Here is a 63,066-nt window from a genome sequence, read left to right as displayed (position 1 = left end):
AATAAACTTATGGGGTGGATATCAAGGTCGGAATTCGATGGTTAATGATGAAGAGGGAGAGGGTTTACCCACGTTCAGGCTCTCGACGTGGCGAGATAATACCTTACTCCTACTTGGCGATTGTATTCCACAGATGAATCTCTCTTTCCCTCGAGGGTGCATCCCGTACCCCTTATATAGTAGTGGAAAGGGTTACAGATATGATTGAGTCCTAATCTAGTAAGACTAAGATCTATCCTAATTCGGTTATGGCTCGGGTCCGAAGTACACGGCATACAATCCGATACGTATCATACTCCTAGTCAACATCGTACAGATATATCCTCCTTCCTATTTGGTACCCCATTGACCGTACGTATTTGTATAGTCCCCAGATACCCCCGGTATAGGTATCCCACAGCAGCCCCCGGAGTCGTCCATAGCAGCGTAAGTCATCCGTGCAGATGATTGATCATCAGGCGTATCCCATCGCTATATGCTTGACATTACACAAGTGCTCTTCAGGCGCTCCTCGAGTGCTTCCCAAGTGATCCCATGTACTCTGTAGAGGCTGTGGATGGCTCCGAACAGAAGAAGACATTAGGTGTAGCCCCCAACTCTATGCTTAAATGCGTAATAATTAAACATAGAGTCATCTATGGACTGTTACCTAGCAGATTTTCCCCGACTCGAGTTGCACTGTTCCAAATGCTTCCGGACCCGAGTGGTTTGGAAAAGATTTTGTGCCGTGTTTCCCCAGACATACAACCTTTAGCTATGTTCCGCCAATGGGATAGGTCGAGCCGATTGGCTTAACCATTATAGCCGAGTAATTAGTACCGAGTATATTCGAGTTTACTCAAAGTTAAGGCACATGTTAAAGAGCGCAATTAAGTGCCATGGGAGATATCGACTGACGTTTGCCTGAGTACGGCCATGAGCCCATAACATAGGGGTACCGTTGATTCCTGATTTGAAGGAAATCACGAATTTCGTATTATCGTTACAAGACTCGTGATGTTCCTTAAAATGCAGCATGGTAACCATTATGCTAGCACCAAAAATTTCGGCCCGCTCTGTCCGCAGGAGAACATAACAATACTTAGCCTAGTAACGGAATTTTCTAGCCGTTGGGCCAAGTTGCAGCCCATTTAAGCCTCCCGTTACCCTGTCCGTTCATCTTCTTCTCCGCTATGCTAACCACTGTAGCCCCAATTTGCTCATGCGATCTCGTGCTCACCGAACCCTATCCTTCGCGCCCAGAGCGACAGCTTCTCCTCTATCCATCACACCTGTGCTTCCTCTCCGGCTCACCGAAGGAACACCCCGATGGCTTCCCCGGTGGATTCAGGAAAGACGCTACCACTGCACGCCTGGCAGTCTTCCATCATGTTCGACCAAAACCTCTCCATTCTCTTCGGAGCCGGCCTGATCCAGAACACGAAAGTAGCTGGATACCGCAGTGCTTATGGCGAGGAGTTCCCTAATCCAGAATCACGAGAGGTAGTAGTATTCGAGCCTTTCTTTGAGCGGGGTTTTGTGCTGCCGGTGTCCTCCTTCATTCGGGGTTTGTTGGATTTCTATGGGATCGAACTCCATCATTTGAATCCCAATTCCATTCTTCAGATCACAGTGTTTGTATATACTTGCGAAACCTTCCTTGGAATCCCTCCTCACTTTAACCTCTTCAGCCACTTGTTTGCCGTTAAGCCCAACCAAACCGAGTCCATCCATCGGTGGTGGGCGGCACCGGCATTCAGCTCCGTGAGGGGAGCAAGAAAGCTTGGCTTTCTCTGCCCATGAAAACTTCTCTCAAGGGTTGGCACACGGCATGGTTTTATTGTTCCAAACTTGCCGACTCCCTTCCTGCCTTCGTTGGCCATGCCCCAGTAGCCCGGGAGACCTGGTCGTCCCTACCGACTGCTGAGGAAATGCCATAGGTAAACTCGCTCCTCAACTTGATCGAGAACTTGAAGACTGCCGGCCTAATCGGTGTTTGGGTGACTCGGCACTTCATCCATCGCCGGATCCAGCTCCATAAGGACCGGGTTCGATTTGCCTTCGACTACATCGGGAGCGATGACCCAACTTGGGAGACCGAGAGACACTTCGGCCGGCGGATATCTGGTCATGAGCCCGCAGACTGTTTGCTCCGAACACCATCATCCCGGCCGATGCCTCCAGTCTTCCATCTCCGTTCAATGCTGGGAATGCCCCACCGCCAGTGAGTCCTCCACCCTTCTGAAGATTCGCCTTCCACTTCTCGGGTATTTGCTGCAGCCTGCCGTGACCCTACTCTCGTCATGCCTGCAGGACCGGCACCAGTTCCTGTCTTACCCCCGAAGTCAGGTGCTTCCCGTGCTAAAGAGGGGGGGGTCAGAAGCCTCAGTTGATGAGCCGGTCGCCAAGAGGATGGCGTTTGACCGGGACACCGAACCCGCCGGGACGTTCGAGGATGATAACGCCCCCACCCCGGCTCACTCTCGAAGCCTGCCTCCTTTAAGATGCTTGAGGAGGCCCGCCTTTAGGAAGGGATCAAGGTAACAGGACTCAACATTTTTTCCGTGATCCGAGTTGGACTCTTTCGCCAGTCCTATCACCTAGTTTCATTGCTAGGAAATCAAGCGACATTGATCCGGCCGTACCGACCGGGCCCGGGGACGCTCAGCTCGTGGGTCCAATGGCAGCCATGCTTCCCGCCGCCTTGAGCACGACCCCGGTCGCAACGACTATCCCTGCGATGGGGCCGACCGTGGAGACGGCTCTAGCGATTGTCTCGGCCGCTGCCGTAGCGCCGACTATGGAGTCGGACATGCCCGCGGTGCCCCCACCCACAGGCACTATGGAGCCAAGGGCTGGGGCGTGTGTTCCGCTGATCGTAGCTATGACCACGGTGATGCTTCCCCCAAGGTCCCGAGAGCGCCGCACCGACTGGGCCAGGATCAAGCCTTCGGACGACTCCAAGGACATTGCCAAAATCGAGCGATACATCGAGAAATTGGTGAAGCTGATGAAGGTACGCTCTTTAACTGCTTCCTTGTGTGCGCGACCCTGTTAACATTTGTCGTGTCATTTAGGGAATTGAAGCACGCTCGAAGGCGAAGTCGGAGTCCCTTCGATCGTTGGATCCTCAGTTGGCGAACTTGGATGCCCTACGGCAGGATCACGATGAAATCTTGGGGCGGGCGAAGGCCATGGAGAGCCGCCTACAAGGTGAGGTAGCTGACCTTCGCGTGGAGCTGGTGTCGAGCTCCGCTCGGATCAAAGGTGCGATGATTTGTCTTTGGTCGTTATTTCTTCTTTGTAGCTGAAGGTTATCTTCTTTTGCTAGATCAAGATGCAGCCTTGGGGGAGTTGAAGAAGGCGAACGCCAGGCTGCAAGCCGAGTGCGCCAAGCTGCTGGCGGTGAAATCCAAGCTTGAGGCCGAGCGCTCCCAGTTACTGGCCTCGAAGGCCGTGCTAGAAACCGAATGCACTCAGCTCAAGAAGGCTAAGGAGACCGCCGTCGCCGAGTTCGTGGGTAAGTTTTTCTTTACCTCTCCTTTATTCCTCCCTTCCAGGCATTTTCTGACTCGTATGCTACTACCAGATGCACAGTCCCGGGCAAAGTCTATGGTGGAGGCCACCGAGGCCAGGACTCAGGAAGCTGAGCTGGCTCGGGATCGGCTCGTCACAGTTGCTCTTAACGTGCTTGGGGTGACGCCGCTGCTGGCGCAGGGATCCTCATCGGTCAGCATAGATGGGGTGGTCCAGCAGCTGGAGAAGATGCCCCCGGCCCACGGCGCCGAGTTGCTAGAGACGGCGAAGCTGGCATCTAGCCATGCTCTTGCCATTGTAAAGTCGTTGTATCCCCGGATGGAGGTTGATGCCGTCTGCGACGGGTTTGTGGCCGACTGCGACGAGATGACGGCGATGAAGTACATCAACAAGGCGTAGAAAGCTGCGGAGTCGGTCGCAGACGAAATTGGCCTGTAAAGAAGTAGGAGAACTTGTAGTAGTTAATCATGTTCTGGGCAAATTATTGGGATGTGATTTCATTTGATCTATTTGCTTTAGAGTCTTTTGTTGTGGAGTGTTTCGTCGTCATCTGAAGAGTTATCCTCTCGGCGTGTGCCTATCCCAGCAGCCACCGAGCGGACTTAGCCAGCGCAGAGCTTAGCATAGCGTTACTCGGTTTGGTGGGGAGCGAGGTGTGACCGAATGGATGTGCCACCGCATCCAGACTTCGATTAACCGACAGTTAGAAAGCTCGTTGGCAGTAGATTTTATTAAAAAGAACACGAAGGTAGAGTACATTGTAGCCCCCGACTGGTCTTCTGAGTGGGGACCACTCGGCAAGGGCAGTCGATGGTTTAAAAAGAAAAAATACAACAAATCGACTATTTGTGGAAGGGACGTAGCTGTTCGATGTTCCATGAATTCTCCAGCAGCCTTCCGTCTTCCATCCTTAGTCGGTATGAGACGGGCCGAGTGACCTCGGCTATGACATTCCTTAGTCGGTACGTAGCTCGTGTCGATCCTTGGTGGTCTGTACTTTGCGTAAGACCTGGTCGCCGACTAGGAATGCCCGCCCACAAACATTCCTATTGTGGTAGCGGCGGAGTCCATGCAGGTAGTGTGCGGACTGGATAGTCACAATATCCCTGGCTTCTTCCAGTCTGTTGAGGTCATCTTCCCTGGCCGTGTCTGTCGTAGACTCGTTGTAGTTGCGTATGCGGAAGAATTCGTGGTCAATTTTGGTGGGTAGGACTGCTTCTGCTCCGTATATGAGGAAGAAAGGCGATTGTCCCGTAGCCCGACTAACGAAGGTGCAGAGCGCCTAGAGTACTGGTGGCAGCTCTTGCACCCATCGTCCGGTGTAGGGATGTAGTCGGTCGAAGACTCTGGTCTTGATTCCTTGAAGGATCATGCCGTTAGCTCTCTTGACCTGCCCGTTGCTCTTCGGGTGTGCTACGGAGGCGTAGCAGATCTTGATCCCACGTTCCTCCCAAAAATCCTGAAAGACTCCAGAGATGAACCATCTACCATTATTCGTAATGATACAGTTCGGAGTGCCGAAGCGGTAGATAATGTTATGTATGAAGTCCCTCGTGTGCGCCGAGTCGATTGTGGCGACCGGTTTCGGTTCTATCCACTTGGTGAATTTGTCGATGGCAACGAACAGGTGGGTAAACCCTCCTGGTGTCCACTTCAAGGGCCCGACAATGTTGAGTCCCCAGACAGCGAACGGTCAGGAGATCGGCATAGTTTGTAGTTCCTGTGCTGGCACGTGTGTCTGTCTTGCGAAGAATTGACATCCCTCGCATTTTCTAACCAACTTTTGCGTGTTTGTGACGGCAGTTGGCCAGAAGAACCCTTGCCTATAAGCCTTTCCGACTAGCGATTTGGCCGAGGCATGGTTGCCGCAGAGCCCCGAGTGAATTGACTGTAGTATTTGTTTGCCCTCGTCTGGGAGCACGCAACGCATGAGGATGCCCAACACGCTCCACCGAAGGAGTTCTCCGTCCGACATGATATAGCAGTAGCTTCGTCGGGTGACGCATTCGGTTTTGGCTTTATCAGTCGAGAGGATTTCTTCCGTGAGGAATTTTATGAATGGGGTTCAACAATCATTAGTGATGACGGCGAACGTGCGGTCGTCGGGGTTCGGCGACTGGCCGTTATCTCCTGTATTTTCTGTTTCACCCGGGGTTGGTTTGGGTTTGCTCTTCTTCTCGACCGTAGGGTTTGGGGTTAGTTTGGGCAGCGGGCTGGCGCGACGACGGCGAGCGAGCGGCGGGCGCGGGCACGCACGAGCGCGGGTGGCGGCGGCTTGACGACGGCGTCGCGAAGGCGACGACGACAGCAGCGGGCGGCGGTAAGGACGAGCTTCGCACCCGTCCGGCGACGGCGCGCGGCTCGGCGGCGGTCGGCCGGGAAGGGGGAGAGAGAGGGGAGGAGGATGGGGACGCTCACCGGCGGCGGCGAGAGCGCGGGCGGGTCGGCGAGATCGAGGCGAAGGTGGCGACGCGCGTAGGAGCGGGAGATCGGCGGTGGCGACGGAGATCGGCGAACGACGGCGAGGCGACGAGGCGCTGCGGCGACCGGGCGGAGAGGGAGCGCGCGGCGCTGGGGATGTCCACCGGCGATGACAGGGGCGGCAATCCGACGGTGACGGCGGCGCGGAAGCGGTGACGCAGCTGGACGGCGACGACCAGCGGCTGGCAGCGAGATTGCACGGCGGCGGCGAACGACGACAGCGCGGCGGTGACTCGGGCGGAGGTGGAAAGTGGGCGACGGCGCACGGCGGCTCGGGATTTATAGGGTGGCGGCGCCGGCTAGGGCGGGGCGGAGGTTGGAGACCGAGTCGGACGCGGCGAGGTCTCGGCGGCGGCGGTTGCGGCAGCGGCGGTTGTGGCAGCGGCGCGGACTCGGACTCGGCGCAGCGCGCCGCGGCGCAGGCGCGCGAGCTGGCGGGGCTCGGTCGCTGACAGGTGGGCCCCACCTGTCAGTGGCACGAGGGCGAAGGGAGGTGGCGCAGACTCGCGGCACTGGCGCGGCGCGGCAAGCTGGGCCGAGCGGCGGCCCAGGCGTGGCGCGCGCGGAGAGGGGAGGCCGGAGCCGGTCGACTGGGCCGGCCGAGAGGAAGTGGGCCGGCTCGGCTGGGCCGGCCCGGGAAGGAGAAAAAGAAAAAAAAGAAAAAGGAAAAAGAAAAAGGAGGGAGGAAAATTGGACTTCAGCCCAATTTGAGAAGGAAGGGAAAAAGAAAGGAAAAAGGAGGGAAAAGGAAAACCCCACTTTTGCCGAGTTTTAAACTAATTTGTTTGGCCAAATTTTATACTTCTGCAATTTGAATTTAAATCCAGTTAGTCGATTTGCGAGCCACGGTTTAATTGAATTAATTCCTTTTAGAGGGATTTTTCCTGAGTTAATTAAGCCAATTGTTATTTACGGATTTTTTTTTTACGATTTTAGGCTTAGGACGAAACTCCGGGTGTGACAAACCTACCCCCCTTAAACGGAATCTCGACTCCGAGATTCGGAGGCACTGGCGAAGAGGTGCGGATGGGCGGCCTTGAGCTCATCTTCTCTTTCCCATGTCGCTTCTTCTTCTGAGTGGTGACTCCACTGAACTCTGCAGAATCTGATCACACGGTTCCGAGTCTTCCTTTCACTGGTTTCTAGAATCCGTGCTGGCTTCTCCACATAAGTCAGATCTTCCTATAGATCGATATGTTCGGAGTTGGTCTGTTCTTCAGGCACACGGAGACACTTTTTGAGCTGCGACACATGGAACACGTCATGGATTCCGGCCATGTTAGCGGGGAGTTCTAACTGATACGCAACTTCTCCCCTGCATTCCACTATCCGGTATGGTCCCACAAAACGTGGCGCTAACTTTCCTTTGGTCTGAAGCCGGTGTACTCCTCGCAAAGGTGTGACGTGGAGGTACACATAGTCTCCTACTTCGAAGGCTGTTTTCAACCTTTCACGGATTATCTGCATAACTCTTCCGCCTGGCTTAGAACTTCAGTCCCAAAAACCTGACGTTCTCCTGTTTGATCCCAGAAGAGGGGTGTACAACACTTCCGCCCATACAATGCTTCAAAGGTGCCATCTGCAAACTAGCTTGATAACTGTTGTTGTATGAGAACTCTGCATACGGCAAATTCTTATCCCAAGTTCCACCAAAGTCGAGAGCGCAAGCTCTGAGCATATCTTCAAGAATCTGATTTACCCTCTCTGTCTGACCATCTGTCTGTGGATGATAAGCCATACTGAAATTCAGTCGGGTTCCCAATTCTTCCTGCAGGTTCTGCCAAAACTTTGAGGTAAACTCACTTCCTCGGTCAGAAACGATCTTTTTAGGTACTCCATGTAGACACATGATCCTAGCCAAGTAAATCTCAGTTAATCTTTTCCCCGAGTAGGTAGTGTGAACTGGTATGAAATGAGCGATCTTCGTCAATCGATCAACAATTACCCAAATCGAGTCATGTAGACACATGATCTGGACGCATCACAGTAAACCTGGAAGTCTTTCATCTGATCTGGCAAAACCAACACGGGTGCCGAAACCAATTTTTGCTTGAGCTCTTCAAAACTCTTATCGCACTCTTTTGACCATTTGAACTTCTCTTCCTTTTTCAACAACTGTGTCATTGGCTTGGCTATCTTTGAAAAATTCTCAATGAACCGGCGGTAATAGCCCGCAAGTCCTAAGAAACTCCTGATTTGGTAAACCGTCTTAGGCGGGGTCCACTTGATCACTGACTCTACATTACTGGGGTCCACTGCTACACCTTGCGCATTGATCACATGGCCAAGGAACTTCACTTCGTGCAGCAAAAAATCACACTTGCTGAACTTGGCATACAACTGGTGTTCTCTTAGCTTCTCTAGCACAATCCGCAAATGTTGCTTGTGCTCTTCTTCTGACTTGGAGTAGATAAGAATGTCGTCGATGAAGACAACTACAAACTTATCCAGGTATTCCATGAACACCTTATTCATGAGATTCATGAAAAATGCCGGGGCATTAGTAAGTCCAAACGACATTACCGTAGACTCATACAAGCTGTAGCGAGTAGTGAATGCCGTCTTGGGAATATCTTCTTCCCGAATTCTCAACTGGTGATACCCTGATCTCAAATCGATCTTGGAGAAAACTTTGGCTCCCTTCAACTGATCAAACAGATCATCAATCCTTGGCAGAGGGTACTTATTCTTGATGGTAACATCGTTCAAAGCACGATAGTCCACACACATTCTCTTAGTTTTGTCCTTCTTCTCAACAAAAATAACCGGGGCACCCCAAGGCGAGGTACTCGGTCGGATGTAACCTTTCTGAAGCTGTTCATCCACTTGCTTCTTCACTTCTGCCATCTCATTAGCTGCCATCCTATAGGGTCTCTTATAGATTGGTACAGTTCCTGGTACCAAGTCGATACGGAACTCGATCTCTCTTTCTGGCGGCATCGTTGTGAGATCATGTGGAAACACCTCCGGATACTCACAAACCACTGGTATGTCTTCCAACTTCTTTAGATCTTTGACTGTTTCCGAGGGTTGCTCTTCGGCTTCCATCTGATTCAAACAAGTCTTGATTGACACTGACTCCGGCGACTGATACGTTACCACTTTACCACCTTCACTGGTCAAGGTGACTGTACGCTTGGCACAATCAATCACTCCTTGATGCTTGGTAAGCCAGTCCATTCCCAAAATGACATCTAGGTCTTTGGATTCGAGAAGGGTGAGATTGGCTAGAAAGGGTGTCCTTTGGATTTCTATGGGCAGATCGGGGCTATAAAGGTCCGAAAACATACTATGCCCTGGAGTATTAACCCGCATCAGGTTTCTTAACTTTTCCCTTCTTAACCCAAGCGGTCCCACAAACTTTCTTGAAATAAAAGAGTGTGTAGCACCAGAATCAAAAAGTACTGTAGCAGGTACGGAGTTGACAGGAAACGTACCCAGTATTACTTCTGGCGCGGCCTGTGCTTCTTCGGCGGTGACATGATTCACACGAGCTTGTACAAACCTCTGCCCGCTGCGCTTCGGCTTCGGGCACTTGTCGGCAAAGTGACCCGGGTCGCCACAGTTGTAGCACACCCCAGGCTTTGCACCTGCATCCTTCCTGGCTGGAGGAGGTTGAGCTGTTAGTGGAGGAGCGTTCTGTTGCCGGGGAGCTGGTGCAGGGAGAGCACGCTGAGGTGGAGCACGTTGGGACGAGCCACTGGAGAAGTTGTTGGGATTGTAGGGGCGATGTTGGCGGACAATAAAGGTCGATTGCCCGTGTTGCTGATTCTGAGGATAGGGGCCGATGTGGGATCGGGGCTTCTGAGGAGGCGGCTGGTTAGACCTGAACTGGGAAGCCTTCCTTTTCCTGTCCATCTGGAGGTGCTGGTCCTCTTGACGGATGGCTTTATCCACTAGTTTTTCAAAGTCGGCATAGTCGCCCGAAAGCAACTGCTTCTTCAACTTGTCATCCAAACCTCCAAGGAATTTTTCTTGTCTTTCGACATCAGTGCGAACATCCTCGGGGGCATATCGCGCTAGGCGATTGAACTCATGAAGGTACTTTGTCACCGTCTTGGTACCTTGCTGCAGAGCGCGGAACTCACGCTTCTTCTGTGTGACTATCCCATCAGGGATATGGGTCTTGCGGAAGTTAAGACAGAATTCCGCCCAAGTCACTTCCGTGGTAGCGGTGCGGGTGACCAGGAAATTATCCCACCAAGCAGAGGCGGGACCCATCAGTTGATGTGCGGCGAAAGAGACTTTCTCTTGGTCGGTGCACTGCAGTAAATTGAGCTTCTTCTCGATAGCATGGAGCCAATCATTTGCCTCCATGGGGTTGGTAGTGCTTGAAAAGGTTGGGGGACGGACACGGAGAAACTCTGGCAACTTGGACTGCACTGGGGGTGGTCCATGCTGTTGCTGGTTATTCTAATTCTGATTTAAGAGCTGTTGTAGCACTTGTTGGTGTTGCTGCTGTTGCTGTTGCATCTGCTGCATCATCCAAGAGAGCATCTGTGTCTGGCTAGCAAGAATCTGGACGAGCGACGGGTTCTCTGGTGGAGGCGGCGGGGGCGGTCCTCCGGTGCTGGACTGGTCGGTGTCGCGGTTACCGTGGCGGGTGTTCACCATCTGCAGGGGCGGGAGGAACAGAAAGAGAAAGAAGAAAAAGAAACGGCTAAGCAAACAGGGGCTTTATTTAATTAATGAACTGTAACTGTCTTGCTTAAGAAACACACTTAAAAACCACACAACTCCTGGTGGTACAACCATAACCCCACTACTGCTATGGTTCACCACTAGCCCCAAGCGAAGCAAACCTAACACACCAAATCTAGCACACAACGACTAAAACGAAGCTAAAGGCGACGTCTAGGGCACGGAAGGAGAGCGACGATCGACGACAGGGGACGGATCTTCTTCCTCGTCTTCAGAGCGGCTTCTAGAGTTGCTGGGGAGACCATCCTCATCTTCACCAGAAGCGGACTCGTTGCTGCTAGAGACCGAGACAACCCTGTTACGGTTCCTTGCCGCGTTGAACGGGGAGACACCCTCCGCAGGCTCTGGGGTCGGAGAGGTTGGCACCATCTGCATCAGGGGTCTTGGTTCATCCGGGGCACCGGGGTAAGACTGAACTCTGGGCGGCCCACGGGTTCGCTTCCTTGCCGTAGTGCGAAGCCTTGCACCACCGGGCTCTGGGAGTCCTTTGAGCCTGGCGTTCTCCTTCTTCAACCGGTCGATCTCATCTTGCAGATGGACGATCTGGGTGAGCTTGGCGTCGTTCAAGGCCTTGGACGTTTCGTGGAGGTCATGATGCATCTGGTCGAGGCCCTGCAGCACCGTGCACATCCTACCGAAGGTAGGGTCTTGCTCACTCCGGCGGACCGAAACCTACTGACCATGGAATTGGGTCCACGACCAGGGTGATACCGGTAAGCCGAATGCCGAAACGTCAGGTCGTGCCTGGCCCTGAGCGTTGTCATCAGACTGTAAGCAGCTTCCTGGGATCCCATGTAGCTCCAATCTGACTCGGTGGGGAAACTCGCCTTCAAGGGGGTGGATCATAGTGTACTCCGGCTCATAGGGGTATCCTGCCGTGAATGAGACTCTTGCCAACTCTGCCACAAATCCAGTCATTCCGTTTCCATGATGATACAAGGGGTGGTCAGCCATCTAAAGAACACAAGGATTTGGAATCAATAGATGCAAAATTTTATTTCAAGATAAATAAATCATAAAAGAAACAAAGTAAATAAAGTTTTACCCGTAAATCGATTTACTCACACTTTTCGACCAAAGGGGTTTTGTCTTTTTAAATGACTCACGCTTTTGAAAAGCACTAACCCATTTTCAAAACACTCTAACTTTCGCAAGCTATGCACAAACATGAAAAGCAGAGGGCTCTTAGGGTTTCCATTGGGCTGATCCTACGGTCAAAGGAGGCTCCGATACCAACTTGTCACGCCCAGAAATTCCTCACACGAATTTCTGAACTTAATTGTATATTAAATCCCTGTCCAGGACCAGCCAGGGTACACAAAAAGACAATGTTGATTACATAACCATCGTTCTTAGAAACAACTGAAAATTACACTTATTCTAGCGGAAATGCAGCGGAAAGAAAAGGTAGACTAGCTCCAGCGGGTACGGCTCCAGTCCACAGGCGACGCTTTGACGGCGGAACAACTCATCGCGTACTCCTTTTCAGAATGCGGCGATGACCACGTCATCCTTTATGTCGGGGATGGAGTTGCGGACCTCTCAGAACCTTTTGATATAGACCCGCAGGGATTCGCCCTTGTTTTGCTGGACTTGGTACAGGTCGTACTTCGTCCTTGGCCTTTCGTATGTGCCTGGGAAATTGGCAATGAATCGTTCGCGGAGCTCTGCCCAGGAGTCAATGGACAGTTTGGGGAGCCCGACAACCAATGTCTGGCCGAATCATCCAGGGCAACTGGTAGGTAATTGGCCATAGCTTTGGTATCGCCTCCTGCCACCCGGATGGCCATGGAGTATACCGTAAGCGACGCTTTCAGGTCGGTGGAGCCATCGTATTTCTTAATGCCAGTAGGCTTGAAACAGTTGGCCAAGTCAACTGACTTAAGTTTTTAGTGAAGGCCGGGACTCCATCTGTCATGTCAGTGTCAGAGCTCTCGGGTGACCGAAGCTTAGACGCATGGCTATGACTTTGGTGGTCTAGGTCATGGCTACGGTCCTCCCGGCGTCATTTTTCGAGCTTGTGGTGGAGGTCTGCAGAGTTTTCCTAATTGAGTTGCCGCTTCGCCACCCTGAGCTCCTGGCGTTGCCGATCCAGTCGGCGAATCTCGTCGTCGATGCTGCGTTGTCTTTCGACTGAGTCTCTCCTTCGTGCCAAGTCAGGGGAATGCCAGCGCGCTTGCTTTCGCTGTGCGGCCGGGAACCAGTCGACTGCCGGGAGACGTTCGCTCGAGACCTAGGAGATCTGGACGACGGAGCCTTCGAACGAGTGGCTGGGGTACCTATCGTGCGTTGGAGGGAGTGCTGGATCGCAGCGGTAGTCACCATGGCCTTGACTTTGTTTATGGTTTCTACCACAGGTAGATCCTGCTATGGGAGCTACTGGATGATGTCATCGAGTAGATCGGCGGCCGCTTGGACGTTCTGTTGGGGTGTCCTAAAGACGTCATGTCCGTCGACTTGGGTTTGGAGTATATCACGCTGCAACTTGCGAGATTGGATTCACAGCGCAGCGTGAGACTGCGCTGCTTGTCGTTCTCTTTCCTCCCACTGCTGGCGTTCCTTTTCTTCCTCAAGTCGGCGTTCTTCTGCCAAGCAGGCCGCCTCCTCCTCTTCCCGTCTGGCTGCAGAAAAAGGCGACGTCGGCTTGCTGGCAGCGAAGATCTCTCGGAGCGGCACGAAGCTCCCAGTGCTACTTCGAGTCTCAAAAGTGTTGAGCGGTGGAGTCAGCGCCGCCTCGGGGTTTGTTTCCACCTCCATCGGGGTTGTGCCCTGGCTTGCCTGCCGGTCCAGGCTAGGAGAAAGCATCTCAGTGTCATGCGACCCAGATTGTATCTGAGTTTGACCCGATGCCTCTTTGTTGGGCTCGAACCGGCAAACTTCTTCGTCCGAGTCAAAGGAGCTTGAGTCGGTGTACGACAAAGCGTCGAACTAGTCAGTCTGAAGTCTGATGCCACCGAACTTGAAGGTCTAGCCTGGAAGGAACTTCCTCTTCATGATGTTCGAGTTGAAGTCCATCAAACTTCGCTGAAAAGAGCTTTAGATCAAAAAAAGAAAGATAGCGCTCCCCTACCTAGCGCGCCAACTGTCGACGATTGGGGTCGGCAATAAACCTATGGGGTTGCTACCAAGCTCGAAATTCGATGGTTAATGATGAAGAGGGAGAGAGTTTACCTAGGTTCAGCCTCTCGACGTGGCGAGATAATACCTTACTCCTGCTTGGCGATTGTATTCCGCAAATGAATCTCTCTTTCCCTCGAGGGGGCACCCCGTACCCCTTATATAGTAGGGGAAAGGGTTATAGATATGATAGAGTCCTAATCTAGTAAGACTAAGATCTATCCTAATTCGGTTATGGCTCGGGTCCGAAGTACACAGCATGCAATCCGATACGTACCGTACTCCTAGCCAACACCGTACAGATATATCCTCCTTCCTATTCGGTACTCCTAGTCCCCGAAAACCCCCGGTATAGGTATCCCACAATACATTTTGTACTCCCGGGATGAATAGAATATTGGGTTTGATGAGCTTCTTGAAGTATCAACTTCTTTAGCTCCTTGTTATCTGGTACACACAACCTGTTTCCCATCCAGATTGTTCCGTGTTCATCTTCTGAAAAGTCCCGAGCTTTACCAACTCGCATATTCTTCTTCAGTTCTGCTATCTCTGGATCATTTGCTTGGGCCTGACGAACTTGGTCCACCAATGTTGGTTGCGCCTCTAGGGGTGCCACAAAACCTTCTTTGATCAATTTAGTCGTTCAAACTCTTGCTGCAACTGCTTACAGACTTCCTCGATACAACAGCATTGTAGTAATTCTTCCGGCTTAAAGCATCTACAACCACATGTGCTTTGCCTGAATGATAATGAATACTTAGATCATAATCTTTGATCAATTTTAATCATCTTCGCTGGCGGAGATTCAAATCCGGTTGTGTAAAGATATACTTCAAGCTCCTGTGATCCGTATACACTTCACACTTGTTACCAATTAGGTAGTGTCGCTAGATTTTTAAGGTATGAACTACGGCTGCTAGTTCCAAATCATGAGTCGGATAGTTACCCTCATGCGGTCTCAACTGACAAGAGGCATAAGCAACCACCTTTTCAAGATTGACCTGTGATCATGGTATCACCAGTTGAGAATTCGGGAAGAAGATATTTCCAAGACAGCATTCACTACTTGCTACGGCTTGTATGAATACACCGTAATGTCGTTTGGACTTACCAATGCCCCGGCATTTTTTATGAATCTCATGAATAAGGTGTTCGTGGAATACTTAGATAATTATACATGTAAACTTTATACACATAAAATTTCATGCATGTAAAACTTCATACACATATATTCATGCATACATATACATACATACATACATATATATATATATAGATATATATATATATATATATAATTACATATATATATGTAAACGTTATACATGTAAACTTTATCTATGTATAAAGTTATATATGTCTAAAATGTGTATGTATATATATATGTGAAAGTTTATATGTCCAAAATTTACATTTATAAATTTATATATGTCTAAAGTTTGCATGTCTAAATTATTATTATTATTATTATATATATATATATAGAGCAACACTAATACATGCACCCCTTAGTATAAGTTATTCTACACTCTCTCTCTTCCAAGGCCCATCCGACCTCTCACCCTCCTCTCAAAGCCCAAAACCACCCCCACCTCATTTAAAGGCTGGTCAAAGGGTTAACCCTCATGTCTATCTAAGCTCACCTCTCGCCTCACAGAAATTGTACAGTAACACGATGACAAAAATACAGTTACACGATGACTAATTTGCAGTAACAATGTCAAAACATACTCATGAGGGGTCTACTTTTTTAAAATATTTTTTTCAAACAATATTGTATAAAAGTTCTTAAAAAATAATATATGAGGTGAGAGATAAAAAAGATTAAAGTTTGAAATCTTAAAAAATATCTATAAGTGCAGTAACGGTGCGACTTCTATGTAGTAATAACGCTATGTTGCTATAAAATATGTATATTGTTACTGCCCAATTGCAGTAACGTCGTCATAGAAGTGCAGTAACATTGTGATATACGTGTAGTAATATGTCTGTTACACAATTGCAGTAACGTCGTGATAGAAATACAGTAACATCACGATAGAAGTACAGTAACATCATGACTGTATAATATTGCTCCAATATAACTAATGTATATGAGAGAGCTAAAAATATTGTATTCTCAATCTTTAGAGAGCAATATCACATGTGTTTTATATTTTTTTCAAAACCGTTTTCATCACATTGGGTTAAAAAATGTGATTTAAATAACTAGATCCGTCATGACTAGACGTTGTTACTGCATTTTATATGGATGTTACTGTATTTTTTCCTTCGCGTTACTGCACTTTTTTAGATAAACGGGAGTTGACAAAGGTGGGGTGTGGAAGAAGGTAAAGGATAGGTTTGACCGGCGGGAGAGGGCAGGGTTAGTCCTAACATCTTAGGGGCCTAACGCGATGCAAAACTATGGAGGCCCTTTTTTCAAATACAAATATACTTTAAATGGATATAAAATTAATATTTTATTAAGTAAAACAATCATAGATGTACCTATTTTATTACTAATTATTAGAATACAACTTGGAAAAATACAAAAACGTATGATATTTTCAAATCTATTTTTTAAAATGATCTAATCATTAAACTTTTAAGAGCTGAATGAAACCATTTAAATATGCAATTCATTGTTCGTGTGCTACATGTAATTAAATTTGCCCTTTACTTGACCAAGTAAACTATTACATGACGTATGTATGAACAGGTTTGTTAGCTTTGAAAGCTAAAACAATCAACAACTTATAGGCCACATTAAGGATTTTTCCTTAGTATAGCAATGGCAACATCTAAGCATTACACTAATGTACACTGGCTAGGGGCCCTAAATGTCCGGGGGCCCAGGGCGGTCACCCTGCTCGACCTGCCCCAAGACCGGCCCTGGGAGAGGGGTTTGACCAGGCTAGAATAGGCGTTTGGAAGGGGTGCACATATTAGGTTTGCTCTCTATATATAGGGAGAGAGAAAGAGGGGGGTATACGTATGTATAGAGGGCAAGTGATCGCGCGCGGTTGCCTAGTGACACCGCGCATTAGACTTTTCCGCCGAGAAAGAGAATTTTTTGGATTTTTAATTTTATTTATTAAATTATTTACAACTTCAATTTTGCGATTCAAAAAATCACAATACTAGCCTCCTCGCGCCCTCCGAGAGGGCGGAATGCTGATGTGGCAGACGGTTCGGCGCCCGGGCGGGATGGCCGTTAGAGGCAGGGCGGGAAAATATGCAGTTAGCCCCCTTCTGTCCTTACAGAGGGCAGGAAGGGGGCAAATGCAAAATGCGCAGGGACGCCGACGCGGCCGCGGGGGGAGGGGGGAAGGGGCCTAGCCATTTTGCAGGCGGCCCCTTCCCTCCTCCATAAGGGCGGTTTAAGCCGGCGGCCTATATAAGTCCGCCAGCCCCCTTTCCCTCCTCATTTGCCCCCTCCCCACTTTACTCACTCAAAGTTGAGGGTGTAACATACTAGAAATTTTAGGGTAAATTTTTTGCGAAATATTTTAAAAAGTTCCATTCTTCGTTCGTTGAGTTGGAGCTTTTAAACTCTTATTTTCTTTTCTTTTATCTTTTCGCTCATCGCCGTCTACTCAAACATCTGCCACCAACACCAATTTCTTGCACAATCTTTCGATATCAAATCATCACTACCAAAACTTAGAACCATACCACCTCCACTCAAAATAGTTCAAATCCAAATCTCCAAATATTATAAATCTTCCAAATCTATCTCAAACAAAATTTCCCGAGTTCGTTTGTTCCGATTTGTCGCCGATCTCACGCGAATGGCCGTTTCGCTTATTCTTCCCATCCAGCCATCCATCCATCCGTCCCACACAGCCATCTCACTGTCTCTGTTTCCCTCTCGCGCACACAGTCTCTCCCTTCCGTTTTCTCTCGGTGTGCAGCACTGCCGTCGCTGCCTTGTCGACGCAGCGGCCACACAGCTGCTCCATCGCCACGCGTCGTCGTCGGACGCGCGCCTCCACCGACGTACCAGCAACCGACTCAATGCCGAGCTCGTCGTCATCCTCTCACCACCGCCTCTCACCTCTGCCGCCTCTACTCTCTCTCCAATCACCCTCTCCATCCCTTCTCTCTCGCTGCCACCAAGAAAACGAAGCCTTTGTTCCCATCTTTCCCCGAAGCACCATAGTCACGAGGTTCGTCGCCACCGGCGCAAAGACGCCGCCGGTCACCATGCAACCGCCAACGCCGTTCGTCACGGAATCCGCCGATGCCATCGCCCATCCTCCAAATGAAGGTATCCATCACCTTCGCAATAGCCTTGTGCCTCTTTCCCCTCCCAATCCCGAACCGAATCGCCACCGGAACCGCCACCGGCGCCGCCGCTCATCTGTCCCCTGTTTGGCCCTTGCCGGCCGCACGCCGCGCCACCACTCCCAGCCACCATGGCCTCAGCCGATGCTGCAGATAGCTCCACCCCATATCTCTAATCCTTAACTGGCCACTGCCCTCGCGAGAACGCGCCGGAGTTCGCACCTCCATGGCAGCTGCCGCCGGCCCTCCTGAGAACGTCCTGGGCGTCGCAACCGAGGGGAATGGAACCCCCTCGCCCCCCTGGTGCCCCTCCCGCCCCCTAGAACGAAAGAAGAAAGGAAGAGAACGCAGAAAGAAGAAGGGAGGAGAGAGAAAGGAGGAGGAAAAAAAGAAAAGAGAAGAGAAAAAGAAAAGAAAAGAAAATAAATAAAAGGGAGAAAGAAAATAAAATAATTTGGAGTCCATCCTAAATTCTTTTTCTATTCAAAATAAATCCAAAAATCATTTCTTTCTTCAATTTAAATAACTCTTTGACCTTCAAATTTCAGATTTAAAATTCGAAACCATCATTTGACTAAGTCACTAAAAATTCAATGGTGATACTTTCTTCGCCATCCGAAATTCTGAAGGTATGACCCTAAATTACACCTAGGTTACTATTCATCCAAATATTCCAAAAATTAACTCCTTGAATTATTCCAGATCCAATGGCGTCGATTTCATTGCCATCCAAGACTCTGAAGTCAAAACCCTAATTTTGATCCTAGGGTTTACTATTTATTTAGTACTTTGAATCTATTCAAATTTCAGTCCAACCCTTGATCTGATAAACTCTTTTGGCTAACTGCCCTCATCTATCTAAATTATATTACTAAGATCTAAAGTTCATTCTAAAATAGCGATGCCATTCAGAGCGTCGAGTTCATAACATCCATTTCGACCCGACATCATTCGATTCCTAAATTCTTTTGTTCTTATGCACCAAATCACATATAATTTGAACTATTCTTTTGATTCGAGCTAACCATACCTAATCCATTTATTTTCTTTCAATACACATTTTAAATTTTTAAATGCGTATGCAATTCACATGGTTAATCTTGTTCCGATTTAATCATTTGTAACCATTCACCGACTATAAAACCATTTATATTTCTTTATCTATATCAATTTCCATATCCATGACAATATTTTAGGTTAAACACTAGTCTGCTCGGTGTTTAACACATGAAATCACCCACTCATCTTATAAAGCCACATATGATCATAACACAATCATCCCAACCCATAACCCTAGCCTCCGCTATCATCGTTTGCATCTATAAGCCCTAAACCATATCTATCTGGACCTTTAACTCTAATTTTATTCTTCAAAACTACTCGAGCCTATTCAAATCCATCCATGCTCTAATTTGTTACAATGTTTTTTAGAACTACCGCTTCAAGTTGTCATACGACTATGGCATCACGACTCATACCTTAGCCCAGCCATTGACATCCTCTTGAATCCATGTTTAGGTTGTTTATCACAAAATAACCTTGTCTGCCTCTTCGTCTTCTCTTGCGAGACACTACCACATAGCCTCTCCCATATAAACTCTCGTTCCTATTCAAACATTGTCTATTTGTATTTCCCTTTTTATTCAAATCAACCTTTGTCTCAAGACATACTTAATCTTCATTTATGTGGTACATAAATCAATCTCCCATTATGCAAAACAACATAAAATCATATCCTAGACCTGTGATCTCTCTTACTTTCAATATCTATCATACACCACTCCGACTCTAGATCATAACCATCTAAGTACACAATCATAACTTGATCCTATATCTTTTTAAAAGTGTTCCAAATCCCTCCAATCATCTATTCAATTATTATCTTTCTTGAGCTCCAACTTTGTTGTTATTTTATCTTTTGTTTATAGCTTTTAGTTTTATGGTTTGTTTATTGCTTGTTTTTTGTGCGTGCGCTAGATCGTATGGAAGAAAAGTCTATCAAACTATCACAGGAGCTGACGTGGACCCAGACGACTACGTTGAACCTACCAGAAAACCACATATTGCAAGGCAAGCCACAAAACTCTCCATTGATCATCTTGAGAACCTATGTAGAGAATCACTTGGTTATTTTACACATTATTTAATTGCGAATATTATTTTGGCGTATAATTTACTTTTGGAATAATACTGTTACATTAGCTATTACCTTTCTATATACTCAGGTATTACAGTCAATACTTTGAATTGCTACATCCTGTAACTTGATAGCCTAGGTATAGTTTTGCATACTTCAGAATAACATTGTAGTGGATAATACCACCAAACTTCTACACACATACATCTGTTATGCCCGTCGCCACATGATGATGCTATCGGGCTGCATAAAATATTGTTTTGATATAAATCACTCGGCTTGAGTGATATGGAAGGTGACTCCAGGTAAAGGTTGATGTTCTAGATATTATGACATGTATTACTGTGTTTATTATATGCATGTGTTGTGTTAATTTAGTTGCTTCCCCGGATATAAGGATAAACCTTCTTATGCCATGGAAAGTGATATAGTTTGCGCCCATCCATAGGACCGAGTAATTGGACTTAACCTAGTACGTGGTCCCACTATATGAACGACTGTTAGAGGCTCTATGAGCATATAGGAGTGGACATGTGAAAGGGGCCGCGGACCAAGTTGACATGATCTCACAACAGTGGTACCCGTGAAAGCAGCGACCCTACTATGCCTTGCTTGTGGCCGAGCAAGTGCCCGACTACTAGGACGGACAATATCCCACTGGGCGGTACTAGTAGTAAGTGGGACTAATGAATGGTTCTGTTATCTTGACTCTGATCCAGTCGTGGTACGGGCAGACGCTGCAGAGTTGTATTGTATTAGAATACGCCATGCTCCCGGTTAATGGAGATGTGTCATTGGGTGATTCCTATTTCTTATGGTATGAGTAGATTTTATAAATAAAATTTGGATTGGAATAAGATGAGGATGTTGGTGATTAATATTGCTACATTTTTAAACTGACGATTTATAAATGTTTGCAAATAAATTGTTTACCAAAATAGGCAAAAACTACTTATAATAGGCTTGTTATTAATCACCTTGATGAACCCTATATCCTTATACTACTTGCATATATTCTATTTGTATTTTTTTTATCGTGGTTTGCTGGGTACGTTTGTACTCGCCCCTTGCATAAAATGTGGTTCAGAAGAGCAGATCTTCGTCATGGTTGCTCGTGTTAGGGTCGCTCCTTTCGCTCAGGCTCGCCTATGAAGTTTTTGGGTCTTCTGCTTGCTACCTAGTTGGTCTGTTTAAAAAGCTAGGCCGACGTGCCTTATTTTCGCTGCTAAGTAAGTTTTCTTCGCTGAGCTTGTGCTTTTATACCTTTTCTATGCGCAACTGAATCCTGGACAATTGTGGCTAGTGAGATTCCTGTTTATTTCAGATACATCCCCACAGAGGGGAGGTCTCTAGAATGGCGAAGCCCTGCTGAAATTTGGTGGTGAACTACAGTAAGTTCTTGAATTTTTTGTTATGTTCAATAAATGTTGTCTACAGGACAATTGATTTAGCGATTGTATGATTTAGTTGGAACAAAATTTATTTATAGTGTATACATAAGATATTTATTTAGTGGATTATTACTGTTGTGATTGTATAATTTAGTTGGTACAAAAAAATTTTAGAAACTTATTTAGTGGATAATTGATTTAGCGATAGTATAATTTAGTTCGTACACAATGTATTGATACTGTATAATTAAAAAATTTATTTAGTAGATAATTAATGTAGTCATTGTTTAATTTAGGTCGTAAAAATGTATTTGTAGTGTACAATTTAGAAACATATTTAGTGGATAATTGATTTAGCAATGCTATAATTTAGTGCGTACAAAAATTATTTATAGTGTAATAAGACATAGTAGAAAATAATTAAGTTAAATAGAAAATAAAAGTAGTTTATCTTGTAGTTAAGAAAAATTGTTAATTATATTTAAGTTAATGTAAAGCTAAAATTTTCTTCGTTCTTAACATGTTCTTGTTATTGTCGTTTACATAGTTAAAGTACAATGATTGCTTGTTGTACCACCGAAAGTTAAATATGATTTATCGCTTATAGTTAAAATATAATCAAACCTATAATTAAGTATTGTGTGGACTTATTATTGTAAAAAAATTAATGATATAGTTAAATAGAATATTGTTTACTGCCAAGTTAATGTAAGTTATATTTCATTTTACAAAATTAAACTACAGTTAGGCTATAATATAGTACAATAGAACATGTATGTATTCATAAGCACACTAAAATGAGTGTCTTAAGAGATGTGTTGAAAAAAAGTGTGTTCCTATTGTAGGTATGGCCAATAACGTGTAGTTTCGACTCTATTATGGAGAAGGAAATGTAATGTATGATCCCTACAGAGTAGATCTTACTCAATTCAAATGCACCGTTAAGGGCAGTGATAGACTTGTTGAAAGGGCATTTGGTGGTCTTCACAGTTGGTTAATGAGGGGATTTCGCTACGACCCGGAAACACAAGATATGGTGGTAATAAGCCGGGCAGAAGAAGGTAATTTGTGCGAATTGATACCGATGACCTCGAAAGAGACATGGAGATCGTATGTGCAAAATGCAATGCAACGCAGATGGCCACATGTCATCCACATTGCAGTGGTTAACAAGGTGGGAACTCAGACAATGAGTACCCAAGAGCAAGAGGGACCAAGTTGTAGAGTAGATGAAGCTAAATTATGTAGTGAAGGTGAAGGGGAGGAAGGAGAAGATAGAGTTTTGACTGGAGCAGCGGATGAAGGGGAGGTGCATCCTGAAATAGTTGAGGCCATGGAAAGGGGAAGACTCTGAGTATGAGAGGGTTGATGACAAGGAATCGATAGATGAAAAATGCGTCGATGTGTTCCCATCAGAATGGTCGAATGAGAATTTTTCTGGTCTCCAAATTAGAGAAGGGCATCATGTGCCTAAGGAGTATAAGGAGAATGAGGTTATACAAGGGGCAAGGTATCGGAACAAGAAGGATTTGACAGAGGCAGTTAAGCAGTGGGCAATACCATTACGGAGAGAGTTTTGGGTGGTGAAGCCAAGCAAGTCAGTGTATGAAGTGAAGTGTGGATAGTCGGATAATGGTTGTCCATGGAGGGTACATGCTTACAAAGGTAAATAGAAGGATTGCTGGGATGTATCAATTGTAACCAGACACACTTGTCATGTTCCAGGTGTTGAGAAGTATCACAGGAACATGACATCTGTATTCATTGCCACGGAGATGTTCGGTGCTTTTGTCAATAACCTGGGGTATGAACCAAAGTCAATTATTCAACACATCGAAGAGAAGTGCAACTACACAATCTCATATGCGAAGGCTTGGAGGGCAAAGCAGAAGATTGTTAAGCGTCGGTTTGATACATTTAAAACTTCATATGATAATCTTCCAAAGTTGCTATCATTTTGTTGAGAAATTCGAAAAGTTTCTATGATATCTAACCTAAATCTAGCACTTAAACTAACATAATTAGCCAAACTAACCTAAACTGCCCACTAGGAGGGCGGAAGGGGGCCGCCTGATGAAAAATGGCCAGCCCTCTCCCCGGCCGCGCCAGGCCACCTACCCATTTTGCACATACCCCCTTCCCACCCTCTGTAATGGTGGAAGGGGGCTAAATGCATATTTGCTGGCCGTCCCGCCCGGGCGCCGAACCGTCTGCCACGTCAGCTCTGGGAGGGCGTAAGAAGGCTAGTCTTGTGATTTTTTGAATCGCAAAATCAAATTTATGAATAATTCAATAAATAAAATTAAAAATCCAAAAAATTCGGGAGAAAGGCCCCCGCGGTCTATCCCATGGCCCATGCGGCATGCGGGCTGCGGCCAGGCCGAGTCGCACGCAGGCGCCGCCATGCCCACGCACGGACGCACCACCACGCAGAGGCAGGGTCGCGGGATGCTGCAGCCACGCATGGACAACTAGCGAACGAGACGATCGAGTCGTGTCGTCTACAGACTCCGAGGCGCAGCCGACTCACGCGCAGACGAGACGGCGCGCGCGAGACGCGGACGGGCCGATCCCCGATCAGACTCGACACGACGGCTGCTGCCTCGCCTGCCCGCTGCAGTGCTGCTTTTCACCAGGATCTGCGTGTGCCGCGCCGGAGCGAGCGACAGCCGGCCGGCCGGCCGCACGGGGAGGTTGCCGGATACCTCTGCTCCGCTTTCACCTTTCGGTTAATTTGGGATGAGATTAATTCGATCTTCTCTCTTCAGCTTCTCATTAACAAATGTCATGCCTAATAAAATTGATATTTTTGATAACCACCGCATCCTAAAATCATCCATCGGTATAGATTCTAAACTATTTATATTGTATTTAGCGGTTGTTTCAACTTAATCTACGAATTTAAGGTTTAACATGTTACGCATTGCCTATTATTGAATAACGTTGTCAATTTTACAATTATTATCGATTTGCCAAAATGAATTTACCATGATTTAAAAATAATAGGCACATGTGGGCTCACAGTCAGCTACCCAAAGAAATACATATGGTGGGCCCCACATCATTCTTTCTTCCCTCTCAGCTGACTTGTGAGCCTACTGTTTTTCTGATATATAATTATCATTTAAGCGCTATGTCAATGCTACGTGGGACGAAGATAGTCAAACTAGCCATGTAGGCGTCAAGTCAGCCAAAACCGTCGAGGGACCTCTTTTGCACCGGTTTTGATAGTTTAGAGACTGGTTGTATCTGGTTTTGCGGTCTAAGGACGAAAAATAAAATAGGCTATAAGTTGAGAGACCTCAGGTGAACTTATTCTAATTATATATTACCTACAATTATATAAAATACAATTTATAATACTTTGAGTCTATGAAATAGATTATATAATATAATTAAGTTGATTGAAATGGAATATATTACTTTCAATTGTATGGAAATAAAATTTTACTATTATAAAATTCATTATATTACTTGGAGTTAGATAAAATACAATTTATAATCCTTAAATTCGTATAAAATACATTATAAATGTTCCTTCAAGTATCAAGAATAATAAAATAAATCGTTAATAATATATATTCCTTTCGGTTCAATGAAATGAAATAAGTCCTCCGCAGGAAAACAAGGTTGTGGAGGACGAGGAGTATGTCCCACCTAAGGCCTTGTTCGGTTGGAGGGGGATTGGACGGGACTAGGTCATAATCCCCGTGGATTTCTCTCCCGCGGAATAAATCCCGGTCCACAGAAAAATCGTTCTTTGGTTAAGCCTAGTCAGGGTTTTAGCCCGGCCCATCCTGAGATTTTTCTATTGTCTCGGCTGAGGAATTAATCCTCTCCATCGGTGGTCTGGAAAAAATCTCGTCATCTTGTATGATAATATGCAAAATCTTAACCTGCTTCTTTTTTTTAAATCCCTACCAAAACGAACAGATAGTTTTATAGAAGGGATTATGCGAAAGTTGGGGATTCAAACCCTACAAGGATTGGGTGATATGAGAGTGGTTCACCCAATCCCACTCGGGATAGATTCCTCTTGGAGATTATCCTAACTAACCGAACAAGGTCTAAGGAGGAAGTGAGTTCTAGATCAATTTCAATTAATTGTCCGAATTAGAGTGATGTTACTAAGTAATTAGGAACAGTAATGTGTCATATGCAGAGGAAAGTAGTGATCCGGAAGTTCACACATAGCAGGTTTCTCTCGACGCGATTACGAGAGGAAGAATAAAAAGAAGAAAAAACTGAATATCCCGTGCAAACGACAGATCAATTTGCACCCAAAGTAAGGGAAAACGTTGTCAGCAAGAAGGCAGTTGAGCAAAAATGATTGATCCAGAGATGAGCCATGTGGTAATGGATGTCAAATGCAAAGGGTTGTCCAACGCTTCTCCTACGAAACCAAAATATATACTGATTTATAGAGCCTTCAAACAAAACATAAAAAAAGTTAGTTATATGCAATCCTGGATTGCAGGGTGTGCATTATCGCAGACGGTGCAAACTAACACCGCCTACAAAGAACCAATTACCACCGGTCGAGGGAAATGTTTTGCAGGCGTCTCATGGGGTGCACCGCCTATAAAGACTATTTTCATATGCAGCTGCTGAGCCTCCTGCGAAGATGCTCATCTCCATCTTCGTTGATGATGTATTTCATTTGGCTCCTAGCTACTCCCTCCTGTAAAATGTGTTTTGACGACATGTAAAAATGGGGTAGCCTCATTGGTCTTTTAATTTCTTTAATCTCTAGCATTCAGAGGACCGTAAAATATCTCATATATGCCGACTGTGGATGAGCATGCACATAACGCCTCATTTATTTGATATTGTGTGCTAGTGAGATTTTCAATAGAACTTGCATCTATACTGTTATAATTTAGCACGACTAAACGATCAATATCTTTGTTTTTTTATCACGAGAATTTAATTTCTAGCCTTCAAAATATATATGCATGGCTGCTTATTTGTTAGCTATATTTATATTAATTTATTAGAACATAGAGCTGATAGATAACAAAATATTAAAATATATACTCCCTTCAGCCCAAAACAAATCATTTTTTTTAGTTTCTTGATAAAATATTTGACTCTTCGTTGTATTTTAAAAAATTACAATTAATATGTGCGCACTTTGTCCTCACTCATGCGCACCCGAGTAATGATTTCCCGGTCGGTCACCCATCCCAAGATTGCTCTAGGTCAAGCACTGGAGTTCTCTCGAGATAAGCTTCTGGAAAAAAAGTTAAGTTACAACTTGTTGGTACGAGTATCTATCAAATCTTATTATGCCTTGGGCTAGGATGTTACATACACCCACCCCTCAAAGGACCCGACGTCCCCGTCGGTCCAACATACCCACGTCCGACCCATGTGCCATGCCGTGTCCCCGCAGGGCCTACGCGCCATGCGCAACATGCCCGCGCCCCTGCGCCCACACGCGCCCGTGAAACCGCGAGGGTCGGCTCTGATACCATTCTGTCACGCCCTAACCCATTCTGTCAAGCACACTTAACCTTGGAGTTCTCTCGAGATAAGCTTCCGGAAAAGAAGTTGCAACTTGTTGGTATGAGTATCTATCAAATCTTATTAAGTCTTGGGCTGGGATGTTACACCAGGTTTCCCCAAATAAGATGACTTAGAGCAAATATGTTTATAGCTGGTTTATATATATTATATATATATATAGTCTGCCATCCTACCTGCTCTTAAAGTCATTACAGTAGAAAATGCATACGGTTACAGCTGGGTTTTAGTGCTTCTTCGTCTTGTCACAATCTCATCCATACCGTCATAAATATATTTGCCTCCACGAATCCCCTTCGTTGTCACAGAATCGAAGGTATAGCTCCATCCTGTAATTGATGCATTAAACTCTATCATTGTCGATCAGCGGTGGCAAATATATCCTGCTGTCCACGAAATTATCTGGTTTAAGTCACGGCTGAAAAAACCTGTAGAACACAAAAGGTCACGTCCAAACTTAGAGCAAGTTTAGTAATACTAATACTAGAGCCACTACCTAGCTATAAGCTCATATATAATATGGCTTCCATAATAGATTAGCTATAATATTGACAACTATTTTTCTTTTGTCTTTCTATGTTGCATATGTATTTAATATATTTATCTTGTATCATACATAAAGCTATATCTTATGTAAGAGCTACTACTCTTATCTTCAGTTTATCTCTCCGTTGACATATGTTTGTAATTGGCCTATAGCATTCATAAAATATCCTAGCTTTTTGAAAGTGTTTCAGCCAGTTTGTGTGTTCTCACCCCGGTTTGATCTGCTAGGCCTAAGCGATCGGTTGGTGGGATTAGTCCCACATAAAAAGTTCATATAAGTTTGAATCAGGCTATATATATATACCCAGTTGACCAAAACATACCCCTAGGTTAATCTTTTTATATTAAGCGAGGACGAAAATGTAAGTAATGTGCAATTTAAACATAGCCCTACTCGTTGTGTAGAATTGGCCATGTAGAGTAGGCTATGTATTTACCTTTGTAGTAGTAGTGCTATTTCCGCTCGTTTGTGTCTGTTCTTGTTTACAAATCAGCCTGTTAGGCTAAAGTGTTTAGTTAGTGAGATTAGTCTCACATAAAAATTTTAGATTTTTTTGACCAACTTATATATCTAGTTCATGGTAAACATAGTATCTTTAGGTTAACCATTTATATAAAGTAGGGAGAAAAGTGTAAGTGAACTAACATGTGAATATGTGGTCCACCCACCCTGTAAAGTGCGCTATATGAATCTGGGGCTAGGTTGTTATATTGTACGTGCTTTTATAAACTCCGGTAAAGCCATGATAATTAGCATAAGATGGGTTAAACATAATTAAGGCTGTGTCAATAGAAAAAAAAACAAACGGTTAACTCATAGACAAAAGCAAAACGAGTACTATATTATGTCATATATGTATTATCATAAACCGTTTGCTCACCCTTTATGTAATCCGATGAAACGCAATACTTATTTAGGTCTAAATGGTTTGGATTAAACACATTTTTTACCCAAATAGATTTTTGGCGACTTTATTGCAAGTTTAAAAAAATACGGCAAATCTCAGTTATTTTTTATGGCTATGATTGCATGAAGATTTATGTGGGAACACCAAGAACTTATTTGGTACGGTTTCAGCTCCAGGGTTCACCCCTTCGTAGAGCTAGGGGCCCATCGAAACCGTTTCAGCTCCATACTAAATGACAGTAGAGCAAACTAAAGTGATATAGAAAAATAAACTAGACAGGTGGAGTTGAAGTCAAGTAGCTTCACTCGAGACTTCACTCCTAGAGGAGTTGGACCCCTACCCCTACCAAATAGAACCAAACTTCCGCATCCCTTCTTCTCCAAGTGAGTAACTCTCAGTAAATCTAGTCACCAAACTCATGTCACCCTGGCCTTGCCGCTCATCCATGTCCATTGGCTACCTAGCTTCAATCTAATTGCCAGCCATGATTGTCCCTCTAAGCTTGGGAAACCTCCGAAATTTAAATCCTATTCTCTTTGTAAAAATTCCAAAGTCATTGCCATCTCTAGGAATTAGTTGTTGTCACTGGCGAGTTTTATCTTGCTCCACCGCAGTGCTAAGGGAGAAAGTGAATCTCCATAGAACTAGGAATTCCATTATATTATTTATATTGATGTAGTTGGATGTCAATTTTTGTACACATTTAGTAAAACATTGGTAGGATAAAAAATTGGCTTCGATCAAAACTAGTACCCACTCCTGTTGTCCCAAAGTACAAACATTTATGGAGTTATATATGTACATTGAGAAAGTAAGTATAAATGATCATCCAAATGGTGCGTTTGGTAGACAAAAGATTACAAGTGGATAAATTAAATGGAAAATGTTTGTGATTGTCTTAGATGTGGTGTAGGTGGAGAAATAACTTTTTTTGTAACCGATGAATGACACTCCTATCTTTTGGTTTTTGTTTATGCTTATATACCCAAATTTCAATTTTTAACTTTAAATTTAAACTTGATTTTGTGATTTTTTTCCTTATAGTTTATTATTTACATTGACTTATAGATCAATATGAACAAGTATATATGCCATTTGCAAATATATCCTAATAAGTCTGAATTTGAATTATTTTTCGTTTGTGAAAATGTCATTTATTTTTTTAAAGATGACCCCTAATTGTTTGGCATCGTACTTTCTATTATTAAGATGCATTTCATTCTCCTAAGAACAGTTCAAGTATGTGCAGCAATCCTCTTCCCCAACAATTAACATCCTAACAGCAGTGGCCAATCCAGAAAAAAATTAGGAGGTGCTGGACGAAAGAGGACTAGACTGACTCAATTTAGTTATACCCTATATAAAGCTAATGCATAGTACTTTTATATGTTTTACATGACAACTTAGATAAACAATTAAAAATGCATTATAAAACACATAACAAGAAGTAAAAGATACAATATTTAGAACTAACCAACAAAAGATCGATCCATGACGAGTCAGAGACGCATCCCCATTAGTGTATTCTTCATGAGTCATTAGAAGAATTCTATATACATGGAAATTGGAAAAAAAAATTAGTGATGCAAATTTCAAGTATCTAACTTCAATATTTTGAAAGTAGAAGAGAATCAGTATCATACCACTAAATTGTTTCGAGGTATTAACATATGCTAGTTTTTCATGTCTTCAAACCATGTTATGATCTTCTCATTCTTGATGCTTCTAAATATCTCTTTCTTAGTGTAGCATATCATTAAGTCATTGAGCCATTTATCACCCATTTTGTTACGCAAATCTATCTTTACAATAGACATATAGTAGAAAATATCCTCTCAACTGAAGCTATTGCCACCGGAAGAATTAATGTTAACTCAATGAGCCGATACACCAATGGATAAGATGTGTTCATTTCAATCTTCACCATAATTTCAGCAACCTTTACAAGCTCCACACATCAAATAAAATCTTGAGTTCTTCTACCACGACTGACAAAGCTACGGAGTTGACTTGGCAAAAGTATAAGGTCACTAACATCAAAATCCATAGCATAAATTTGAGCAAGTCTCACAAGCTTATCCACATCAAAATTAGAGAAGGAGTTCCTTGGGTTAAGACAAGCCATGCATACTAATAACTCTGAACTAACTTCACCAAATCGATGATTCATCTCAGACAAAATGGCATCTATGGCAGCAAGGAAAACCTCAACATGGTAGAAGTGCATGTTTGTTACATTTTGCTTTCTATGTGCAGATGTCCCTCTAGCATTTATTTTCTTTTCCATATCTGGCGCTTCAATCATTCTTATCACAAAATTCTTTCGCTCTTTTGAACAATGGATCCCATCCATTGTCCCTCATATCCTGCAACTGCTCTTTCACGTCTATGATCAAATGCCTTGCTTCAATAATGTCTTGATCCTTCCTTTGCAAAGCATGTGACAGACAATCTGTGATGCTCAACAATTCAATCATTAAATATATTAGGAACACAAAATCAAAGCTCTCCATTTTTCCAATTAAACCATATGCTCCACCAGTACTAGCTGGTTTAACAGAATCTTTTTTTTACTACATGATGAATGTCTAAGACAGCTTCCCACATCACCAAAATACAAAGTAAAGTTTTAAGATGTAAACCCCATATCTAGTATCTCCGGGCCTTGCTAGACTACATTCTTGGTTCAAACCTTTTCTAGTGATAATCTACCCATGCTCTAACTTCTCTAACAATACATGTTGATGCTTTGCAAGCAAGGCATCCTTTCTCATACAAGATGCACCTACAGTGTTCACTATTAGAGGAACATAGTTGAAGAAATCTGAAATGGCTGGAGTAGAAGTTGCAACGGTGACAACCACTAATTGCAATTGATAGGCAAAACAATGCACATAGAATGCATAAGGATTTTCATCTCGAATCAATTTTTGCACACCATTAAATTTACCTCTCATATTGGAAGCTCCATCGTAACATTGCCCACGAAGCCTACAGATTGGTAGCTTATGACTGTTAAGCATACTGACAAAAGCTTCTTTCAATGCAACAACTGTACAACTCTCAACATGCTGAAGTCCAAGAAGCCTCTCCATTTCCTTCCCCTCATCATTCACAAACCTGCAAATTATATGTTAGTATAAGTGTACAACATTGTACAATACAAGTAGAAGTAAAAGTCAAGATAGAAATTAGATTTTGCTCTCATCTACTAACCTCAAAATAACAGCCATTTGTTCTTTTATTTATACATCTTGAGACTCATCAATCAACACAGAGAATTTTTTTATCTCCAATCTCATCCATTATCACTGACATGACTTTCTCTGCACAAGCTTTTGTAATGTCCTTTTCTATATGATGAGATATGATTGTGCAATTTTTTTTTGCACCTTTATCATATGCATCCTTAACCATCTCAACTTTATCTTTGTACCAATCAACCATTTCTCTATATGTACTTTTGTTTTTGCTCTCATCTACTAATCTCATATCTTTTCTCTTCCTCCTTGCAAATTACTTGAATTTTTCTAGCCACATTTGTTCTCTGATTCATAAAGTCATCACACTTCAGCGTAGCATTATGGTGAGACTTGCAAGAACTGTGTTGATTAAATGTGTCCTTAGCTTTTTTCCAATTAACATAACCATCCTTTGCAAAGACATCACTACCAAATTTTTCAGGCTTTCCAGAATCAAAGCAAAGATAACAATATAAGCAATAAGCTACATCCCTCGACTTACTGTACTCTAGTCAATCAAACTCATCAAACCAAGTTTTTTGAAATAATCTCCATTGACCACCTTGCCATTTATGAGGAAAGGCAAAGTTATGAGGTTGGGTTGGACCACTCAAAGCATATGCCCTTCTAACTTGGTCTCTAATTTCATGCGCATATGCTTCAATTGGTATGCGATTTCATGGATCATCAACAACATCAGATTGACTAAACTCCAATCTACGTATCTTTGGTTGATTTGTGCTATCATTTATGCTTGGAGTTGATTATGTACCACTATCACTTGTACTAGAGAACACTACTAGAAAAGTAATTTATCGCTATGAGAAAAATCGTAGCATTAATACTATAATCGTGGCAATAGGTATATGTTGCCACAATCATAAAATCATTGCTAGCCATGGTAATAGGTTGTTGCAATGATTTTTATTTAGTTTTAATAATTTTTGATATTGTCATAAAATGGATGTGGCAAAAAATGTATTGCAACACATCACATCGTTGCAATAGATAACTATCGCCACCACTCTATATGTGGCACTAGTTCTACGTACCAAAATAAATGTTTCAATATTAATTTAGCATCCTAACTAGTTTGCTTTGATATCTTGTCATAGATAGGATTTGAACCCAAGATCTCTCCCTCGCGCGTTCTCCTTTACCAACTCACGTACGTATCAGTTCTGTTTAAAAATGCATATCATTCTATTTGAGCTTTCCTATCTGATATTTGAATCAAGAATTTGAGTGTTTAAAAGATTTCAAATAAAAAAATTTAAGTTCTGGAGCTCCAAATTTCATACAAAATGAATCATAATCCGTGTACATATGAAAAGAATAAGTCAAATTATGAGATGATAAATTTTTTGTTGCAACGAATTTGTTAATCGTCGCAATAGAAAATAGTGAAAAGTACCATGTACTATGCAAATTGCCACATAAATTAAAACTGTGGCAATAGAACATGTTTTTTGCAAAAGTAATGTTTTTTGTGGTGATGGCTTATTTCTTCTGGCAACAAAAATACTCAATGAAACAACGATTGTACAGTATATTGACACGAATTATTCTTCGTTGTAATAAATTGGTGGAAATAAATTATTTTTCTAGTAGGGGAAATATGTGCACAATGTTCTTTTAGACAATTTGGTTCTTGAACAATCTGTCAATCAGATAATTGACTTTAAATCATCATCAAATTTCAAGAATAAATCATCATCATATTTCAAGAATAAATCATCATCAAAGAATCAAAGTTCAAAAGAACATAAATTACCTTCGTCGTTCGCCCTCTACCGGTCTGCCCCTCAGCCCTCTGCCACTCCTACTTGCGCCTGCTCTTCGGCTCTCCGCCAATGCCCCTTCCACCGGTCGACATTGTCGCGTCGGACTCCAGCCGACAGCCGCCGCCTGGTGCCCACAGGCCGCAGATCTGGCCTGTGCCCCTCCAAGCCGAGCGTGGGCCTGCGCCTGCATCGTTGCGCGACAGGCTCGCAGCGTCGCCCGCTCGCCTGACGTCTGCCGCTATCCTGCCGATGCCCTCCACGGCTCCGGCTGACTGCCTCCCGACTCGGTGATGGCGACTGCTGAGTCCTAGTCACCAACGCCCTCCATGTCTCCGTCCCTGCCGTCAGTCGGCTTTGCCTCGGCCCTCCGGCGGTCGCCACAGCCTGCCACCGCCCGAAGCCCTGAACCCTAGCCACCGTGCGCATGTGCGAGTGCGACTGGAGAGATGCGATGTGTCGTGCGCCCGTTCGAGAGAGAGGAGGAAAATTAATTGGGCTTTCCTTATTAGGCTCCCCACTCTAGCTAGCAAATGGTGGGCCTCAATACGAAACAAAGGTCCAGCAACACTGATGTCTGCTTTTAGACCCTTCTTCTCATTTATAATAGCAGAAACTTTGTTGGGGACTGAGGAGAAGCCCCGCTAACCCACCCGGTAAATCCGCCCCTACCTAACAGTGAAGCATCGTCCCTCGAAGGTACCCTTATCCCCTTAAAGTTTTAGCTAAGCCAATTGATCTGCACCTCGACTAAGAAAATATCAAAATAATGCTGCGTTTGCCCCCCTTACTAGCCCTAGATTTCCTCGTTTTTTCGCACGCATGCTTCTCGAACTGCTAAACGGTGTATTTTTTTAAAAAAAATTCGATAGTAAAGTTGCTTTAAAAAACCATATTAATCTATTTGACAATTTTTTAATAATTAATATTTAATTAATAAATGTATCAATCTATTAATATTTTTCTCTCAAACGAAAGCGGTCTAAATAGAGGTACGAGCGGCTAAGACTAACGGGAATTGCACTGTTCTGCGCATGATCGACGTGTGCGAGGAATGACGGGGCTGTATGCCAATTGCTCTCGATCAATCTCTTCCTCTCAATGCCAATAAACGCCCACCAACCAACGGCACCAGCACATAGTAGTTGGAGCCCCCACTTGAACGCCACGACGCAGCAGGCCGACGATATATAGCCGCCGATCGACTTCCCTACCATTACGCCGTATACTTTCGCTTCTCTTTATTTATAAACTAAATTTTAAACTCTAGTTTTAGAATTTTTTTACCAAAGTTTATTTTTTATATTATCTTTTAAATCACTAAAAATACAAATATAAATTTTTTCAATAAATTAATTTCTATTAGCGCATATATCACCAAAGAATTACGCATATGAAATAAATAATTCCACGGTGCCCAGGAACGCAAACGTGTCACGACGCCATGCCGATTTGAGGGGCATGTGTCCATGTCGTTTGCGAGGCCCCCATTTAATTGCTACCAGTAGAGTACTATCTAGCAACAACCTACAACCTCTTGATTGATCGCGATTCAGTCCATAGATTCTCTATATATTCGTACGGTTTCTCTCGTTGTAGAACGAAGCTTTTGCTAGCTAGTACTTTGGATGTAGCTAGTGTGAGCTCCAGTGCTGCACTTGGTGATCAGCTGAGGCCTTGTAGCCTTTTGAGAATTGAAGATGAGTTATCTGCTTAAGGCTAAGAGCTGGGTGCCCACCCAGGAGAAGGCTGCAGATCAGACTTTGGATGAACAGCAGCGCAAGGTACTTCAATTGTGTGGCTATCTTAATTCTGTTGTGGCGTTCACTGTAATGTTAATTTAAGAACGACTGCATGCTGATATGCTAACCATATAGCTTTTTTTATCGTCCTAGGAAGTAACCTGAGGTACCCATAAATTTTAGTGTGAAATTTTAGTACCTTAAAATACTATACTTTTACACTATAAAATATAATACCTTGAGATACTTTTTTAAAAACGATAAAAAAATTCTAAGTATATATCTTGTGCCATGAAAGTACATTCTAGCTGTATATGATCCTGATGACAGGATCTCTTCCTTCCGTTGTATCGGATAGGAAACCAACGAATAGTTGAGGATTTCTTGTAGGCTTCACCGAAAACATATCGATCTCCCATCACATGCATGCAAATCCTCGAAACGCGATCAAACCATTGCTGGAATTAGTTCAGGGGCTTATCTTTCGCTCGAGGAAAAAACTGAATGGCATATTTATAAATGAAAAATAATTTATTAATAAAACTTATATATATATATATATATATATGTTTATAGTAATCTAAAAGGCGACGCTTAAAATAAACTATGATAAAAAAATCTTAAAATTAATTAACTTCAAAATTTAAGGTTATAACCATAAACAAAAGTCAAAAGACTGGGATACAAAATCCAACCTATCTTGACACACGTTGAACACTAAAACTGACCAAATATAATAAAGGCTACATCTCATCAAGAACCATTCTCTTGTTTGGCGATACTACGTTGCAGTAATCAGGAAAAATTAAACAATCACTGATCGATCGAGAACAGCAGGGTGTCGTTGAATTATCTGGAGCAAATTAAGAGCGGCTTGAAACAAGATGATGAGTTAACCATGACTGATGATTTTGCCATTGTATCGAACCTGCAGACAAAGGAGGTCCGAGAGCTCCTGGGAAGCCTGACGGCCGAGATGCCGGCATTCTTGACAGACGCCACCATCCGCCGCTTCCTGCGAGCAAAGAACTGGAGCACGGAGCAAGCAGCCAAGGATCTCAAAGAGACTGTCAAGTGGAGGCGTCAGTATAGGCCGGAGACAATCTGCTGGGTATGCTTCTGCACTCTTCGGCTACCTCCGTCTCTAAATATCTGACGTCGTTGACTTTTTAATGCACGTTTGATCATTCGTCTTATTCAAAAAATTTATATAATTACTAATTATTTTTATGTTATTTCATTTATTGTTAAGTATATTTTTATGTATATATAACTTTACATATTTTATAAAAAAATTTGAATAAGACGAATGGTCAAACGTATATAAAAAAGTCAATGGTGTTAAACATTTACGGATGGAGAGAATATTTATGCCTATGTGCCAAACTTTAAATTTTCAATCTTGGATTTGGAGTTGATTCTGGGTTTTATCATCGTAATTTATTTTTCGGTCTTGGCTTTTAGATCGCTAAAAATATATATCGGTTTTTATTCGTAAATTATTTTTTATTTATAAATATGTCATTTGGTTTTTTTCCTTTGGAATCAGCCCTTTGTCATGTATTCAGATATATGTTATTGATGCTCACTGTAACTGTCGCCATCCTCTTAACTGTTGGGTCAGTATAGAACTGTCCGTCTTTCTGCATCAGTTTGAGCTGCTGGATTGATGAACTGGTTGGTCCATACAGTATAGCTGAGAGGCAGAGGTGTCTGGACTGATGCGTAAGGTGACCGTGGGTGGTGGTGGTAAATATGTTATCTATCTCATCGTCAACTTTGGCACTCATACTTTTTAAAAGAAAAATAACTGACACATATATATCGAACTATTTTAATTCACTTTAATTCACTGTATTTTAATAACATGTTAATGATATTTTTTAATAAAATTCTGTTGTAACTTATGGGCAATATACTACTGCCCAACCCATGTTTCATGTTTTAATTCTATCTGGTTTTGCCTAAATTCATTCATGGATGAATGTATATACTTTATATATCTCTTTAGATTAATTAGCATCTATATCAATCTAGACAATGCTAAAAAGATTTACACCGTGAAACGTAGGGAGTAGTAAAGAAAAAATTATGGTCATGTGTGTTCCGTATTTTTGCACCGATAGGTTCAACACAAAATTTTCATTGCGTTCGGAGAAATACGATGAACAATTCACTTGTAGTCCCAGACTTTCATTGCTTTTGATTCTCGATGAACTTCCGGGCAAGCTACGCCACTAATTAGTTGAGTATGGAAAATTTCCACACTAAGTCATGCGCTTCATCGTTTTGCAGTTGCAATCGCTTATGAGCCAAATTTTGAATTTAAGAACTTAATTTTGGACTTAATTTTGTGGTTTTTTTATTATGGTTTGTTTTAGACATTTCGTTTCTGAGTCGCTATGGACACGTATATAAAAGTTATATCTGCAAATTATTTTTGTTTAAAAAACGTATTTTCGCTTATCCCTCTAAAAAGCAAAACAATGAGAGCCCATATGTTTCCATTTAATATAATTATCTCGATTTTATAACTACCTCAGATAGATATAAAGCTCTTGTCAATCATTCATGGAGAAATAACAAAAATAAATTTTACTACTAATTTGTTAAATATTTGATGTTTAGGATGAGATCTGTCAACTATTTTGTACTTGGACCATCAAGAACTCCTCAAATACTTATTCTTTTAAAAGGGTAATATGCAATTGCCTTGAGAAACACAATCATATATAATATCACAAACTTACTGGATTTTATAAATTTGTTGTAATTCATATTTGGTGGTCAAAGTTTTCTAAAAATAAATATTTATGATTACGGTGGTGGTTCTCTTCTATACGTTACGGAGGACGTACGATAGAAAAACATTTTACATTTTACTCCCTCTGATACGTTTTACGCAAAGACTTATCTGTTGATTAATCCATATTGTTTGTATATATTTAGATTCATTATTATTTGTATGATCTAGTGATCATAGAAAGTTTTATGTGCTTCTTCATGAACTGATTAGAGCAATTTTACATGTATTTGAATCCAACGCTAGGAAGACATTCCTGGAAGAGAATACGAGGCTAGGAGAACATATATTGCCGACTACCATGATAAGAATGGAAGGACCGTCATCATATCGAAACCGGCAATGAAGGTTCATTTCATAATGACAGACAGAACATACCTTTTTTCTATTAAGCTAATCTTTTGTGATTTATATATTTTATGTGGTACAGTATGGATGATTTTACATCCTCGAAAAAAATAGCACTAGATATTATAATTTTGGTACTTCAAGTAAATTGGGGTATCAAAATTACATTTTATAATATGATACCTCACGGAATTATATTACTAATGCTCCTCTGAACTAAATTCCAAAATAGTGTTTGCATTTTAATTTACTAATGTTCACTTGTGTGACAGAGTAAATCATCCACCAAAGACCAGATAAAGTTATTAGTGTATAACCTGGAGATGTTAGCCATGCATTCAGAAAATGAGCAGGACGAATGTGTTGTTTGGTTAACCGACTTCCATGGGTGGGTGCTAACAAGTACACCGTTGCCGATGTTCCGTGAAACCACGCACATAGTTCAAACTTATTATCCAGGACTGATGGCACGCGCAATCGTCAGTAATCCACCAAGGATTTTCGAATCATTTTGGAAGGTAAGACCCCACAAGTTAGGCCTTTTTTTTTCCCTATCCTTCAAAAGTAATACAAAGGTACTTAAAATTGTAGTGCGAAATTCATATACCTTATGATACATTGTATCTCAAGGTAATATATTTTTACACTGAAAAATATGGTATATCAAGGTAATTTTTAAGGACAGTAAAAAAGCTCCCCAGGTTAAGACTTGAAATTTTGATGCAATCTTAAACATGCTAAAAGATGCTTCTATGAACTATAAATATATACTCCCTCTGTTCTTTTTATTTTAACATCGTTAACCTTTCAATATATGTTTGATCATTCGTCTTATTTAAATAATTATATAATTATTAATTTTTATATGATTTATTTATTACTAAAAGAACTTTAAGCATGAACTTATAATTTTACATATTTGTAAAAAAATTAAATAAGATAAAATGTCAAACATATATTCAAAAGTCAACGACACCAAATAAAAAAACCGGAGGGGTATACTCTAATAGTTATCCTTACAATTTGGTTGCAGGTAGTGAGGCATTTCATTGATCCAAAAATGAAAGACAAAGTGAAGTTTGTATATACCAACAATCCAGAGAGCCACAAGATGGTTGCTGATATGTTTGACTTGGACAAGCTGGAGACTGCATTTGGAGGGAGGAGCACAGTTCCCTTAGACATGGACAAATATGCAGAGAGAATGAAACAATGTGACCAGGCGAGAGGAGCTTTTCTTCATACAAATGGCTACTCATGCTCCACCTGATCCTGACCAGATGGCACAAAGCTCATACAAACGTTCAGTTTTCATTCCATACTGCTGGCATATACAGTGGCATAAATAAAAAAACGCTAGATACGATAGAAATGACTCTCATATGTATGTTTATCAAGGAGAGAGTAAATCTCAACCCAGATCGGCTAGCCCACGATCTTATGGTACTAGCCGAAAGACCCCCGAGTCTTTCTCCAGTGGCATAAATCTAGGCCTTGCATCTCAATTTGTGTGTTTTGTGTCTTATGTAGGATTTTGAGATGGCCTTGAGTAAAAACTCCATGACAATATTATGTACATGGAAGCTAAATATGTAATAACCCAATATTCCAGTAACCAGTAAAAGCCGAATGAAAACAAAATCATGCAATTAATTACCTAAATTACAAATCTCAGATTGTAAAGTGTGTGGATGCATACTTAGAGCTAGTTCCATTTTTTAAATATGTGTTCCTACATCAAATTCGGTACATTAAAATTAGGCAGGAGAAGCTACGGACTTGTTTGGATGGCTGAGATAAATTGAACACGAGAGAACGAAAAACAAGTACTCACGACTCCAAAGAGAATATCGGAAGATTAATTCAAGACAATTTGCTCGTTATGATTTAAGAGCTCTATCAGATAGATGCTAAAATAAGAGTATCAATGCACGGCCGTCTAATTAATCTAGGCCATCTGATTTTAATTAATCCTGTTTAGTTCCTAGAAGTATAACCTTAAAATAGAAATCGATTCAGTCAACGATCGCACAAAAATTCAAATTATCAAGTATTCCCTCTGCTCCACGTTATAAGATTTTATAGCCTTGCCTAGATTCATATGTGTGTTAATAAATGTAGACATATGTCTTGTAACATGAAGCGGAAGAAGTAGGTGCTAAAACCTTTTTTATTATTTGGGGTTTATTCATCGAGATTCAGATAATGTGGTCTAAATGAAAGTTGTAGGCCTTGTCATTATGTCTCTAACACCACTTGCTTTGTTTGATTTTAATAAATGGTTTGCGAGAAACGCTAAAGTATGTGCTACTGCTTATTTTTCTTGAAGGCCAGTGCAACATTCACTTCCCTTAAATATGGGTCAATGGAAAAAAAAGGAACTTTCTGTGGTTTGTGGTTGTAAATATATTAAGTTTACAACATATTAAGTACTCTAATTAAGTACTGATACTTAGTCACATATAGAGGTTTTATATTGTTTTGCTCCACAGGTGTTGTGGGTTCCAACGTGGGAAGTGTTGAACTAAGCTATTGAAGGAGTTAAAAGGAAAAGTACATGACCTTATCGGAGACGTGATATCTGCAGTGATTTACTTTATGCATTTTTTCTTTAATTGTGTCCGTGAATATCTATGATTTGCTAACTTCTCAGCTATTATACATGACAAATTTATGAGGCACGATCTTGATGTGTTGTTGTCAATGTCCTTTTGATTAGTTGCTGCGCAGTTTGCTAGAAGAATGCAATTTTCTGTTTCGTGCCTATCTTTTGGCCATATAAATGAAAGAATTACCCCATGGTGTTTACAACAAAGTTGTAGCTCTCATTCTGTATATTCAAGTTCTATTGTTTATTCTGTTATGTGATGTAGAATTAAAGATAAATAATTGTTAAGCTATGCTACTCTTTTTAAAAAAAGATTGTCGGTTTTCTCCAGTACAATGGGTTTCCTGGATATGATGCATGTGTCTTCACCATATAATAAATTATGAAACTATTACTTATTAGGGCATTTCCAACCCAATGACTAGGATGGTGTCCATAACATTAAATAAGTTATCATCTAAGATCAAAGATGATGTAGCAAGTGAATAAATAAGGAAAGAGAATGAAATCATGTCTTGCATGAGACATTGTTTCTACACAACATTCAAGATATTATGTGAGATAAGTAGCATTAAATTGATATTTGCATTGGAAGAGTAGTGTCTAGTACTAGTTTCTTGATGATGTGAAGTTTATAAAAACTACATCTAGTGTTATGGGTTGAGAATGCCCTTACTTGTTACTGATGTTAGTTGAATGTTTAAATACCCATTTATTTGTGTAACTTATTATGGCTATATATCTTTCAAGATGTCTTTTATTGTTAACGCGAATAATACTTTCACAAAATATCTGATTAGTTCTGTGGATGAAACCATAATATATTTTTGTTAGAATAAATTATGCTAGAACTAACTTGTTATAGCAAAGATGTTCGGTTGTTTAACTAGTGATATCTCAGGATTGTTATGATTCCCGGGGGTTTTATTTTTAATAGTAAATATAAAGTTGACTTTAAGAATTTTTTCATCGCAGTTTATTTTTAGTTTTTGTTTTTTATCACTAAGAATATATATATATATATAAGTTTATTTATATATTATTTTTTTACAAATATGCCGTTTTGTTTTTTCTCAAAAAAAAAAATCAAACGATCACCACCTTTTTTGTATCACCTGTAGCTGCGATATTGATGTCATGGCTGACGCGAATATGAGGTATGGCTTCTACGTTGCATCGCACCTTTTGTGCCAATGGGTTCAAAGCTAAAACGGATCAAATCGAATGGAATCTTTGTTTAACCCACCTAATTAGATCGAATATAGAATTCGGCTCCTGACTAATACAACAATTTAGTAGACAAATATAAGACACACTTTCTGTCTCAAGATAGATGCTTTTTTAACTGCATCATCGTACCAACCAATCTCAATATTATTCTAGTTTATTTCTGCAACTAGTTTATCGTCCCAACCAATCACAATCACCATAAACTTCAAACATAACACCTCAAACTAATGACATAAGTACCTGTATCACGAGACGAAGGGACTATTAGCGTTTAACATGGTCTCAAATCTTACATTTTGACAGTAATTTCTTCTGTAATATGTTACCAATAGCTACAAAATCGAAATTAGATGAAAATATCTTAAAATACAAATTGAATTATAGTTACATGCATGATAATAACCATACATAATTTTTCCAAATATTAGTCATAATTTAAAAATGTTAACTTTATTAAAAAAAACATTGATGCCTTAGGTTTTAGAATTGAGTAAATAACCAAAACCACGCGCATTTCTGTGGGATCTCCCCGTCATTAATAATCATTAAGTAATGACATCAAAAGTTAAAACAGCCAAAACATGATTAAAATGCTATTTTCTGCTAGTGGCCAATGAATTACCAACAGTGTCATGTTTATTTGGTTGGAAAGGGACTCCCATTCATCACCAAGGAATATATCCATGTATAGCTAAGCAACTAATCAATGCCCTTAATGATTGGGCCCATGACTACAGAAGGCTCTAAAAAATGACAAAATAAATGCTATGGCCCTATTTAGTTCTAAAAACATCACATCGAATTTTTGACATCTAAATAGAACATTAAATATATATGAACATTAAAACTAATTACACAGTTATAGGGAAATCGTGGAACAAATCTTTTGAGCCTAATTAATTAATGTGTGATTAGCCATAAGCACGGAATCTATAATTTATTTTGTAATTAGACTACGTTTAATACTTCAAGTGTATATCCGTATATCTGATGTGATGTTTTTGCAAACTAAAACGAGGCCTACGTATATTTTGTCTCTCTCCTCTTTTAACCATCAACTGCCAACTGTACGTGTAGCCGGTTTGATGTATGGTGCAAAGTTCACAAACTTGTTGAGATTTGTGCCTTGCAATTCTCTAAACATCAGCATGCATCTAAACAAGGGACAAATATAAGACATTTTTTTCAGTAACTTCTCTGAAGACTAAAATACAACCATACTGTAGCTAGGATGGCCAAATATAAAAGATTCAAACATATTTAGTTATTGACCAAATTTGGTTCATTTTCATTTTTTCACACCAAATTAACCAGATGTGGTCGTTTTTCCCGTCTTCAGTTTTCAGTTTCAGCGACTCATCGGGCGTATGGCTATTGGCGTAAGATTTTTATTTACATCGATGATAACTTTACTAAATTGAAACGTACCAGAGAACACTAAAATTCCAGCAGGAATATTTCAACCATCCAGAGGTCAAAAAAAAAAAAATTCAACCATCCAGTATCCACTACTCTTAATGTGTTTGCTCCTAAGTATCAATTAAATAGTTATATATTTGTTGAAACAGTTGGTTGTTAACATGGCTTTCTCTGGGACGTAATTGGAGAAATTTAGCCAATTCTTTGCTAATAGTTAGTACATGCCAGCTAAAAGACGGAATCGCATCTAAACGAGATAAATTACGAAGATACTGACTAGTACCATTTGATATCATCGCAGTCGGGTGACGAGCGCAACGTGAAGAACTCACACCAAGTGCGGGGAGACATGGAGGGTGGACGGAGATTGGCACGGGCGGCGTGGTTGGCGGCGGGGAACAGTGGTGGCTGCGCGAACATGGAGGCGAGCGCCGGCAGCGCAGGAGCGCGCAGAAGCGGCGCCGGCGAGAAACTCGTGTCCAGACGGCATTTCGTGTTGTAGATTTTCTGTAGTTAATAACATGAGCATTTTGAATTTTTTTAAATATGTACGACAACTGCATAACATTTTACTTTAATGGGACGAGAACGTACCGAAAGCAGAACATCACACACACCACCATACGGCCTCCTAAATATGAGAAATTTAACTTTTTGAACATATGGGTCCTTCTATTCTATGATACGTGAGCCAATAAAAAATCTGTTATGAACATTTGTAAAAGTGTAAAAAGTTAAATGTTCCCCTAAATACAGATACATACGTGTCATCAAACAACCGGTAACCAACCAAAGAACTACCGATCCATCCAACCGGTAACCTTTGGCTTATCTCGTTTGTGCAAAAAAGACCTTATTTCTTAACCGATCACTATATTAGAGTTTAACAAAGATTATATTACAGTTTATTAACGTTTGAATAAATGCATTGAAATTTAACAAAAATATATAGAATAAATACATTGAGATCTGAAAGAGTAAAGACTATTTTAGTCGAATGGTTTTCTATTAATTTGTATGAAGTAGATTAAAAATAAAATTATTTTAGAACAGGGGTAGAATGTGTAGTATCGAAACAGAGTTAAACACCCATACCAGACAAGGGGGTGAATGGTAGGTAGAACCAAAATCCAAAAATCTTTTGCAGAATAAAAGATTACCTCTGGTTACATCACTCATGTGTCACCGATCAGATCGTTAGGATCTAGAAAAACACCAGTAAATAAAAACAGAAGATTTAGATTGAAGATCTCAACGTTATTGCATCAACAAAGTGCACCAACAACACTCCTTTCAAAATTTTTGATCTAGACTCGAAAGCTATTCTAAACTTCTAATTCTCTAAATCTAAATCTCACAAAAATCACACCGAGAACATACACCTTGATATCTATTTATATAAAAAAATTTATCTCTGGCAGAAAAGGAATCATCTCCAAAAATCATATCGGTTGTAACACCGTGGCAAAGCCGCGGAAACAGTGAACAGTATAGGGCGGAGGACAGTGATTAGGATTTAGGAATAAAACCAAAGTAGCGTCTCCTTTTCCCTGTATGACCAAAACAGCTGCAGGCTGATTAAATGAGGAAAAAATATGAACAGTACAACAATGTCATACTACATGGCAAGGAACGGAATCGTTCTTTTTTTTCTTATTTTCTAGCCGTGAGAACAAACATGGTGGCTCTTTTTTCTATTAGTTTTTATTATATTAGTTTTTATATATAATAGATTGTAGCATGTATATCCTTGAACAAAGGCTGACATAGCTATACAAAAGTAATTATTGTAAATTGGGAATAATTTAATTAGCAGGAGTAATACAATGATCGTGGAATACCACGTCGAGTCCAAAACCAGAGCAGGAAAGAGCCAGCTTCACGCACGAGCTAATCCACGAACAGTATAAAAAAATAAACGCAGATGAACAGTTTAACATTACGTGGTTGCGTGGAGCAAAGTGACATCCATCCGTACTACTTCACCGAAAACTATATTTCTCTAATCTGCAAACAATAAAATAAATATCACTTTCGATGTATACTTATTTTTCTTATGCAAAAGAGAGTTCATGCGATAACTGAGGAGTAATAGTTCGTAGGTGGATGAACACGAAATTTTTTATTTTTAAATCTTTTTAATAAATAATTGTATTACTAAATCTCCGTGGAAAATATTTTTACCGTATGAATCTTTTGGGCACGCCATCAACATTAACGTGACGAAACGGCTTGCCACGCCATTATCGGTGGCGTGCCACGTTATATTGCCATACCACTGACATTAGTGTGGCAAGACTATCACGCAATGCCACGCCCGACCAGGTTGCAGGGTAGCGTTATCTTGCCACGCCACCAACACTGACGTGGTCAAAAGGTTCAGTTTTGAAAAAAAATTATCCAGTAGTTTAGTAATAAAATTATTTACTAAAAATATTTATTTAATAAAAAATTTCTGGATGAACGGTAGAACAGTGAACAACAACGTGGCAACAACCGGCGTAGCAAGCCGTACTTCAGCCTCCAACAAAAAAATAGTTTGATGAACAGTACAACAGTAAATAGCAACGTGGCAACAACCTGAGCAGCGAGCCGTACATCAACAAAAACTAAAGTCTTTATAGATTAGATCCGCACGAACACCCGATACATTATAGCAAACTCCTTTTCTCTTTTTTCTCATCTGATTTTTATCCGATTTACTTAACAAATTTTCTGGTGCTTAATGCTGCAAACCCATTACAATTTTATGTCACACAGGGTTACTCCACCGTGTACTAGCTTGTATTTAATATCAATCGTCACACAACATCCTCGATCGTCTGGACCTCAGCTTCTTCTTAAGTCTACTCACGATCTCGTTGCTGTTAACCGACATTGACCTCCAAGAATCACAACTTTAGTATAAAAATGTCACATGACATCCCCATCATTCAGACATCAGTTTCTCCTTAAACTAAGTCACAGTACTCACCATTGACCATAGTTGACCTCAAGTCACCTGCACACATAAAACAAACCAACCGTTTTCGCACATATATGTCATAATCTAACTCACATTAGTTACACGCACCAATACCAATACTGCAATTGTTTTTAAACCAAAATCTATTAATAAATCAATTTACAAGCTAATTGTTCATCATAATCGTGAGATCCTATGGAAAGGAGGCCCTAAGTTGAGAAGCCTAGGGAGGTCGTGAGTCGCGACTGTTCGTGCTACCACTTGAAGGAGCAGAGTTGAATGTACATTTATTTTTGATGTTTCCACCGTTCACATTCAACACCTGTAAACCAAAAGAAAACACCAGAGTAAGAGCTCGCATGCCGTGTGTCTGCGGACACGGCATAAAGAAACCACAATTATGCTAGCTACCTAAAACCAGTATTCTCTTCGTTTCAGGGTATCCATAATCTATGCAAATATTATCTAGTTAATAATATATACGAATAGTTAAATAAATAATTTATGTCATAAGTTGTTTATTCGATTGTCTGTATAATAATATATCATTTTATGCAAGGCAAACAAATGCACAAATGAGATTAAAATAAAAGTATAAAAGTAGTACACAGAAGATAATGGGATTGACTGGGTGGTTAGCTTGATCACACGGAATGTGGGTAGAGCGCTGGATGCGGTAGCGCACGTTCGGCCAAGCGGTCGGTCCTATAGCAGTGATTAAGGACAGAAACCCAGCAGCGCTTTTTGGACTTATTTCATTAACCATCTTGTTTTGAGTTTTGTCCTCATACTACATATATACTCATGGAAGTTACTTTTATATTGACTTTTAGCCATATACTTGGCATATTGGTGGTAGCCAAAACTTGGGCAAATTAGATAGCTGGAAAAAAAAAATAGCCTGAGCTATAGACAAGGTGACTATCAGGATATGTGCCGCCCAGGGTTCCCCAAACCGTCGGAGGGCCTCCTACCACCCGCTGACGGTGGCGCGGTTAGCAAGCAGCAACCGTGAAAACTGACACAAATTTGAATTTAAAACTTTTGAATTCAAATTACTTGGTTATTACGGCTTCTCGGTTAAAACCACGCGGTAAGCAGTGAAAACCATACGGTAAGTAATTAAAACCGAGGTAACCGTGGCTAGTTTAAACCGAGGTAAAAATTATAAAAGAAATTTGAGAAAAATATAAAATTGTAAGAAAATTGGAATTAGTAGTTAAGTATAATTTTGACAGTTAGGACATGTTTTTGGATTAGGGGTTCTATCTGCCATAATGCACCTACGTTCATTTAACTAAAAAATAAATCATGTAATTTATACCAAGAATCATGTCTATTTATTCTACATATATATCCCTAAAAGTTATAAATGTTACCGTTGACGTCAAAAGTTTACCCGATGACGTGTTAGACACGAAGGCCTAGGAGTCTATTCTTAGATCACTGTAGTGCAGGACCTAAATTCTTAGAATGTGTGGGTGTGCCACTCAGTTTGATCGTGTAACTGACAAGATGAAGAATAAAACAAGCTGATCGACTATCAAGCCGGTAGGTAACTGAGAACTTAGCCGATCGGATATTGATGTAGCAGTGTTTAGCCGTTAGGCTGAGCAGTCCCGTTTAAAACTTAGATCAGCTAGAAATCCGATATGAAATAGACTTGAATAATTTAAATAAACAATGAATCATGTGCTACGATCGGTCAAAATCTATTTGCATGTAATCCTCATAAGCCGATGCAACATAAACAACTATTGATCTAAATAAATAAAGTCGATCGGTGTAGAAACAATGTATTAAGTCAGTGGGCTACCCTATTGATATAAATCCAATGAACATGTAGATCGGCGAAAATCATCGTCTATAAACGACTGATAGTCAAATAAGATCTATAAAATATCTAGCCTAACTTACGGGGAATAATATTAGAAGATCGAACTAAACCGAGACAGTTTAGGACTATACCTTGCAATGTCAAACTAGATGCTAAACAGATCTAGATTGCTATCAAGCCGATGAGCCGATGACTGATAACTTATAGGCTTGAACTCTGATAGAACAATAAGCAAGATACATGGATCTGATATAAACTATTTGATAAACGCAATTTAATAGATCAGACCGAACCGAGAAAGTATCAGATTGAATATGTCAAATAGCAAATATCAAACCAACGTAGATCACCGAAAGTGGTCAACCAGATCAACTCAAGATACAAAAGTAATCTAAGCTAAAACTAATACGATAACTAGAAACCGTATGAGCAAATCAGAAGATCAGATCGAATAGAAACAATTCTAATCTAGCCGATATGATCACCAGGGGGCGGAAGAACGTTGGACTTACCCCTCCGCCAGAGATTGAGAAGATGCAGCCCCGCGTTAGGTGCCATGTTCTGCCGGCAATAAACCTCGGTGAATAGGGTGACGATGTGCGGTGAGTAATTGATCTATATGACGTAGTTGTAAATGATTTACAATGACCCCGGGCATACACATTTATACTCACAGGTGGATAGTAGTCTATGTCGAATATGAAACACGATTCCTAATACATAAAAAAATAACAAATCCTATTTGGACTCTAATTCTAATCCCTATTGGATACGACACTGTTTACTAATAGATAAAAAATACTAAGTCCCGATCGGACTCTAACTCTCTTAGAGATAAAGGAAAAATCTTAAACTAACTCTGATTAATAGATAAAATTACGCTTCCATGCGTTGGTCTTCATAATTCCCTATTGAATTCAAACTCTTCCGGATAAAATTTTCATCGGTGATAACACCTTTCCTTATCCGAATCCAATAACCAAATTTTGGTGTTAACAATTACCTAAATTAAGAAAGCTATCTAGGATGAACTAACAAATGATAGCTACAATTTTTAGTTTCCATAATAACCTAACCCGGCAACGTAAAATTATATCCTTACATATCTACAAATCAATTTCATCGAAAATACCCCTCGTGTCAAATTTTTTATATAAATATGTACCTACAGATACTTTTTACCTAATAAACTATTATAAATTTCCTTTTCCCTCTTTTTCACTATTGAATTTTCAGTCGATAGTAAATTTACTGTTTTTATCTATTTCATACACCAAACTTCACTAAAAATTAATCTTAACACATATATTTTTTTACCAAATTTTTAAATTCTCCTCAAATTTAAATGGCCCTACCGAGGTAAACTGAAACCGTCACACGGTGGAGACCACGGTTAGTCGGTTACCATGTTGGTAACTATAGTAACATGAACCCTATGCCGCCACACAGCCAATGTGCATAAGAACGTGTCTGTTTCCGTGTTATCCTACCGTGGTTCCGTTCTTTTAAAAACTATCGATCAAATATGAAATATTATCTAATTTTGTTATAACTATTTAATCATATAAATAACTACTGTAAAGTTAAAAAATTTGCATGAGATGGTCAATTTCCGTATAGATTTTTTGTTTACAAAGTTACACCGTTTAGTACTTTGAAAAGTGTGTGTAAAAGCTGAGTAAAAGAAACACAGTCACATATCATAATTAAAATTACTGTAGTAATAGTGGTAGTAAGAGTAATAATAATAGATTTTAAAGATGATGATTATCATTATCCTCGTCTTTTCGCTTATAGTTATACTCATGGAGTAGATTTGAGGTTTTTTCATCATAGTTTATTTTTCAACCTTATCATTTAGATCGCTAAAAACACATATATAAAAGTTTTATTTATAAATTATTTTTCGTTTGTAAATATATCGATTTGCTTATGTTCGTTTGCAAATACGATGGTTCGCTTATTTCAGTCTTCGGCTTTTACATCTATTAAGACGTTCCCAGACACGGAGTAGTAAAAACGGCCTATGCTTGTCCGTAGATTAATTTCTATATCGTCCGTGTCAGAGTTGGTCAATTTTAATTGTGACCGTGCTTGGCAATTGTTCTATGTTAAGAATTAACGAAACCAATGGATCTACGACTTGACATAGAATTAACGAAACAAGAACTCCCTAAAATAATTATAAGAGCATCTCCAAAAGATGTACAAAACTAATCCTAAAAACTAAAATTTAAGAAATATGTCACAAAACATGTCTCCAACAGGTATCTAAAACTATTCCTAATATTTAGGCATCTCTAATATCACCTCATTTGTATCTAAAATTTGGGTTGATCTTCTGCGTTCCCAAACTGACGAAGCGCGCGAAAATCACCCGACCGCGCCTTCTTTCTGTTCAGTTTTCGCGCGACGCCTCCAATCCACCCCCACGACCTCAGCATTTCCAGACCTCCGCCGTCCACCACTAATCCTCCCCACTGCCGCCGCCATCCACCGCCCAACCCGCACCCTCCCCGAAACCCTCGCTGTGCATCCCCTTTTGCTACCCTCAAACGGGTCGCCGCCACCCTCACCATCGGCGGTGGCGGCCGCGGGTGGGGCTCGCCGACGTGGAACGACGGGTGGTTTGGGAGCTCCAGGACGTCGGGATTGCATGGTAGGCCGCCGGGCTCAGGAACGACGACGACGGCGCACGCAGCAGCAGCTGCGTTGACAAGCAGGGGCTCATCACCACCAGCGCTGAACATCCCTACATCGCAAGGTGAGAATTTTTCCCTGTCCTTTCCAATAAATGCATGGATGATTGTGTGTATACATTGTATTTATAATGGAATTATTTACATGCATGCGATTGTTTTGTGTTATGTCAAAGAAGAAGCTAATTATGGATGAATTAGACAACATGTTTGTTCTTGACCTGAGTGAACAACGCATATTCCTTCCCCATTGAGAAATAACTACAGCAAGAGATTCTCAAATTTAACCAGAGATTCTCAGTTTTATCACACTTGCTAGCTGTTGCAAATCCATAGCAAACACATTGTTTTTTTTTATCAACTGCAATCCTAATTTAGCTCTATCACCTTTTGGCATGGACTATTGTGTCTAGATCCTTTGTTCTGCATTTGAAATACACTTTCCAGCAAGCACATAGAACTAGATTGCTGTTTTTTCATATTTTATAGAGACAGTTCATAATGAATGAAGACGGATACTTCACGAATTTGTTGAATGTGGACAACGATTGCGTGAATTTAGATGGTACGAGCAGCCAGCTTTTGGAGCAAGATCATCCCAACACCAACAGTACTCCTATACCAAGGCCAAATCAAAAAAGAACAAAGAATTTTAATGACAAGGAAGATGCACTGCTTGTCTCGGCATGGTTGAATACAAGTACCAATCCAGTTTTAGGCACAAACCAAACTCGTTCTGCATTTTGGGAAAGAGTTTACGGGTACTTTCATGCCAACAACGAAACCACATCACAACGCAGCAAGGGTTCACTTTATCATCATTCGGGCTGTATTAAAGAAAGTGTGAATAAGTTCCGTGGATGTGTAAGCCAGATCGAGCGTAGAAAGGCAAAGCAGAACTACAATACATGATAAGGTTATATAATTTTGTATACAAAATCGTGCCCCGTTGCTTTCTTCATTTTAATTGAAATGTGCACTAATCTATCTTTACCTATATGTAGATAACTCAAGCGATGGCATTGTACAAGGCCGAAGATAGCAACAACAAGGCATTCGTATTCATGCACTGCTGGACTATCCTGCGGTCACAACCAAAGTGGCATGAGAGGATGAATCAATTGTCGTCGCAAAACACTTCAACAAATAAAAAGAAGAAATCACCCACAAATTCAAGTCCAGAAGATGATGGTGCCATTATGGGTGATAGTACCATGCGTGAAAACAATGAGAATGGAAATATAAACACTGATGTCCCCAAAAGACCAATTGGTAGTTAGAGGGCTAAAGAATCATTGCGTCGAGGGGGAGGAGATGCATGTGTGGAGGCATTAGATCATTTCTGGGCAAAAAAGAAAGAGTCTGATGCTGAGAAAGAAGAAATGAAAGAAAATAGATACAGGCAATCATATGCGCTAGATAAAGAGAGACTTGAGTGAGAACAACTAAGGGCTGCAAGTGAGCAGGTGAGGGCTCAAGCTGATCACGCGAGGGTTGTAAATGAAGCCAAGAGTCTCCAGATGCAGGAAAGTGATTCACAATTAAAGAGGATGTTAGAAGAAGAGAGAATTATGACATTGGATGTTAGCTCATTGCCTCCCTTGCAGCAGCAGTTCTACAAGAGCTTACAAAATGAGATCAACTCTCGTCTCAGGTTGATAGGTAAATGGATCATAAATCACATTGCTTTTCTTTGTTCTAGCTGACGTTTATGTTTATTTTTGTTTAAGCAAATTGATTTTGATGGACAGATGGTAGGTGGCAGGATTGTTGGCCGAACTGATGATGCATTCAACAATGTCTGCAGTTAGACTGCTGCTTGGGTGATCTGCCGGTGCTTCCACTCTTTGCATCAGTCATCGGTCACATTTTGTTTTGCAACTTGCTTAAGTGTTTTAGGAGTTTGCTCTACAATTTAGCTATTTTGTTTTTCATTCAGACTAAGTTTGAAATTTGGGTTAAGAATTTTTCATGAAGGATTTATATTTAGTTCAGTTCATACTCTTGTTGAATTATTTTTCATTTAGACTCTAGATGGACAGATGATTTCAGCGTCAGATTAACAGGAAAGTCATTTTCTGGGTGGGTTAACCGACTTGCAAAGCTAGAATAAAATTTATGGTCCTTTTACATCAATTTATTTATATCTGGAGGTTTGAAGTGGCAGCCTATAATCCTGACTAGAATTAATATGGAGACACCGTGCATAGCAGATACACTGCTTTCTCATAGCATATGATCTTTACAAAGGCCACGGGGATGCACCATCTTCAGTCAGTCAAGACAGCAAAATATGCAACCAATTGTGCTTCTCTTGGAGAGGGAGTGTACACAGCCAGCTAGGGCCTTGTTGCATTGCACTCTTGGTATGTGAAAGACAACGAGCTGATGGATAGCAAGAATGATGTGCCAGGTCGCCAGCTGAAAGACACTGCCCTCGTATTTTTATACAGATTTTAGGAACATATTTTTAGGTAACTCTTGGAGAATTGGGTGATTTTCTATCCCAATAATTTTTTGGATGTTCCTAATATATTAATTTTAGGGCTTTAATTTTAGGCATCTCTTGGAGATGCTCTAAGAAAAACGTCTTCTGCAATTAAAACAGCGAGCTGCAGTCTACAAGCTAGACGTACGGTTTATTTCTTTCTATTTTTTCTCAAGAATAATATCTGACATTCTACACGGAATAACTACAGACAGCTATCAAATGGACGTGGTGATTGTTTGGTATTTTAACAAGAAACCAAATAGCACGTTTGTAAATAGAACATAAGTTGGGAATGAAACTTTTATATACATATTCTTACCGATATAGAAACTAATTTTGAAAAAAAAAATACGATAGAAAAATCCTAAAATCTACTCTAAATTTAAGATTAAATTTTAAATTTTAGCTTATAAATATAAGTATAAGCGAAAAGACAGGATGACAGTCTCCATCAACCATCGTTAAATAGAAGTAATATTGCTTTCTTCTGAAGCGTCGATATTAATTCTATGGTTCCATCCATTATGGCAACTGCAACCTACCTCAAGTTAGCCAACCCTGATCAATTAATCTTTGTATGGGCGCCTCCATATATAATCATGGTCGTGGGCATGGTTCCTCCCATACATAAAAAGCATCTCCAAACACCAAGAACTAGCTAGGAAACTCTTGTTTAGCTAGCAAGATATACCTGTCAGTGAAGCAATGAGCTTCCTACTGAAGACTAGGAGTGAATCCAACCAGCCGAGATCGCCGTCTTCTGAAGAACTTAAGGAAAAGGTAACAGCACAGTTTTTGTTAATTTGCAGTGATCCTTATGAGTCGTCAGGAAGACATGCAGTATGTTGACCATGCATTTACTGAAAAATTTAAAATGTAGACTGTATATATTTGGAATTATTAATCACTTGATTTCTTGATTAAGGTTGCTGCTTTGACTTTTCTGTATTTTAAATAATATTATTTCAGATATAGTAAGATAATTTGAGATTGGGAAGGGGTAGGATTTTATGAAACACTTAAAGTATAAAATCTATTGGTTATGTACCATAAGTCACCATAACACGTATGGCTTCATGGAGCTTTTTCTTTATTATTTTTAATGGTGGCATCTCTTCCCAGTATTATCACATTAAAAATAATATATTTCACGACCCGAACTTGTTAGGCATCTTCTCCACATCTAAAAAACAACGCAGGCACTATTCAAATTTAAACCATCCACTTTTCTCCATTTGACTAAATATAGGACGATTTGGTGATAGATCACCCTTCGGGATGAAAGTTTTTTTTTTGAATTTCTAAATTCATAAATGACTTCGAAACATCTAATAAATTACCCTTGCTCTGTAGAGCATTATAACCTAAATAGCTTTTTATTGATATAAATATATAAATAAACTTAAATTGTTCAATATGATTGTGTCCTTAAATCTGTACACAACCGATATTTTTACAAGACAAACAAAATAGTTGTATGTTTTACGAGGTAAGACTTCAGACTTTCTTGTTTTTTAATTAATATTTAGACATGTATATAAACCATATATATGATTAATAGATAAATCAAGATAAAGCTAAAAGTATTACCATAGAAACAGGCAAATTAACAAACTTCGTTTTGCTCTAAAACAAAATGTCTTGTAGAAATTCGATAGTAGTAACAATAAATTGTCCACAGTAAAACCAGGTCCTATAAGACAAGTAAACTCTGACTAGAACAAATGAAAACAACATGCACCACCAGACAAAACTTTCATGATGGAAAACCAAACGAGAGTGCGACGAACCCCTGAACTGCAGACTGATTGCTGACTGCTGAGAGGAAGATGCGGTGGTCACCGTTTCCTGTAGAGCCACAGGAAAGAGAGTAGTACGAACTGGTCATTATTGCAGCATGTTATTAATTGGGTTGTTTAGTTTCTAAAACAATTTTGTAAAAATATCACATCAAAATTTTAAAAATACATTTGAAGTATTAAACTTAGTCTAATTACAAAACAAATTTTAGATTTCTCCTAGAAACCGCGAGACGAATCTTTTGAGCCTAATTAATCCGTCATTAGCACATGTTGGTTACTGTAGCACTTATGGCTAATCATGTCCTAATTAGACTCAAAAGATTCGTCTCGCTATTTCCTCCATAACTGTATAATTAGTTTTAATTTTTATATATATTTAATGCTTTATTTAGATTTTTAAAGATTCGACGTGATGTTTTTGGAAAAAAAATTTAGAAACTAAACAGCCCCTTAGTACCCATATTTTCACTTTACTTATTCTTATCCGCTAAAATTTAAATAAATTTTACTTTATATTTATAGATTTTTAATTTTTTTCTTCATCAAAATTGGATTTTATATCACTAAGAATACATATATAAAAAATTATTCATAAATTATTTTTTATTTATGAATATATCGTTTGGTTTTTTCATACAAAGCCAAACAAATCACTCCCTAGAGGATCCTATTTCCTTGTTCCATGAAAAAGATGCAAATTGTGCAGTTGCCAGAGTGATCCAATTGCTTTATCTAACAAAAGTCAGGCAGACGGCTACATGATTCGAACACAGTTTATCTCAAATTTGGTGAAGTTAGGTAAAAATTTCTTACAATAGAAAGCATTACAACCTTCAACTCAGACAAAAAATTTGTCAAATCCGGCAGCATTATAACCTTCAACTCAGACAAAAAAAAAACAGCCAAAATTCAAGAATATTTTCATTTTCAATAAAGCCCACGTCAGAGCTGAACTCACCATATTGGAAACCTTAGCATTTTTCATCACTGATCCACCATCTGGCCACAACTCAAAATAATTCCCAATTTGTTATCTACTACCTCTATCCTTGAATGCAAGGGATTATGGGTATTGCAATTTGTCTAGATTTATCTCCAAGATCCATTGGTTTAAGGAGGGAGGTAGTAATAAATGAATTAGAACAGTCGACCCATAAAACTTTAAAATAGCACAATAAAAAAAATAAGTATGCACATATTCATTAGTAAGACTATATGAGATATAAGGCACGTGCTACCTTTTTGGACGATTTATCCTAAACTAAATTTTATTGTGAGAATATATGTAACCAAACAAAATGTCAAAATATATGTTGGGATATTTAGATTCCATGTAGCCGGAACGAAAGTAAAAAAAATTCTAAATTTTCTGTTCCAAAATGAAATAGTATCAGTTGGGAAATATCTAGGGGTGTAGCTGGGCCGGCCCGCCAACCCGCATATAGACTAATTAAGCGGTAGACCGTCGGGTTACTCGCTTAATTGACCTATAAGCGAGTTAGCGGGCTTGCCCACTTATACCCTTAGAAATATCTGATCAATTGGTCTATTGGAAACCATGATAGTGCAATTTAGAGTATCTCCAGTAGAGTTGCTAGATGACTCTCCAAGCCAAATTTAGCAATTTTGATAAAAAATCAAGATCTAACAGACTTAGCACCCTGATAGGCGCCAAACTGTCTCTCCCACTTGCTAAATTTGGTTATCCAAAATTGTGTTGCCAATTATCTTTTTCCCTATTATCTTTCTCCCCACATCTAGAGAGTTATAAATGAAAAGGTTGTTGGAGTGTATAGTTAATATAGAGAGAATTTTTTTAGCCAGTTAGCCAAATAAACAGATAAAAAAAATAAAGATACTATTGAAGATGCTCTTGCCGTCAAATCTGAATCTCTCAATGGCAATGCAACTTTGCCGTGGTAGAGGAATACCATGGCACAAGGGTTTGGTTAGCTAGGTGGCAAGGGGTGGCAGTAAAATGCTGTCATGTCATATTCAATTGGTATGGACAGGTCCAGCTGTATGGACAATTACCCTATGACTATTTTAGAGTTAAGGCCTTGTTTAGTTTTTAAAAAAATTTTAAAAACATCACATCGAATTTTTAGACACGTAAAACCAAAAATTAATTGCACAGTTACGAAAGAAATCTTGAGACAAATCTTTTGAGTCTAATTAATCCATGATTAGCCATAAGTGCTACAGTAACCAACATGTGCTAATGACGAATTAATTAGGCTCAAAAGATTCGTCTCGTGGTTTCCAGGCTAGCCGTGAAATTCGTTTTTTCATTCGTGTCTGAAACCCCATCCGACATCTGGTCAAACATTTGACATGACACTTCTTCCAAAAATTTTTTCAATCTAAACACCCCCTAAGATATTATAAAACCCTTCACCGTATTAGGCCTATTGAATGACTTGTCATTAGGGGAGGGTGTTCGCTTTTCTGGGTTCAATCGGTTCGGTTATGTAGGTTTGTTAAGATCGGTTTCTAAAAAATAGCAACCGAAAAATGAGCAAGAAAAATAAAAACCCAGAAAAAAAATCAAGACTATTTTTTTAAAAAACATATTACAACGCAGACGCTCAAAATACGCGCACACCCTCCCCTGAGGACGCACGCACGCAAGTCCTATCCCTATAAGCACCTCCGAAGTTTGGTCGGCATATCCTAGAGATTGACGAAGTCACCACAGCCATCTCGCTGTCGATGGGTATGTCGTCTACCACTGAAAGCACAAAGCCGTTAGAATCCTGGTTTTACCAATGGGTACTATAATTGTTCTGTTTTTGATGGTGTAAAACAAATTTGAGATAAAGCAAATGAAAAATCAAACATATTTATAAAAGCAAATGAAAAATCAAACAAATTATAATTGTACTATAATTGTTCTGTTTTTGATTATTTAGGTTTTTTATGAGAAAAGTCAAAACAACATATTTACAAATGAAAAATAACCTATATATGCGTATTATTAGCGATCTAAAAGCTAAAGTTAGAAAACAAGCTTCGGTGAAAAATACCGCAAAGTCAACTCTAAATTTAAGCTTGAAAATTCAAAATTTGGTTTATAAGCATAAGCATAATTGAAAAAATGAATGTTTGGCAAGGAAAAATCAAATGCAAAACCGAAAACCGTGCTAGATGAAAAAAAGAAACTGATCAACAAACAAGAAACCTAGTACACCAACACTTCAGTTCGGCATTATTTTAGTTTCGATTAAAAAATGTCTACCCCTAAATAATACCATAGCAAATTAGTGGCCGTGTAGTACCTCTGGATTTTAAAATTTTAACACCACTACGGTTGGAGGTTTTAACCGATGTGACAATGCAGTATAGGTGCGTCGATTTTTTTTAAAAAAAACATGTTAAAAATCAGTATTTTGGACAAACTTTGCAAGTGGAAAATTTATTCATATCTACATGCTGTGAAATATTTCATAACTATTTGACTATGACATGTTCTTGCTTGCTGAAATTGGTGCTTTAGTCTTCTTTAGAGAAACCACTCTAGTACGTTGGATTGTCAAAACGACTTGGACTAATGGCAATGGATGTTAATTAGCGAAATCACAAAACTAGTTTGAATAATAGTTTTTGATGGCGTTTTCTATACAAGAATGTGCTTTCTGTTAATCCTGGACAGCACGAATACTATTAAGAAGAGTAGCAGTATGTTGTTGCCCCTGGGATTTCTCTCTTTTTTTTTTGGTCAATTTCGTTTCTGTCATGATTTTCAAGTCTAATATTGATTTTATCCCTTTCTTTTAGCATTTTCGTTTTTGCCCCTTTTTTTTTAACCGAATGAAATGGTTGCCCCTATTTTGGATGGAAGTTATGTTGACCGTTAGTTGACCAATATATTTAGTTTAAAAAATAAAAGATTTAATTCCCGAAATAATTAATGACGAAATTACCCTTGTTTAAAAATTATAAGTTTTTAAACATGTCATTTGAATTAATAATATATTGCTTTTGTATATTTCTATGAAACTTATAACTTTTTTTAAAAATTGACATAGTTTTGAAACTCTATTAAATATTTAAAAAAATTACAAGTTTTTAAACATGTCATTTGAATTAATAATATATTGCTTTCGTATATTTCTATGATTTAGAACAGAGGTATCAACACAAATGACAAAAAAAATATCAAAATAAGGGGTAAAATAGTCCTTTAACATGACATTTAACACCGTTAGTCCTTCCATCCAAAGGAGGGGCACTAGTTCGTTCAATTAAAAAAGTAAGGGAAAAACGAAAACTGTAAAAATAAAGGGACCTGAAAGAGGGACAGAAACGAAATAGCTTTTTTTTTTTAATTGCAAGTAGCATGCTCATGTGAGTTCTGGCGGTTTCTTTCCGATCCTGATCGTCTGTGAGGTAGCCTGGGCGATTAATACCAACTCAGCGTTCTTCCTATCACTTTTTGTCAGGTTATTATACTTCGATGATCACCACATTTTTCCTCTAAAAATGTATTATTTTAAAAATGATGTGTATATATAGAAGTTCATCCTCTAACATTTCTAAAATAGTTTTTTTTTTACTCTATAGTAACTAATTTCATCATTTACACTACTAAAACAGTTAACAATGTATTTTTTAAAAATGATCGGTATATACAAGTTCATCATCTAACCTTTCTAAAATAGTTCTTTTTTACTTTATCTTTCATCTCCGGTTGTAAAACAACACAACCGTACATGTCATTAAACTTATCCCTAAATAAAAGTATCCTGTTCTGGTCGATATGCACCTGAAGATAGTTGAGGTCCGGGAGCTGCTGGGAAGCCTGACAGAGGAGATGCCAGAATTCTTGTCGGATGCCACCATCCGCCGCTTCCTGCGAGCAAGGAACTGGAGCACGGAACAAGCGACCAAGTCGCTCCAGGAAACTGTCAAGTGGAGGCGTCAGTACAGGCCTGAAACCATTTGCTGGGTACGCTCACAAATCTGAAATTCAGTTTCCTCTGTTGAGTTTGTAGCAATTATTTGCAAACCATTTGGATTTCTGTCTGAAACAATGAATTGTTTGTGACCTATGTTTAGGAAGACATTGCTGAGAAGGAGTACGAGGGTAGAAGAGCATATATAACTGACTACCTTGATGCCAAAGGAAGATGTGTCCTAGTCACAAAGCCGACAATTAAGGTCATCTTTTTTGCTGACTAGACTATAGGATGCATATATGCTGGTCTTATTAATAGTGTAACAATAAACTAGTAATTTGTGTTAGTAAATGAAGTGATTTGAGGCCAAGATCGAAAAGATATAATGGTAACTTAGGCTCTTGAAAGTCAGATGGTTCCTTAATTAAGAGCTGAGAATCTCAGACTTGTTTTAGATTACAAAATATAGTTATAAATATTCAGTTCTATTACTTCTGAAAATTCCTTCGTTCTGAAGATGAATGCATGTGATTTTTACTATATTATGATAGATTTATGGTCTATTGAATTTTCCTAATGCTGACTTATTAGCAGGCGAAAGTTTCAGGGAAGGAACAGATCAAATACTTTGTGTATCTCCTAGAGAGTTTGGCTATGAATTCAGAGGATGAACAAGAAGAACATGTTACATGGCTGTTAGACCTCAGAGGCTGGGCTATATCAAGCACACCATTATCGACCTCCCGTGAATCCATGCACATAGTTCAGAACTACTACCCAGGGATGATTGCAGTAGCAATACTAAGCAACACTCCAAGGATTTTTGAATCTTTCTGGAAGGTACTATGGAATATTGCAGGATTTCTTATCAAATGGTGTTCTGTGATTCAGTTAAGTCAATATATGCATGAACTCTCTTGTCCTGAATTGCAGATTCTAAACCACTTCTTTTTTTTCTTGAGGCAGATTCTAAAGCACTTCCTAGAAGCAAAGATGAATGAGAAGGTGAAGTTTGTGTATACTAATAATCCAGAGAGCCACAAGATAGTGTCTGAAATGTTTGACATGGATAAGCTGGAGACTGCATTTGGGGGCAGAAATTCACTTACAACTGATATGGACAGTTATGCTGAGAGAATGAGGAGGTCAGATCTTGCACGAGGAGCTCTAAGCAAGCAACCTCACATAAATGTGGTTACTGGACATAACTGAATCTTTATTCTCCATGGAGAATAATGTATGGACATTCCTCAAAATGATACAGCTAACGAAGAACAAGAAGCTACCCTCAAAAAGAAGAAAAATAGGAACAGCCAAGAACCCAGAAAACTGTGTTCTCGCCTTAGCTGCTTTATAGTATGTTGTATCAATTGATCTCAATAATTATGGGCTTCAAATGCGAATGATCAAACCAGTTAACCTTACAGTATGTTTATCAGATTATGTAATCCAATCTTTGCATTCCAGATTCTCGATGCAAATTATCGTACAATAGCTTTTTTTTATAATTAATATTCGAACCACACAATAGGTTCAATTAATATACTGTTTTCCATGACAAACCAATGCACCCAAATACTGGTGGAACCTGCACTAAATTACAGTATGGCACAGCCACACGGTTGAACTATCTATTAATTCCTGGTAGATAACAGTTTGGTTTTTGTTAAGGGAAGGCCAGCCCTAGAGTGGGGCGAGAGGTGCGGCAGCTCTGGGCCCCCAAATCGCGGGGGCTCTCGCCCCTATATATTTCTCGTAACATGTACAATGTTTTTATATAAATATTATTTTGAATGTAATTAAATAGTTATGACAATAAAATATATGTATATAAAGTATATATCTATTGATTATTGTTATATAGGATAACAATGACTTTTATATTTAGTTTCGTACTGGGACCTTGAAAAGTTAGGACTAGACTCAAAATTGTTCTAAAGAAGATATAAATCTAATGTGAAAAACCCTATAAAGGTGGACAAGAAAAAACACGGAAGACAAAATTAATTAATAATAATAGTACTACATGTACAATGGTGAACTCTATTTATTGGTACATATTAGAATAGGAAGAATATTAGACTAGGACTAGTATCAATGTCCTAGTCTAACAAATCTTAGTTTCACTATAAAGCCTATAAACATGTGCTAGAAGAAAATATCTACCAAACCGCATGACAAACTCCCACTAAATCGAAACAATACTTGAACATAATATTTGAAATAGACTTCATAAACATATCTACGGGATTTTCTTCAATATATATCTTGCTTACACACTAACATGCTTTCCAGGGATACTATCATGAATAAAATGATGCTTGATATCAATACATTTGGTCCTGCCATGAAATATGTTATTCTTGATTAAAAAAATAGCACTATGGCTACTACGATAAACAATATTTACATCACACTAAATGCCAAGTTAAAAACAAGACCTCGCAACAAAATAACTTTGTTGACACCTTCAATAGTTAAAATATACTATGCTTCAGGGTTGGAAAGAGCTATAACAAATTTAAGTCAAGTATTCCAATTGACCAGAGATAGACCTTCTTTAATCACTATCTACAGAATAGTCGGAATCAACAAACCAAACAACATTA

At 40.3% G+C, this 63,066-nt stretch overlaps 3 protein-coding genes and 1 long non-coding RNA gene across 5 annotated transcripts; 3 read left to right on the top strand and 1 right to left on the bottom strand.

The window, feature by feature from the left end:
* Positions 1-30,421: 30,421 nt before the first annotated feature.
* LOC107304173 lies at positions 30,422-33,808 on the bottom strand. Its single transcript, XM_015837039.1, has 3 exons — positions 33,609-33,808; positions 31,543-31,712; positions 30,422-31,044 (listed from the first exon to the last, which is right to left on the bottom strand). Exons 1-3 carry the CDS (start codon positions 33,806-33,808, stop codon positions 30,890-30,892), a joined length of 525 nt encoding a protein of 174 aa, XP_015692525.1. The 3' UTR covers positions 30,422-30,889.
* A 1,429-nt stretch (positions 33,809-35,237) lies between these two features.
* On the top strand, positions 35,238-40,163 carry LOC102709925 (phosphatidylinositol transfer protein 3-like). The gene is made up of 5 exons (XM_006654119.3): positions 35,238-35,399; positions 36,292-36,468; positions 38,407-38,508; positions 38,781-39,026; positions 39,542-40,163. Exons 1-5 carry the CDS (start codon positions 35,316-35,318, stop codon positions 39,776-39,778), a joined length of 846 nt encoding a protein of 281 aa, XP_006654182.1. The 5' UTR covers positions 35,238-35,315; the 3' UTR covers positions 39,779-40,163.
* An 11,896-nt stretch (positions 40,164-52,059) lies between these two features.
* LOC121054558 lies at positions 52,060-53,265 on the top strand. The gene is made up of 3 exons (XR_005811950.1): positions 52,060-52,182; positions 52,271-52,928; positions 53,018-53,265. It is a non-coding gene; the product is annotated as an uncharacterized LOC121054558 (long non-coding RNA).
* Positions 53,266-54,374: 1,109 nt separating this feature from the next.
* On the top strand, positions 54,375-61,900 carry LOC102710205 (phosphatidylinositol transfer protein 3-like). Of its 2 annotated transcripts, none has more exons than XM_006654120.2 (5): positions 54,375-54,537; positions 60,331-60,507; positions 60,618-60,719; positions 61,052-61,297; positions 61,424-61,900. In XM_006654120.2, the coding sequence occupies exons 1-5, from the start codon at positions 54,463-54,465 to the stop codon at positions 61,667-61,669; spliced, it is 846 nt and encodes a 281-aa protein (XP_006654183.1). In that variant the 5' UTR covers positions 54,375-54,462; the 3' UTR covers positions 61,670-61,900. The 2 variants fall into 2 exon arrangements, with proteins under 2 accessions (XP_006654183.1, XP_015692876.1); XM_015837390.1 differs by having other exon boundaries at positions 61,049-61,297.
* Positions 61,901-63,066: the final 1,166 nt, after the last annotated feature.

This window comes from Oryza brachyantha, chromosome 5 (genome assembly GCF_000231095.2).
Source record: "Oryza brachyantha chromosome 5, ObraRS2, whole genome shotgun sequence".
Classification (NCBI taxonomy): Eukaryota; Viridiplantae; Streptophyta; class Magnoliopsida; order Poales; family Poaceae; genus Oryza; species Oryza brachyantha.
Note: the sequence above shows the minus strand (reverse complement) of the source record. Positions and strands in the feature narration are given on the sequence as shown.

What these genes read in the sequence shown, in the direction of transcription:
- LOC107304173 (XM_015837039.1), bottom strand. Translation starts at nt 33,808, where the DNA reads ATGCAGGCGCAGGCCCACGCTCGGCTTGGAGGGGCACAGGCCAGATCT. An exon ending in GTAGAGGGCGAACGACGAAG is followed by an intron (nt 31,713 to 33,608) that starts GTAATTTATGTT and finishes TATAATTTGCAG; the next exon opens with GTTTGTGAATGATGAGGGGA. An exon ending in TGGAGCTTCCAATATGAGAG is followed by an intron (nt 31,045 to 31,542) that starts GTAAATTTAATG and finishes TGAGCATCACAG; the next exon opens with ATTGTCTGTCACATGCTTTG.
- LOC102709925 (XM_006654119.3), top strand. Translation starts at nt 35,316, where the DNA reads ATGAGTTATCTGCTTAAGGCTAAGAGCTGGGTGCCCACCCAGGAGAAG. An exon ending in TATCGAAACCGGCAATGAAG is followed by an intron (nt 38,509 to 38,780) that starts GTTCATTTCATA and finishes CTTGTGTGACAG; the next exon opens with AGTAAATCATCCACCAAAGA. An exon ending in TTTTCGAATCATTTTGGAAG is followed by an intron (nt 39,027 to 39,541) that starts GTAAGACCCCAC and finishes ATTTGGTTGCAG; the next exon opens with GTAGTGAGGCATTTCATTGA.
- LOC102710205 (XM_015837390.1), top strand. Translation starts at nt 54,463, where the DNA reads ATGAGCTTCCTACTGAAGACTAGGAGTGAATCCAACCAGCCGAGATCG. An exon ending in TCACAAAGCCGACAATTAAG is followed by an intron (nt 60,720 to 61,048) that starts GTCATCTTTTTT and finishes CTGACTTATTAG; the next exon opens with CAGGCGAAAGTTTCAGGGAA. An exon ending in TTTTTGAATCTTTCTGGAAG is followed by an intron (nt 61,298 to 61,423) that starts GTACTATGGAAT and finishes TTCTTGAGGCAG; the next exon opens with ATTCTAAAGCACTTCCTAGA.